General features: G+C 42.4%; 2 protein-coding genes across 4 annotated transcripts; one reads left to right on the forward strand and one right to left on the reverse strand.

Annotated features, from left to right (window-relative positions):
- The first annotated feature begins 18,541 nt into the window (after positions 1-18,541).
- On the forward strand, positions 18,542-44,661 carry kcnip1a (Kv channel interacting protein 1 a). Of its 3 annotated transcripts, none has more exons than XM_084549630.1 (8): positions 18,542-18,591; positions 40,327-40,451; positions 41,604-41,673; positions 41,770-41,840; positions 41,950-42,057; positions 42,149-42,253; positions 42,572-42,634; positions 43,026-44,661. In XM_084549630.1, exons 1-8 carry the CDS (start codon positions 18,546-18,548, stop codon positions 43,071-43,073), a joined length of 636 nt encoding a protein of 211 aa, XP_084405756.1. In that variant the 5' UTR covers positions 18,542-18,545; the 3' UTR covers positions 43,074-44,661. The 3 variants fall into 3 exon arrangements, with proteins under 3 accessions (XP_084405756.1, XP_084405757.1, XP_084405758.1); XM_084549632.1 differs by lacking the exon at positions 18,542-18,591 and adding an exon at positions 29,795-29,872; XM_084549631.1 differs by lacking the exon at positions 18,542-18,591 and adding an exon at positions 29,728-29,872 and having other exon boundaries at positions 41,604-41,840.
- A 1,004-nt stretch (positions 44,662-45,665) lies between these two features.
- Positions 45,666-48,453, reverse strand: tlx3a (T cell leukemia homeobox 3a). Its single transcript, XM_084549183.1, has 3 exons — positions 47,981-48,453; positions 46,773-47,010; positions 45,666-45,944 (listed from the first exon to the last, which is right to left on the reverse strand). The coding sequence occupies exons 1-3, from the start codon at positions 48,405-48,407 to the stop codon at positions 45,761-45,763; spliced, it is 849 nt and encodes a 282-aa protein (XP_084405309.1). The 5' UTR covers positions 48,408-48,453; the 3' UTR covers positions 45,666-45,760.
- Between the last annotated feature and the right edge of the window lie 11,277 nt (positions 48,454-59,730).

Consider the following 59,730-nt stretch of genomic DNA (forward strand, 5'->3'; position numbering starts at 1 on the left):
TGACCTCTCCCTCCTTTAGTGCGTACCAGGCACACCACCAAAAACTGAAGTGGAAGAAGAAGAAGAAGAAGAAGCATCAGCAACAAAAAAAGGGAGCTTAATAATCATCTGCTGTGCTCGGCAGCTTTGGGAGCACCTCTGAGGACTTCATTGCTCCTGCTCAGCAGAAAGTAGAAAGGTAGAGGAGGGAGAGTGTGTTGGTGTGTGTGTGTGTGTGTGTACAGGTAACTTTATTTGGGTTTGGGTTTATTGGGTTTTTTTCTCATTGCGTTGCCACAAGCCATTGAACAGTCAAAGTGGTGATATAAAGTTGGTATAAAGTCGATATACCATTACAAGACCTGCATTCAAAACTTTACTCAAGGTAAATGCAGAAATATTACTAGCAAAATGACCTAACACAAGGAATAACCCTTTTAGTTTTTCGTCATTGATTCATTAATATGTAAGTGTCATTTTAATGTTGAGATGGATATAATCTACTTTTTGTAATGTTGGGTAAATGTAAATGTAAATCACTCCAGTCTTAAAGAGGCTGCTTATGATTGGAAACAAATGAAAACGAAGTTGATTTGGACAGAATAGTGCTGTGGAAGTCTTGTTTTCACTTAAAAATAAGACTTTAAGGGAACAGTGCATCATATATTAGATTTTGCAGATGTGATTTGTGCGAACGATCACTTAAAAATAAACTGTAAATAGCTGAGTAAAAGGTGCATTAGCCGTCCCTGAAATGTTGTGGGGCACAAATATCATGTATGTAGTCCCCTTTTTTTAATCAATCACCTGTATGATAATACACATCTCACCAGTAGAGTACACCTCATACCACTTTAATTAATGTATGAAGCTTGCACCTGCACAGAAGTTGCAGAATAAACAGGTTTAGCATCCGTGTATGAAATTTAAATCATATAATTTATGAAAAAGAATAGTTGGGCACTTTTATTTAGCTGCATTGCATGCTGGGTATACTATACTGTACCTGCCTCACAGGCGTTTGGTTATAGACTTATCTTCTACCCAAGTGGTGGTCTCCTTAAGTCCAGCACTGCAGGATTTGCATTGCAGGTCCTGCAGTGCTGGACTTAAGGATGCTTTTAGATGCTTTGCCCCTAAATGGGCCCGTAGAAGCTCAGCCGGACCCACAGGACTCCCCTTACCCTCTCCAGGGAGCTGCGCCTTCATTATTAACACACGTTCCATCATACATGATGCACATGCTCCGTACAGTAGTGTGTGTTTAGCGTCTTGTTTACACCAGTTAATAACCTCTGAGTTAATTAATTTTCCATGCTGGATGCTAATGATGCCAAGCTCCGCTCTGACTCCTCCAACATGGGAGTTAAAAAGATGGAGAGCGATGGAAGAGAAGGATGAGATGGAGGGGAAAACAGGGGGCTGCAGATAAAAGTGTGCGCCTGCATGGCTCGTCACGGAGGCGTCAGTAACGGCAACAGCTGGGATCAAGCTTCCTAGAAGGATATTCTGCTGTGACGCTTAAAGACACTTCTGGAGCCTTTTCTCTGGGCATGTGCGTGTGAGAGTGTATTATCTCTGCAGGGGATATCTCCATCTTGCAAAAGTGTGTGTGCATGTATAAACCCTGTGCATGTGTATGTGCAGCGATGCAGACAGACAGTTGTCATCAGCAGGGCGTCTGGAGGGGGGGGGGTTTGCTGGAAAAAGAGCGGCAGATGAGAAAGAGGAGAAGAGGGGTGGCGTGTTGAGGTTCTAATTTCACCTAGAGGGGACGTTGTCACTCCATCACTGCCACTGACACCTTGAGAGTCCGGAGCCTGAGTGGTGTAGTGGTTTGGAGTCGACTTCCAGACCCCCAGGGCAACGCTCGCTGCTCACACCCAAAGATGAGGCTCTATAAGTGGGTTTGTCCTGCTGCTGCGTCTGGGCAGATGGGACTTGCTGCTGGGAGGTTGTTTGTGTTTCACTGTGTTTTGCCACAGTACCGTGGCTGGGAAATCATCCCAACTGGGTGTGTGTGTGTGTGTGTGTGTGTGTGTCACTGTGTCTTATTGGTGCTTGAACTTGCACGGATGTGGTGATATTATGCCAACACGCTAACATACACTAAATCTGTCAACACAGGAAAATTACCAGCTGGTGAGCGGTGATTCTTTTTGTGGGAGCATATATGTGGCATTTTGCATCACATCTCCCTTTGCGAAGCCGCATTCACTCTCGCCCTCTTTGTGTCTGTTGTTGCGGCCCATATCAGCCCATCTCAGAGCCCGTTATATTTAGAGGCAAAGCACTATCAGGGCTTACAGCTGGCCGCCTCTGATTCAATTGTGACAGATCTACAGCGTTCAAAGCAATCTCCTCTTTTTGACTCGCTCATTTCTCTGCCTGTCGCCACCTCCCCCCCCCCCCCGCCGCGTCTTTCTCTCACTCACCGTCCTTCCCTTCTCCTTTTTACTTTACTCCTCATCTCATCTCCTTCACCCAGGTTTTATTTGCATTCGTTTGGCCTCATAGTTTCTTTATACACCTTAATCTCTCTATTTCAGTCTCTTTCGCGTGATTTCCATTTTCTCAAACAAACACTATATTACTACCCCCTTTCCCTCGCCTTTTAGCATATTTTAGCCAGTTTGCTCCCTCTCCTGTTCATTTCGAAGTGCTTTATTGGTGTTGTGCATGGTGAAACCCAATCCCTTCCAGCCAGTTTTGTTTATCCTCTCCTCCACTCTGGATCCCTTTCAATTTTCCCCACATCTTTATCATCCACAGTGCACATCCCGTCCGCTCCGTCCCCTACCAGCGAGGGAAAGCCGAGCTTTATCACTTTCAGCAAATTCACGCTGAAACAAACATCAAACAACGCAACTTCTAATTTGGGAAGAGACAAGCAATTAGCTGCTATTACATCCTTGGATCTATGCGCAAAGGCAACTATAATCTCATTAATCATGAACAATGGGGGTGGTAATAGAGAAGCATGTTTATGCAAATTCCCCCACACAGTAATCTCCTTCATGCTTAATAGCCAAAACACTGGTGGTGCCTGAGAAAACAATCCTCCCCCTTCTCTTTCCCTCTGCTCAGCCATTCCACTTGCTTTTATTTCCTCCTCTTCCTTTCTTGTTTTTCTTTCTTTTCACTTTCATGTTAGTTGCTGTTTCGGCAAGGGGGAACCAAACCATTCAGATCCTGCGGAGAAAAAAAAGAATAAAGTATTGATCCCACTCCGAGGAGAGCCTTTCACTTTGATAGCAAACAGCCCTGAGATTTTATGGGACATTGAGTTTTACATCCCACCTCCAGCGTACACCTCCCTCCTCTATATCTCGGCAAACTCCCCACCTCCTTCCTCCCCGCCGTCATCAGTTCTCTCTATTTCTTCTGTTTTTTATGCCTTTCATTTGCATTTTTATTGTTTCATTGCTTACCCCTGCCTCTTTCTCTCTACATATTCCCCCATAGCGTCTATTTTAATCCATTTCTCCTTTTTCTGAACTTTCCCATTACTGCTGCTTTTCTCAGTAGTTTGCGTCCTAGCCGTCGGCCCAGTAGCCATACATGATTCAGGACTAAATATAGCCCAGAAAGACATTATAAGATTATCTCCCAGCATCCTCTTTCTCTTTCCTTCTCTCTCATGTGCTCTTCTTTTTTTTTTTCTCCATCTTTTCTTCTCTGTTATAGCCCCGTCATCTCTCTTGAGTTGTGTGCCAGTTTCAGATGATGAGGAGGATGATGGCGCGATGTAAAGCCTGGTGACGACGAATCAGGGCGTCTGAAAAAAGGTCAGAAACACGTGACCCCTTACAGGACTGGTCAACCACAACTGGAGTGACTGATTGACAGCTTCTCGATGTGACTGATGCTGGTATTGATGATTTGAGATTGGGGTCAAATGAGTCAATAGAACAAAAGGGTCTTGCATTTTAGTTTTCTGCTGCAGTTTAGAGGTGCTGTGATATTTCAGAATGAATGGGTGTGCATTTTAGTTGACTAGATTCACCTCAGAGCTGGAGCTAATTGTTTACTTTGACTGCACAGTTTAAACTTTCTTGCTTGCATGTGCGTCAGTAATACTAATCCAGTTATGTATAGCTGCAAAGTTGACAGTCGGAACATTTTTTACTTTTATTTCTTTAAACATGAACTGTATAGCATACCGATCAGCCACAACATTATGACAGGAGAAGTACATAACGCTGATCATCTTGTGACAATTCAATGTTCTGCTGGGAAACGTTTGAACCTGGCATTCATGTGGATGTTACTTAGACATGTATCACCCACCTAGACCAGACCAGACACCCCCACCCCATAGCAATGACACTCCTTGATGGCAGCAGCCATCCCCAGCAGGATGCAGCCTGACGCAGACACACACACAAAAACGATTTAGGAACAACTGAAAAAAAAACAAAAAAAAACATGAAAAACAGCACAAGGTGTTGACCTGGCCTCCCAATTCACTAGATTCCAAACTGATCAAGTATCTATGAGATGCACTGGAACAAGCCTGATCCACAGAGGCCCCTCCCGCTAACAACATCCTGTCACCAGACACCACAGGACACCCTCAGAAGGCCCATGCCCATTCCCTGATGAGTCACAACTGTTTTGAAGGCACAAGGGAGACCTACATAATATTAGGAAGGTGGTCATAATGTCATGCCTGATCTGTGTATATCTCATAATACGTATAAATATCTCTCACATTCGTTATTTGTATGCCTCTGGTTACTAAAATTAAAACATATTTTATTTTATTTTTTTTTTTTTGCAATTTTTACATTTTCATTACTTTTTACTTTTTTGATTATGCAGGAATCAAGTCATATTTAAATGTTTTATGCCATATTGGTCTACATTTAATTCTTTGACCTTAAAAAAAGTGGATTGATCTTCATTTTAGTTGTTTAGTTACTAAATAATAATTGCATGTAAGATCAAACAGAAAACATATATAAAATAAACAGCTGTTGACTTGCCAAAATAAAGAGTAAAAAATAATAATAATAATACAATTTAGGACAAAGACAAAAAAGACAATAGCTCCCGGTGTTACCATTATCATCATATCCATCGCTTTTGTGTTTGACAGTACCGTCTATAGTGTGACTACCAGTAGTACAGGGAGTATTATGATATATTTCTGTTGATGGCAGGGGATGGTTTAAAGAAATTGTCATCACAGCTCATTTTAGTGCTTGATTAATTTAACTGCCTTCACGTGTTTAAAGGGTTGTGGGAGGGGTTGAAAGAGGCGTGTGCGTGTTTGCCTGTAGAGTGGAGCAGGACAAGCTCAGTGTGTTTGCGCTGCATTGTGGGGAGCTGTCCATTGTCACTGGTGCTGAAAGTGGATTACTGCTTCCCCACTTAGAAGAGAGAGGGGGGTGAATTTGATAAGCAGCAGGGAACGAAAAGAAAAAAAAAAGGAAAACAAGAAGAAGAGAAAGAGAACCGGGAAGAGTTTGCGTGAATGCTTCATTACTGCAATCCTACAGGCTGACTGCTGACTGAAAGGAAGTTTTATTATGGTTTTATTATGGAAACTTGGATTGTAAGAGTGCCTCCAACAATCTGTAACTGTCTTTTGGACTAACTTTACTTCTTTAACATATACTCGCTCTCTCTCTCTCTCTACCTCTCCCCCTCTTTCTCTCTCCCTCTCTCTCTCTCATGCACATCTCACTCTCAAGCAGTCACTAATTTGGACACATTCAGAGGTGGGATGGAACAGGCGGAGGAAGAGTGGGGGAGGGAGAGCAGGGAAAGCAGTGGGAGATCACCGTTTCTTTTTCTCCCCTCCAGCTTGGCAGGGCAAAAGCCGACGCAGTGAGAAGAGCGCACTCTCCTCTGCTCCTCTCGCCGGTGCTGGATGAATACGCTGCTCCAGAAGAAGTTGCATTGATTGCCACATTGGTCTGAGGGTGCTGCTACAGCTGCTGGTGGTGCTGACCTGGACCTGGAACCCCCTGTCCTGCCCTGGCCCTGCTCAGCCTGCTGTGTCCCCGGGTCACTGTCAGGATGGCGGGCTGTGCCAAGCGCTGCAGACAGGGACTTGTCAAGTTTGCCTTGTCCCTGCACAAACTGATCACCGGGACTCTCAGTAAAGGTATGAAAGTCTTTGAATATGAGCTTAATGTATTGTACATTGCTTTTTGTGGCAAAACGAATGTGTGTTTAAGTTTCTCAAGCTGCACGAGAAGTAGTCCTGAGTGTGGTGTGGACCCAGAAATGAACATTCAAGTGTCACAAAGGCAGAAGTGAAAGTTCACTCCTCCTTATCTTCAGCTGATACATCTCTTTACTCTCCTCCGTGTGCGCTCTTGTCTGCGTTCGACCTTGTTCTGCTCTGTTCTCCAGAGGCAGGAGTGAAGGAGGCAGAGATGAAGGGAGTAAGCAGCTAATAGAGAGGAAAAATAAAGTTGATATAGAGCACAGGGTGTGTGTGTGGGTGGGTGTGTGTGTGTGAGTGAGTGTGCTCTTGTGATGAATGTGAGTAATAAAACATGTCTGTGTGGCAGCGGGGAAGAGGAGCCGTACACACGATGCTGAGAGGAGGAGGAGGAGGGTTTTACTATTATAATTCATTTGTTGTTATTTTGTGTGTGTGTGCGTGTGTGTGTGTGTTTCCACATTTTAAATCTAATTCTGGTGAATTTACAGTTGAAGAAGAAAGCGGTGCACAGAAACACACACAGAGCCATGCCTCGGAAACCATAAGCAGCACAGCACTCGCCTGAAGGCACGGGCACACACACACACACGCACCCATACACACACACTTACAGTATAGTACTCTTTGAGCCAATTGACTTTTTGTCTGGAGGGATGGGGAACATCAAAGAGGTCAGTCACACATATACAGTAGGAGCACAAAGACATACTCGAGCGCGCGCACACTCTCCCACACATATTTGTGGATGGCTCAAGCATTCAGCCACGGTGCCCTCAAGGCTTCACGCACTCACAACGTCATGAAGGGGCTGCTGCCGAGGTTCTGGTTGCGTAACAAACGACTGTTCAGAAGATCGGCTGAGACAAAGTCCAAAAAAGGAAGCAGCAGTAAAGAACATGAAGCCTCTGAATTATACGCACACACACACACACACACACACACACACACAAAAACACATTAGCAAAAAGCATTCAAGAACATACACGCATGGAATGACACGCATGTAAAAACCATTAAAACACCCACACAGACACAATAAGGAAATGAGCAGCAGGACCAAGAGATCTGGTTCTGCAGAATATCAGGCGCACACAAACACGAGGGCACACACACATACACACACACACACACACACAGGTCTACATCTGCTCTTTTTCAGAGCTCCGGTGGGAGCCAGGAGATACATCTGATTAGACAACAGTCATAAAGCCAAAGACACACACACACACACACGTACATGAGTGCACACAGACAAGCAAATGCCAGCTCCTTAAAGAGCCATTACAGTTTTGTAGCTTTATGGATTATGTTCACTACCCATTCCCCATAATTAGCTGTGAAGGGAAGCTGCCCTGTGTCCTCGTTTCTTTCAGTCAATGAACATCAAGGGTGGAAATACTAACTAGGTCTAGTCCTGCTGTTTAACAACAACAAATAGGGAACTCATAATATTGAGTCCTGAAGAGAATTTCTACTGAGAGCCGTGGTTAATTTTAGATCTCTTTCACATACTGTCTGTACTGAGAGCCGTATAACTGTAAACTGAACAGCTTTGAAGCCATTATGAGTAGATGGAAAGAGAGTCTAATCTAATATGGTCCCATTTTGCGTTATGTTTTGCTGATGGTGGTTAATGGTGTCTAATATTCTGATATTTTCTCTTTGTAAAGATTAGTTTTCCAGATAATTGATGAAATGTCAGACAAAACTGCTGCACAACTTAAGTGTCTGTGAAAGTGACTATATGACGTGCAGGAACTTGTAAAATCCAGATTAATAATGTTCCAGTAACACTGAAGAATGGCAATGTGGACTTGTAGAGTTTCTTGAAGATGTTTCGCCACTCATCTGAGTAGCTTTTGCAGTTCAAGAGTTGAGTTTTAAATAGGAACATATGTGGGTGTAGCCCATCAGAAACTTCCTTGATTAGTTAATGACCAGATACTTACCTTTCGATAAGAGAGGACTGTTTGTCCCTGTCCTTTTCCTCCAATTTTAAAAGAGTAGTCCTGCAATTCAGCATTGCACTTACAATTTTGAATCAGAGAGGAAGTTTAATCCTGTTGTCAGGCCTGAATCTTACAGTTCCTGTAGTGCAACGTGTGTTTTAATAAAACATTTCCTGTCATCCACATCTTACAAATGGAGAACTCCTTCCTCTGACAAGTGAAATTTCCTCTTGGCTGTTGATTTTCCCTCTCCATCTTCTTCTAGATTAAATTAATAGAACAATAAATCTATATGCTCTGCTGCCATTTACCGTTTCCATAACGTCAATTTACAAGCTCAGAACACAATACAGAGTTTTCTCCCAATATTAAACTAAAACTTTGCCTCAGAATTCATGATCGATCAATAATAAATACATACAATATATCAATGATAGCCTATTTTAAGATCCAGTCATCCATGTGTGCACTCCTCTGTTCACTCATTACAACTCATTAGCCAAGAGGCTTGGCTGCAGTTTAAACACTACAGCGTATTTTCAGATGACCTTTAACAGTCAGCTTTTTAAGACAGTTGAGGAGCCGAGGTAATAAATTGCTCCTCTTCTCTCAGTGGAAGCAGAATCTTTATACCAGCAGCTGCACGGCTGGCGAAGGGGAAAATAGGGAGCTTCTGTGTTCAGTGTCCTGAAAGGAAATATAAATACACTCTCAAAGGATTTAGCTCAGTGAAACTGTCAGAGAAGCAGTGACCTCTGCTGGTAGCTTTAAGAAAATACAAGTTAAATTAATTAAAAAAATAAATAAAAATCACAAGACACACTTAATGATGACTGACATCAACCATCAACGAATCAAAAGAAATCTCTCATCTGATCCTGTTTGTGGTGTTTATGAAAGGATAGAATGAGATCAAATCAAATACATACTTGAAAATGTATCCTTTACTTCTCAGCTGGATTTCTTTGACAGGCAGCTGAGCAGAACCCAATTTACAAATTCTCTCCCTTTTTTTTTCTAGACAAACTTTTGTCTAAATCCGACTGGAGCTAGTCAGAAAAGTGAGTCAGTTTTCTCACTAACTGAATTATTAGTTGTAATGCTGTAAAGCTATTGAAACCCTAAGCAAAACCACATCTCAAGGACTATCAATCAATCAGTCCATTGATTTAAACTCTCAAACAGCACAGATCATGTAATCAATTTAATATAAATTAGATTACTATCAAAAACCATTCAAAACGTTTTTAAAATTAGGTAATAAATAGCAAAATCACTGCATTTATGTGGTGTCTTTATAGCTTTTTAGCTTGAGGAACTGAAAATGTATGGCACATAACTCCATGTTATGTTGTATATACAGTCAATGGTAGAGACATAAATCTGTTTAAACTGTCACACTCGCCCTCATTACTTAAGCCATTCAATTTTAAGGTCAAGAGCCAGTTTAAGGTAAGGGTGAGTCCAAAAGAAATGAAATTAAGTAAACAATATCCTCTGAAGTGAAGGAAGCATGACTGTGAGTGTGTTCTTTCTATGTATCCCAAAAACATTTCTTTCAATACTTACAAAAATAAATAAACATGTTTCCATTTCCTGAATCCTACTGAAAGGACTTTAATAGTGTGGCTGCGGTTAGCAGTCTGAGGCACCAAAGTAAATCAGCTATGCTCCTTTTCTCATCTGCCCTGTCTCATTTTAACATTTTATCCTCCATGTTCCCTGTTAGTTACTACCAGCTATATATTATTGATGCCAAAAACTCCAGTAAAATAACTTTGTTCTTCACAGAAATCTCAAGCCTCTCTCGAGTTCTGCTTTCTTTAGTTGCAGGCTGATAAGACCAAATCCCTTTCATCACTTTGGTTTTCTTCTTAGTTCATCTCTGACTGTCAATTTTTGCTCTGCCTTAGCCCTAAACTTCTCCTCTGCTCCCTGTCATCTCTGAAAACCTTGTAAACATCCTGTCATGCAGTGCCGCCTGATTTCACTTATCCTTTCCGTGCAGCCTGCCCTCTGGTGCTTCCCACTGGCACGTAACCCAACCTGCCTGGATGAAGAAACATGCTCTCAGCAGGGGTCTGGGCACATGTGATGGTACCTGGTAGCAGTTTAAAGCAAAGGAAACCCTGTTTGGCTGAAAATACACAACGACAAGTAAAAAAAAAAACCCTGAAGCATCCCTTCTTTTCTTCAGCTAGCGTAAACCAAGGAAGCCTGCAGCTACTTGCATCTTAAACAAGTTTGAGTCTGAATGCATGTGGACCTGTATTCCATCCTACTATATCAGCTTTCTTTGTCATGCTATTTAATAATGCAGATATGTTGCAAATAATTAACTCTGGTCTATTTTCTGCTTTCTACATTTACCCCTGGATGCTTCTGACTCCTTTCAGCCTACAGAGCTCTGTTCTGTTTGGAATAGGAGGAACGTGCAATGTTAATTATCCTTCTCCTCCTTCCTATCTGTTTACTGCCTTGAATGGAAGAGCTCATTTCCTATCGGGAGGAAAAAGCACGCTGTCATGCACCGATGACAACTTACAGAATTGTAAGATGACTCCACTGTCCTAAATGTCATCATCTTAAGTGAAGATGGCTGGCAAGAAACAACAGAAATGACATTTTAAAGCAGCTTATGTATTCATTCAATTATTGTGAGAAATGTTGTGACGTTGGACCAAATCTCAGCATTTTGTGCTTTTTCTTCAGCTCTATGTTTCTCACTTTGCACAGCAGAGGGCGCCAGGTCGCTCCTCCTTTTCTCTCAACATTACTGTAAACACACATTCCTACATTACCAGGGCAGATTACAGCCAAAGTGAAGTTGAGTTTTAACCAAATGAAGCTTTCAATATTCAGTGTCACTAAGCGATCGCTGATGAAGCCGCTCTACGTCTGATGGTTGATGAACGACGGACAGGGAGGGTGATTGTCAAACCTAGGGGTTCACTGTCATCAGCAGTGACAACTCGGATATGTGGTGTTCCTCATAAGCGCTCAATGAAATATTCAGTACCTCTTTTTTTCCCCCCATCATTTATTCGCTTCAGGTCTCCGCCTGCTTTGAGTCAGGGGGACTTGGCTGCATGTTTGTATTCAGTGAAGGAGGGAAATCACTAAATGAGAACAGTGCGAAGGGAAGAAAGGAAAATTAGAAGATGGACGTGGGTGTGTGTGTACATGATTGCACTCTCTGCACATATGAGTAAGCACATGTGTGTGCACACAGGCTTTGATGTGGATTTTGATGTGTGTGCTTTTCCCAGAGTGTGCGCTCTGAATATGCGTGCCTGTGCTGGCTCCAAAATGCTGTCAGTTCACTTTGAATATGCCATGGGCGACACAGTGAATGTTTAATAAGAAATATAATGCTTATGGAAAAGGCTCTCTGAGGTGGAGATGCCATTTTCCCCCCACACTGTAATCAATTCCTGCATACAATTAAGACTTCCATCACTATCATCTGCTGAGGTGGGAGGAAAATGGAGTCACAGAGGGGGAGAGTCAATAGAGTTGTTTGTATTCACTTCACACAAGCCGCTGGGGTCCCAAAAGGGTAAAAAAGTAATTCTGTTCGGCAGCTATCAAGAATGCAAATTGCAGTTTGATCTGCACTTTTGAGGAAACAAAATCCCTGTTGTGTCATGTGCTAACTATCTGCTAACTATATGTGTCCAGGGATAGCCTCTGGAGGGTGAAAGTGCTCGAGTGCAGCAGCACCCACAGGCAAGGTGATGGCATCTGTAAAACATTTATGGCAAATGAAGCTGTAAACATTTCAGCCGAGCTGAAGAATGAACGGAAAAACAGCTCTGTGTTAGCGTTGCTGGTTTATGTCGTGTGCGAGTTCACCTCAAACCGACTGGAGTTTAAAGAGCTCTGCCAGATGTGTCATCTGTGTATCGACCAGAGGGGGTAGGTTCAGCCGTGGCTGCAAAGTGCTGTTTTTCACATCTTGACAGGTGGCATAAAGTTTGTGGGCAGCAGACAGCGGCGAATTTTTCTGAGAGATTCACTGCGGGGCAGAAAAACAGCAGCTGTGGCCTTGAGGAGAGGTGGCTGTTGTCATGGTGAAACTGAATAGACGCACCAGCACAGGGCCCTGCTCTTTTAAATAGAACAACAACTCTCAGTCCGTTGGTCAGAAAAGTTAGCAGCCATCTTGTTTTGAGTCTTGTTTTGGGTCAGCTCACACAAAGTCTTGTTTGAAATAGAAGAGCTTCTCACTACATTCTAACTTTTTGTTCGACTGAGATTTCTACCTTTATTCCGGTGCATTTAAACACTGATGTTAACAGACTTACATAGACCAGCTAGTTTGTATTTTTAAAAAAACTCTTCCCACTCTGTCCACAGGAAGGGGCGGGGCTTCGTCCCTCTACTTCGCAACCTGCTAGTTTGTTGTTGTTTATTCTCTTTCATATACAGTATTTTTAAGTCCATTGTGTGGAATTGGTTCGCTGTTGTCCCTTGTGGCCACAGGACAAATACTAGCTACTAGTCAAAACGGTGATTCTCATCAGCCGTCAACCGCCTGCGGTCCTCTGGCCTCAGGGGGCAGTAATGAGCCCGTCACGGTTTGGGTGCACCATAATAACGGGACGAAAGGTGAGTTTAATCGGAGGTGTTTCCAAACATCTTTGCAGCTGACGCGACGCTAATTATGAGTACTAGCTCGTACTAACTTTGCCACTAATTTAAACTGGAGCTTTTCCGTGGGACTTACCGGGAGATTCATTCGTTTGGAGCCATATTTCAGTCCACCTGGTCAGTGTAAGTTCAGTATTCGCTCTCTTATAGCTCTGCTTTGGTCTGCACCAACTCCCGAGGGAAATGACCGCCTCTGTAGCTGCTAGTGTATCTACCAGCATTTATCCAAACAGCATATTGCACAAGTCAATTTATTTTACCTCCACGACATTTCATTGGAAAATATTGTTCTGTGTTTACTCATCCACATTTGAATTGCTTATAAAATATATTTTCCTCAACAGTAGGCCTACAAGTAGAGATAAACAATAAGCTGGTACATTCATTTCTTGGTTGAAAGTAAAATCGGCAACTATTTTAATCTCCAAATATGAGATATTGATTACTGTTAATTTGGTCTTTTGGAATAAGAAAGTAAGCATGGTGAGTCACAGGGGATTTGCCTGGTCCTGCTTGAATAATATTTACAAATTTCATTGCAGGACTTTTACTTGTAGCTGAGTAATTTTTTTTTACATCGGGTTATTGGTATTTCTATTTAAATGAAAGATGTGTATACTTTCTCCAATGCCATCTAGTTGCTTAGTTTCTTTTTCAGTCTTTTTATTCATGAACACAAGTATTTTTTTTGTTGTTGTTTTTTTAGAGCTTTTAGAGCTGAAGGACACTAAAAGATTGACGAGAGCCCACCAGAACAGTAAAGCAGAATTTTCAGAAACAAGTGTATTCATTTTAAGTATAAAAAGGATTGATTATAGCGTCTCAGACATATTCAGGTACCCTGCTTTGTCTGACCAACAGACCAATTCAACTGTAGAACGTTAAGAAACCAACAAATTAGGGTCAGGAAGCCTATGACTGTCACATAATGATTTCAGCCAAGTAATCAAAGAAATAGTCACACTGTCTCTATTTAATTTACAGTTATCAGCACTCATCGTCATTCTCCTCACTTCCAGTGTCTTGGTCCAAGACTTTCATCATGGCTTCTCAGTAATAGAGGCATTTGTTTTTTGTAATTTGGGGGAAATGACTCTACACTCTTAAGCAGTGATTCTATGATACACTTGTAACAACCGATTGACTTTAGAGGCAAAAAGATTTGGCAGAGTTTGCTCACTTTCTGTACATTGATTGCACACCTTGGTTTATAGTTCTTGTTGGAGCAACTGACACATATTTGGCTTTGTTAGTGGAGAACCGACGTGATCGACTGGCTGATCTCAGTGGTATTACACCTCATTCCCATGTCTGGCAGCATCGTTGAGCTCGTCTCCTTTGCTCCTCTCCTCGATAAATCAATCTGTTTGTTGTGATGACTCAGGTGTTGTTGAGCCTGTTAGAGTACAGGTGTGGTTCTCACTCTTCGCTCCTTGCGCTCTGTTTTGTCTCTCTCCTTCACTCCCTCTTCACCTGTTCTGCTCTCTCTCTCGTCTTCTCTCCAGTCCATATCTACCTTTCCCTCAGAATTCTCCACTGGTTTGCTACAGTCTTCTCATTTCTTACAGTTACTGCCTCCCTGTCTTATTTCTTTTACTCTTTCATTCCTTCCCTCTATCCTCTCATTTCCCTCCTCTCCTCTGTGTGGTCACGACCGACTCCATCCAGCCTTCATCTAATAAGAGCGGACAGAAAGTAACCGGCAACTTTATTATTCACTGCGTGTTCACCAATTTCTGCGCTTGTCAACACTCTCTGCTGTCAAATGCTGTCTACCATTCAGCCTGTCTAAAACCATGTTTTCATTTCTGTTCGCACCGTTCATTCATCCTGACCGCCGTCTCAATTCTCTAAAAAGGTCTGTTGTGTAATGATTAATAAATGATGAGAGAGTGGCAATCAGAATGATCCACAGTACCCCTGACAGGACTGAGCAGCAGAACACACGATGTCAGACTTAATGTCTCGGAAAAGTTTGGCGCTTGGCCTAATGTGATGAACCTGTTGCCGTTAGTGTACTGTGCTGCGAGTCTCCTGAGATATGCTGGTTCCCTTGTTTAAACCACTGTTTACTTTGTGTGTTACGAATAAAAGGTCTTAAAATTATTATGTAAAGAGTCCCTAGTACCAAATTAGTTCTTTCCGTTCCCAAGACAGTAGGCCGCAATAATTATTACATCGAATGCCCAAAAACAACAACAAAACAAGCTTAAGAGGGAAAGCTGTGTTGCATTTGAGGAACCATGACTCTGGTCCATCTGGAGCATAGTTCCACAGACCGAGGAGGTTGGGGTGGTTGGATGGGTCAAGAAATGTTGGATTTGACACAAGTGAACAATTTGTTTTTGTTTGCTTCCAACATTCAATGTTCTTTTTGTCAACATGAATCTCTTCCCTATCTATAACTTATCATTTCAGACATGACTAAGCTTATAAAAAGACATTTTATACCAAATCTCAACTTCTGTAACACTTAATCACGAAATTGCTCCATTTTGGGATTTTGAACAGTTTTGGGAGGCATTGTTGAATGATGTCTTTCTGTCGAGAGGGTCAGAAGATTTTTATAATGTATTCAGGACAGCACGGATACACATCCCACTGCCATCTTCCGTCAGTGGAACACGTCCTCAGTTATGATTGTCTGTCAGGGGACAGCAGGTGGTTGCAATAACGGGTGAGACAATAAACACTCATGGATTTTGAGTGTGATTTGTCTCCATTCACCCAGTGACGTTGAATGCTTCCCAATGAATGTCATGACCTGTTTTGATCTGATGGATGTCCACCACAGACAGCATCACCTGCGTACGTCAAATATATGGATTCAGATGAGTCCAACAAGCCAGACCAAACAACTCAATGTGCCGTAGGTCTATGCTTTCCCATTCATATATGCATTTTCTGCTCTGATGCAACTTTCAAAGGTGAAATTGTTTGTTGGGGCATTCCAAAATCATCAGGTACCTTCGAGGTTTGGTTGTTTGGTTTGTACAGTTTCTTGGAAAAGAAAACATTGTGGTTCAATTTAAAACTACTGTAGTTAAAAAGGAGCGAACAGCAAATACGGGAAAAAAAACCAACATTTTGGTGACTCATTAATCGTCTCATTGCAGTCTGTGTCACCCTGAAACAACATCCCATTATTTCTTTTTAGCTCCAAGCAGATAGGAGTCATCATTCTTTGTTGAGTGTCCAGTAAACATGTTGTGTTTGCTTCCTGAAAAGACTGATGCTGTTGTTTTTCCTTGAAGGACTTTTTTGCTATATCCCTCTCAACATTGTGGGATTTATGGATTTTGGGCAACTTTAATAGCGCCCGGGAGTCACAGTCACTTTCTGTGTGGTGTTTGCATCTTCTCCCTGTGTCTACGTAGCTTTTGTGAGGCATGCGCACACATTTATTTATTTTTTTTCCCAGTATATTATTTCAGGGTTTCTCCTTCAATAATGGGCTTACAGTTGAGGCAGTCTTCTGGTAACTCCTGGTCATATTGCTGTTGGTTTGCCAATTGTTTCAAGGTCAAAATTAAACTTTCAATCACAGCTCTTCTCTTCTGTTGTGTTCTCTTCTGTTATGAAACTGCATTGTGTTTTTTCCAGATAAAGTAATTCTGTGTTGTTCCAAAAAAACTTGGTATTTAGAAAATGTCAACTTTGCAGGGATTGATCAAAGCAGCCTGTTTTCTAGCTTTTCCCTCTGTGGGCTTCTTCCATTTATCCAGTGGGTTTTAGAAAGTGTTTGATCAACCACAGGCCTTCTCTCCACTGATAGATATGTATGTAACCCTTCCACTGAAGTTAAACATCATCGCAACAGCAAATCGCGCTCCCTTATCTCGTCTATTCAGCCGGGCTTTCAGAATTTAATCAGCATGTCTGTGTGTCACCGCTGCGGTCTGTATTTAAGACCTGCTTCTCTCTGTTGATGTATTGCCAGACTTTCCGGCTCTTACGAGTGGGTGTTTTGTGCATGTACGTAAATAATAATAATAATAATAATAATAAATTTTATTTATAAAGCACTTTACATCAAATATCTCAAAGCGTGTGAAATTCATTTGTTAGTGTGAGAGTTTGATACTGCTCTTTCTGCAGAGCTGGAGAAAGGAGAAAGGGGAGGTTTGTGTGTTGGTGTGATCTCTTGCATACCGAGAATATGTCTCTCACCATTGTACACACACTCCCGCCCTGCGGCACAAATTTTTCTTACATTCTTTGTCTACCTTTCTCGCCCCCCTTTTCTTTCCCCTCTTATCTCTACACATACATCTCTCTCTTGTTTTTAGTCTGAATTGATCCTCAGCATGCGAGCTGCTATACCTGGTAGCATTTAATGAATGCCTCGGCCTAATGACTTTATCATTGGCCTTGATGGCCTCGGCTCAACCGCAGCACCTCGACTGTAAATTGTTTTCTTAACTAAAGCCATGTGAGGAATGTTAATGGGGGTTGCCATCAATAGCAACGGCGCAGCCCGCCAATCTCAACAGCAGGGTGTTACACGGAGGGCAGTAACGGGTTAGGCTTGACTGACAGCGGAGTACATGGGTGAGGTGGACTGTGTCGTGGCCTGGCATCCTTCCCTGCCCGGTTGTATTGTTGTAGAGGGTGTGAGGCCTGTGGTTGTGTGTGTGTGTGTGTGTGTGTGTGTGTGTAGCTGATGGATTCATCAACGGACCCATGAAAAAAACATGTTGATGCAGGCGCTAACATATGCGAGGCAGCGTTTCTGCAAATGTAGCGGTGTCAGATGTACAGGGTTTTGTCTGTGACCCACCAGCTATAGCTGAATAATTATACGCACATACACACAACACCTGTCAGACTTGCGCGTGTGGAGATAAAGGAGCAAACACGCTCTCCACAGTCAGGTTGTTCGCCTGCTGAATAGCAGTGGAGGACGGATCAGTGTAGCCCTCCCTTATCTCGCCTCACCTCTTGCACCCTTCATCTTGCTCTATCTCTTTCTTTCAACCCCCTCCCCTCTCTCCCTCTCTCCCCCTCTCTTTGCCTCCCCTGCTGTTTGTGAGTCTTCCCAATTTGTCTCTGTCTCCTCTCCCTCTTCTCCACATCCACCCTTCTTCCTTCTCATCGTTTTCTCGTCGCTTCTTCCTCCTCTCTCTTGCCCTCTCTTGAGTTTTGTCCTTCTCTCTCATGCACTCTCCTCTCTCCCCCTCTCCCCGCTCTCTTTTCCCGTGCAACAGTGTGCAATGCAATCCCCCGTTCCCCACCAGACAGACAAAGAGACAGAGCGTCTGAGACGAATAGGAGACGAAGAGGGAGCAGAAGGAAGCAGAGACAAAGAGGGGTAGATACATAAAGAGGCTCAGAGGAATTGATGGAATGACAGTCTGGTGGCAGGGGACACACTAAGAGAGAGAGAAAGAGAGGAAGAGGGAGGGTGCACGAGGCAGAGAGAGAGACACTAGATGCAAAGTAGGCAGCTTCAGTGACGGTGTAGACAAAGGTAGCTTCAGAGTGCCGGTTATTTTATTCTCACACGCACTCACACACTCTCTCTCTCTCTCGCTCACATCCTCTCTCTCTTTCACTCACTCACTCACGCACGCACACAAACCCTCGAGCAGAAGCAGCGGAGCCGTGTGGGTGTGAGGCAGCATGAGAAGTGATATCTGTACTTCCACACATACAGCTGATGGACTAACCTAATCACAAATTGCACACGCCGACTGCACACACACACTTATTAGCGCACCTTGATTAGAGACACACAAGCACGCACAACCTTTCTGCAGCCAGGAGTCAACATGGGTCTCGTGATGGGAACCTTTTCCTTGCAATCCAAACAAGTGTCCTACCGTAAAGGTAAGATGTTTTTTTTTTTTTTTTTTTTAATTTATATTGGTTAAATTTCTCGTTCCAACGCACACAGGATGCATGAGTCTTTTTCTTGAATGTTGCTGTCATGTGAGAGCAGCGCCTGTCATGTTGCGTGTTTTTGGAGATGGAGTCACTGGAGTCAGAGATGTTTTGCTCTCAGAGTCATGAATATCGCACAAGAAGTGCATTATGTGAATGAGCTGAATGTATACGGAGCAGGAGCGTAGAGTTGGGCAAAGAAATATTATTCATTGTCATTGTACGACGCAATCTTCAGGCCAACTGTCCTCTGTTTGAACTGTGGGTTTAAGAACATACATGTACGTGTGCAGCCGTGCCACTGGGCATGTCTATAATAGGTGATGGTATTTACCCCGTCTGCTCCCTTAACCAGCCCGCTTCCTGTCTGCCCTGCTACAGTTTGACAGTCGCTGACACTTGACATACTTTAGTGTAAGCAGCTTTGTCCATTAAAAAAAATTTATGCACAGTATTCACTGCTGAAAATGTGTACCACACAGCACGCACATAATGCATGGTGTGTGGTGGCTGTGTGTATTTGTGGTGTAAAGCGGGGTGGTGTAATCCGTCAGCATTTGGCCGTGGTCAGCCCCTCGTCTGTTGACCTTAAACCTGATGGTTATCACAAACAGACGCAGGGCTGCATCGCACACACTGCACACACAGACCAAAAACAAATCATTTTTCATGTCATGTAGGAAAAGAGGGGATGGGACTTATATTTACATATGCTGTGGTAAAAACTGTAAACGTAAATTATGTGCTGCAAACGCTTTGCAAATCCCTCCCCTGTCAAATCACGCAGTCAGCACTTGAAGTAGCTTTGAAAATCGTTTAGAGATCCTATAAATGCTTTTCGGAAATATAAACATATATAGCATCCTGCGTGAGTTGTTTCTTTTAATTCCTGACCTGTGCCTCTTTTCCTTGCGTGGCAACAGCTCTCAGCAGATTTGTGCCGAACTGATACTCGAGACATATTTTCACGGTGGACGCTTTCTGTACTCTAAATTATGAAACCTGTAGGTTTCAGTTTACTGAAACAGCACATGCGTCAGAAACTCGGCCGCATTGTCTTCTTCCATTTCAAGCACAACCCATATACTAGTTAGGGAAGGCAACAGTGCTTACCAAGCAACAGGGATGTATTTTTAGCTAATTTCGTGCGGGAGAGACTCTACCCTACTTGGGGTAACCTCTAAATAGCAGCCACTTTGAAGTTTGTTAGGGTGTGAGGAAGAGGCGATAGATGAGTAAAAGTGGGGGAGAAATATTGAGAAAAGTTGAGAGAGGAGGCGAGGTTGCTCCTCAGGGGGCCGCTGTGTGTGTGTGTGTGTGTGTGTGTGTGTGAACCGATGTGTGTGTTCCACCATCTGCTGCAGTGTTATAAAAAGTGGTCTAATGAAAGCAGGGCAGGATTCATTTTGCATGGAAGGTTGACCCATCCTTGATCACAACCCAACACGAGGCAACGACCAGCTGAGAAGGATCCAACGTAGGATAGATAAAGGATATTTCAGCTTATTCAGAACTTTATGATTTATTTAGGGCCGGGACTCGCTTAAAAAAATTAATCTAATTAATTAGAGGCTTTGTAATTAATTAATCGAAATTAATCACATTTTAATCGCATATAAATATTTGACCTGAGAACAGTGAGAAGTAATTTTTTTCATATGGATTTTTAGTATACCATTGAATAATGACTGAATACATAAGCTTAAGCAACAAAATATTGTTTATTTTTGTTCAACCAAGTCCAACAGACCAGTGCAATTTTGCCATTAAGTGTAGCAATAGCATATTTCCCATCCACGGGGCCAACCAAAGCGGTCTCATCAGCTTCTTCGTTCATGTTCACTGTGGTTTGTTGTTGTCTGAAGTAATGAACGCTAGTTGGTGCTCCAGTATAATCGGTCCGCCGAAACTCATCCAGTGAGAAACGTTCCGCGGTGCAAAAATAAGTGTGATTAAAATGCGTAAAAAATGTTTAACGCGTTATTTTTGTGTAATTAATTAATCTTAATTAACGCGTTAAAGTCCCGGCCCTAGATTTATTATTTATTTATTTTTTATGACCTGTCCAGGGTGTACCCTGCCTCTCGCTCGATGACAACTGGGATAGGCTCCAGCAGACCCCGCGACCCTTAACAGGGTCAAGCGGTTACAGAAGATGAATGAATGAATGAATGAATGAATTTATTTTTTATATCATATAATTTGACTCTGGTCAAAGTTGAGGTGTGGACTCAGGGTCCCTTACCATTGCTGACTCACTCCAGGAAATTATGCCATAAAATACGTAAAAATATGCAGCAGATGTTGCCCAGCAGACCGCAACAGTTGTTACCTCCTCTTGCACATTTAGATGTTAAGGCAGCAATGACAAAATGAAGTTGAAAACATATTCATTATTTCTGCAAATTGAGTATACTAACTATTATTGCATTTTAAAATTTTTGAAATGACATTTAGTAAGCGGCACTCTTCAGTTTAGTCTTGGCACACTATATCTGTCACTTGTAACCTGTCCCTGCGTGGATTTCTTCCCATGTTGCAAGGACATGCATGTTAGTTTAATTGGTGATTCTAAATTGGCCATGGGTGTGCATGTGAGTGTTAATGGTTGTTTGTCTCTCTGTGCTGACCGTGTGGTAGACTGGCAAACTGTCCAGGGTGTACTCCGCCTCTTGCCCATTACCGGCTGGGATAGGCTCCAGCTACTCTCCTCAGCATAATAGTAGTAGGATAATAATAATAGATAATGGATGGATGGGTTTTCCGTAGTGGGCAGTCTGTACAGTCCGATCAAAAGTCATGGAACATTTACGTTACTCTTAATCAACATTTGTCACAAATCTATGCTGGCAGGAGTCATGATCCCTCCACTCCTTACTATGACTCAGTATGCACACACACTTAAGCTGCTCCATAAAGTGCCATAATTAAAAACTTGGCTCTCTGTCTCCATGATCTGCTCATGAATACCTCCTCTGCATAGTAACTTATAAATGAAAGTGTAAACACCGAGCTTCCATGGCAACCGTGTTTACTTGCGTACGACAAGGCGCTCCATTTGTGCTTTTGTGCCAGCGGGTCAACTCAGGATCGCAGCCGGCTTTCGCTGGAATCTGACATTTAAAAAAAAATGATGTAAACAGACACACGCACACACGCACAAGTGGATCTGAGCCACAAATCTGAATTGAAGACTAGTGTTTACAGTCATTTTAACAGTTTTATAAGATTATGTGTCAGGTTTTTCAAATAATATGTGTTAATGCATTTTGTCTGTATCACAAGTGTTTAGCTCATAACCCTTTTTTTTGGCGTAGTCTGAGCTCAGGCACATCACCTTGTTAAATGTTATACCTGAAAGAGCTCTTCAGAAGGATCCTTACCAACATAGAAGGTTGAAACCGTGCAAAGGTCTTCACTGAACCCTCATATTATTCAAAACAAGATACATGATTTGTGTTTGACTTTCTGTTCCTCTTGTCGGATTCTACTATCAAAAGAAATCGAATAAAAAAGCTACACAATATACAATTTATTATTCCATAAATATAGTAAATTGTATGCAAAATTGGGCCTTTGTGACACATTGTATTTCTATTTTTCTGTTTGAGAATCGTTATTGATAGAAGTATCTGACTGCAAGACAGAAAACGAGTGGGAGGCAGTAACTCCGGTGACATTGGAATTATATGGTGTTCATCAGCGTGACCCGTGGTGCTTTTCTTGTAGCGCCGTTTGTTTTCTCTCTTCAATCCAATGTCAAAGGGCCACAAGTAGATATTGCTTTATATTCACAGGTCATTTACTTCAGGTATGCAGTTCAAACCAAATTTCATAATGTAACCCGTATTCATCCTTTGCTATCCAACACCTGTGGCTCTGGAGCAGGGTTGGTAGTTTGATCCCAAGCTCCTCCTCTTTGAATTGAAGTAGTCTTGAAAAGACATTAAACTCAAGACATTAAACGCGGTTGCTTCCCATTGCCAGTTCTGCGCCATGTGTGGAGAATAAAAGTCACCTTTTAAAAGCAGTTTGATTTTTAAAGAGTGTGATAAATGCAGTCACTTTACAGCCCAGTTCAGAGCACTTTATTGTAATAAATTGTCTGAACTAAATTCAAGAAGGCTGCTGAACTGCACAACTAAAGTAGGCGTTTTTGTTTCTGGGTGTGGAAGAGTAAATGATGCCAAACTGACGCTGTGGCCTATATAAAGTCATTGCTTTTGCACAAGGGAAGCTAGCAGGTGGAGATATTAGGCAGTGCCCCCGACAGCTCGTAGGGTTATAGGTTGGTGTTAAGGCATTTATCTGTATATGTCTCTCTCTTCACCCGGGGTAAAAAAAGAAATGTGTCCACTGTCTGTGCACAAGCTACTCTGAAATATTTCCCTGCGGTTATAAAGTACAAAACCTGCACCTTGGTGACACATTCATCTTTCTGTCCGTTCGCTCCATTTGTTTCTGCCTCTACTTTCATTCTCTGTACACTCTCGCTCTGTCAAGTGAATTCTCACTCTCTCTCTCTCTTTGTCTGGCTCGCTTTCACCTCATTTCACCCCCTCATTTTGTCTTTATGTGTTGGTCTTTTTCAGTTTTTCTTTTCTGTTCGCCCAGCTGCTCTTGATCTATGGCTTTTTGTCAGCCTTTGCTGTTTATCTCTGGGGTTCTGTCTCTTTCGCTCTCTCGAACCCTCACATCTCTTTGTGCTCTGAGTTTCAGAGTCTAGCCTTTTTCCTACTCTCTAAAATCACTCCAACTGTTTGAAGTTTCGCTAATCATGTGGAGTTTCGGTTTTGGGGGCAGCACAATATGTAAATATATACGTGTTTGTGTGTATGAGTGTGCATGTGTGAGTCTTCTGGAGAAGCATTTGGCTCTGTTTCCATCTGCTGCAGGGCTAAAGAGCTGAGAAGACAGGATCCCTGTATCTTTAATAGCCTTTGCAGTTTCCGCCCCTCTCTCTCATCCCTGCACATCAAAAGAGGTGCACCAAAAGAGCCAATTAGCAGAGCAAAAGAGCTTTATTAGGCACATGGAAACATGAAAACGGGATTGTGGTTAATTCCATGCCCGAAGCGTGCGTGTGTTTGTGGGCAAATGTGTAATGATGGGATTGTGATACTGCATCTCATGTTTCTTTATGCTCGTCTATACTGTGTAGATCTCCCTAGCAAGAAACGATTCCTTTTAAAAATATCTTCCTGTGATTTGAGATCCGCTGTCAGTGTGTTTGATCTTTCAGCGTTGCAAATTAAACCCACGTTCAAGCAATTTATTAAATAAAAAAATAATATCTGTGCGCTGTATACATAAAAATACTTTATTTGCATAACATTTGCAGGCGAATGCGTTGCTCAGTTATTCAAAGATAAATAACATTTTCTGTGCAATTTATCTCTGTAGTCAGCCCTGCACTTGCCTCCAGGCCTTTGTTACACTGGAGCCAATGAGAGAAATACAGATGATGAATATAGATAGCTACTTATCTCTGACTATAGGGTTCAGCCTGTATACTCAGTGATGACATAAGCGATGCACATCACTTGAACTAAATTAATGTGACAGTTGAAATGACACTCGTAGAGAGAGAGATGCGGATGTTGCCTGTGCAGCATTTCATAGAAAATGTGCTAGAACAAATATTCATTAAAATTCTGATGAATTGCAGTCATTAATGGTTCTGCAAAGGGAATCAAGCTGTCCTTTTTGCAATATATAAATAATATATTTATGACCATGGTAGAGTAAAGCAAAAGCCTGAAAACATAAAAGATATAATTTTTTTTTATGAGTATTTCCATAGAAGTAATCATGAATTTAAATTAGGCTGGATTTTGTTAAACTGTTTGGCACACACTACAAATTGAGACTGTGTGCATATGCTCATTACGCATGAAAGTAGTGTTGTTTGGCCCCAGTAACAGAAATGCCTAACATGATTGGTAAGCCAGTGTTTTCACCTATTCAGTGTCATGCTGTCACAATGTGAAATATTGCCGTGCTAAACTTGCTCGGCGTAACCTTACACTACCAGAAATACGTTCTTCTAGAGCGGTAGTGTTACAGCAAGAACTGTGCTGCCAAGTACTGTAGAGTAGACAAATTATGTGAAAGAACACAACGACATCACTAATGCAAGGGGGAAAAAAACAAGGGGCGAACCAGAGCAGCAAGGTTCCACGAACATGGCTCAAAAGCAACGAAGATAGCCGACAAAGTTGTCAAATTCATTGTTCTGCACGACCAACCCTGTCCGTCATGGAAAATTTGGTTGCTTAATGGATCATTTCAGGCCAATTTGCCAGGTCACAAATACTCCCGTGAAACATTGTCATCCAGTTTTGGAACCGCAACTGTCATAGCTTAAAGGGGAATTACAGTTTTTTACAACCTGGACCTTATTTCTGGCATAAAATGCAATCGTGTATTAGCACTAGCGTATCATAACAAAATATTGGTGAAATTAACAAGTTTCGTGGCAGATAATGCGTTATTTAGAGGCTGCGTTTCGGTGCCCCAGTCACTCCCACTATATGGATATACGCGGATCTAAATAACGTCCGAACGACTCCAAATGACAAGTTATATGGGTGACTAAATGATCTTATTTTATACCAGAAATAAGGTCCAGGTTGTAAAAAACGGTAATTCCCTTTAACACTCATATCACACCCATATAGGGGGAGTAGTATACAAATTATTATTTTTTTTGATAAGTCAATTGATCTTTTTGTTTTACTTACTACTAACACTTTCTAATAATGAAATGCTTTAAGTTTAAAACTAAGAAGAAATGATTTCAAACTATAACTTTTAAGATTTATGCAGTAAAAAAGTAATTAGTAAAGTTGTTATTCTGCTATTAATTAAGAACCATAATTTTACTACTGTACATCTTTTAGTTTTAAAGGTCTACATGTGCATATGCAAAAAACATAGACTGTAAAAAAAAAAATGGACGACGCATCTCCACTGCCTCTTCCTTTCCACACTTCAGCCATGCACAAAACCTAAACTCCTAAGCTCCTTCTGGCAAAATGTCCCCAAGAGAACCCAACAAAGGCTTGGCTTTGTTTCAGCCTTGTTCTTTAGATGAACCATAAAGCTGGATGACTGAACCTTTCCAAACCTATATAACGGGAATGTTTTCCTGCTGCTGCTCCATTTGCCTTGTGTGTATTTACATGCTATGACATTCCAATTTGCTGTAAGAAGACTAACGAAGCAGAAACCATGTTGATGAGGAAAATGACCGATTCCTCTTCCCAGTCTTTTTCTCTTCGATTCCCCTTCTAATCAGTCTGTCTCCCATTTGAACTTCATTTTTCCAATTTCTCTTTTCCAATTTTTCATCCTTACTCTCCTTCATTAATTTATGTCCCTACTTATCCTCCTCTGTCCCTGTTTTTCTCTTTAGCCTCCTCCCTAGATAATGACAGATCAATAGCCTTCGCCTCCTTTAATTATTCCCTCTTTTCATAATGTGATGGGAGCCGGTCAGCATGCGTCCTCTAATAAAGATACAAAGGCGTGTCTGTGGGATAAGTCATTTGGACACATAGGTATTAGTATTGATTTTCCTAATAGACATGTTCCCTGTCCAAAGCCACACTGCCTCTGATGAGTAATTGCCAAAGCTGTGTGTGCCGACAGGGCGGTGTCGTACAGCAGTGTGATAGATTCATAATCTATAACTGCTGGGATTAATTTTTTTCTTATTTTAGGAAGAAAGGAGTGGGTTTTAATGTTTTTGGCCTGCAGGTCTGCACTGAGGTTGGTCTGAATGAGCAGCTTTGAAGAGTTGAGCTGATTTTCTAAAGCTCCACCTGGCATTTTAATCTTAATCAAGATCTTTGGAGTTTCATTTTCTCTCATGCTTGCCCCCCCCCCCCCCCCTCCATTCTTTGTTCTTCCATCTTCTTCTCTGGAAATGTGGTGTTTGCATGTCCCGCTTGCTCTCCTCTGCCTTTTCTTTCTTACAATACCACTCGCCCACTCTCCTGGCTCTTGTTACCCAGTTCCATCTTTTTCATTCCCGCCCTGCATCACACTCTAATCTCTTGCGGGAAGCTTTTCTGTTGCGTTTCCTTCTGCTCCTTCTTAAGCCTTCATTGCCAAATATGTTTCCATCTGCACTTTCACCGCTCTCTCTTTCCTTGTTATAAAGAGCAGAGGCACACCTTATTCCAACGCTTACTACTCTCTCCTCTCCTCTGTCTCGTATTATCTCTTTTCTTGAAAGCGCGGCTGGGGTCTTGTAAAACTGTCTGCAGCCGTTCGCTCACATGCCTGCAGGGAAACACCAGGCAATTCACTGGCACTGTTGTACACGCAAGAACAAAAACAGGCGCGCACACTCACTCCAACCTCTCGCTCTTTTCTCTCTGCTCCACAGACAGACTTTGAAATGATTACTAGAATGAGAAACATTTCTGTCACTTCGTGGAAACAGGCCTGTCAGAGACCGCAGGGAGATGGAGATTTGAGATGGGTACAAGCCGGGAACAGTGTTTGAAACAGACAGGAACGCTAGGCTGAAACAAGCGGAAAGATTTATAGAGAGAGATGGCCAGATAAAGGTGTATTGGCGTGGGCCGTGTGCCTGAAGACAAATCTACAGATAGAAGTAGGCGAAGAGAGATGGATAGATGTGGTTTCAGGCTAAGGATGAAGTACGGTCAAGCTCAGATAGGGAGAATAACTTTGATAGCCTGTAAATTCCTATAGGCACAGTACAGACGGTGAGTTATATAGCGTAGCAAGCAAAGAGGAAGTGTGTGTGTACGTGGTTGTGTATGTGTGTAGCAGGAAATGGTCCTGCTCCATGGTGCCGAATGCTGTTTGGACGGCCCAACGGTCCGCAGAGACCGCGTCCTATGATCAGCCGTTCTTTCTGCCCGCGATTGGTGCATGTGCAAGATGCATACATATGTGAGCCTCTCTCCGTGCGTAAGCATGTGTGTGTGTAGGCAGGGTGAAAGCTTTACTCCCCACTGCTGTCCGTTCTGTCTCTCTTGCTGTTGTGAGGGGAGAAAAAAAAAAAGAAAAAAACCCAACACATCCGAGCGTTCATGAGCACATTTTCACAGAAGCAGATTGCAGATTTTTGACTCACCAAACGAAAATCTTTTCCGCTAAATCTGCCCATATGGCTTGCTAACATTCACGCTGCGCTCATTATTCATCATAATAACAAAAAGTGCCCCATAGTCGTGGGAAGTTGCCACATATGCAGAAGCATTATTACGGATGGCTGGCTTGATATAAAAGGACGGCGCGTCTATTCGTATAATCAACTACATGACATGTACATCACTTGCAGAAGCAGCTACATCTCTACTAAACATAGCAGTGGCAAACATATTATGTTTTCATCCATGAAACAATCTGTAGCTTTGATCATAGCTGAAACTGACAGTTGTATATGTGGTAGCCTGGGTTTTGCCCTCCAACTAGTAGCCTTTATATATGTGAGCTCTGGCCAACAGCCCGGCCCAGCGACGAGAGTCGGGCAAGTTCCTGCTGAATGTTGTTATCTGTATGCAGCGTTTAGAACCGCATCTCTCTGCAATATTTATTTGTGTTATAATGACTAGTTATTTTGCATATTCAGATAGCATATATAAAAATTTTCGAGCTCAACTTTAAAATGGTCCTTTCTAAGTAATGCATTAATTATAAGATTCCTGTAATTCCTGCAATATTAATGCAGCCAGACAGACAGATAGATAGATAGATAGATAGATAGATAGATAGATACTTTATTTATCCGGTGGGAAATTCGGTGTCCATTTATGCAACACAGTTGTAGAAAATTTAATTCTATGTTTGTTATGGAGTTTGGGGTTAAAGGCGAAATTATACTGGACATTATCATAAGACAGGTTGTATGTTTACTTACAGTATTCAGTGATTTATTCCACCCTTTCATTTTGTATTTTTCATACGTGCGGTGTTAGCATGTTGCACATTCCTGTCGTCTTCCAGCTCTTTGTGCGTTTCTAATGTAAATTTCATTCACTTTGTATTGATTGGTCTGTAATTAAAATGTGATTTAATCAGGGTGTGAGCGCAGCTCTTACTGGCAAAAGCACATACCCCCGCAGTGTTATCAGACAGTTGTCTTCATCCCACTCTTTCAGCCCTGTTTAATATCTCTTTCGTCTCATCCTTTGCCTTTTGGTGCTTTTAATCTCTCGCTCTTCTCACATTCTTGACTTTAAGCTTTTTTTTTTCTCTCCTGCCCGCCCTCTTCTCTTTCTTCCTTTTTTTTTTTTCTCGCCTTGGGAGCCATTCGGCCGCCATACACACTCTCCATCCCTTTATCAATCCTGTTAGTGTCTGCGTGAAGGTTTGAGCACCATGGATGGATGAGCAGGAATGATGGATGGAGTCGGTGGAGGTGCCGATAGATTGGAGTGGCCTTTTCATGAACAAATCGCGTCGTAGAGGGAAAACGGAACTGGTGCTTTCTAATGTCTGTCACGTGCACGTGTGTTTTTGTCTTCACGCTCATATTTCGTTTCCCTCCAGTCAATATCTGCGCCTGTGTGTATTCACATATTTCTTCTCCATCAGAGCAAAACAGATGGTTTTATGTGTGCAAATGTAACACGGTATGTTTTAGTCCAGAGTGATTCATGCACCGTTATCATCTACAAATCAATGGGTACGCTCGCGTTAATTTATAATTCAGTGAATCAACATCCTGCCGATTTCATACTGAATCACTGATGCTCCGCTTGGGCTCTTGGCTTGCGGTGAAGGTGGGAGGGTGATAGATATATAGAGAGAGAGATGAAGAGGGAAAAGGGAGGGAGGCTACAACCTGTGATGAAAAACAGGGAATTGGCAGGGAGAGAGAAAGAGAGTAGGAGAGTGTGGGGAGAAAAGGGGGGGAGAGAGAGAGAGAAAGAGAGAGAGAGAGGAGGAGCGCCGTGAGATGGAATGAGAAAGCATGAAAGAAGGGATGATAGAAAAAAGAGGGTTTCTGCCGAGAGCAGCCGCTGAGTGAGGAGGTGGGGGGAGAGAGAGAGAGAGGAGAAGAGGATGAGAGGTGGGAAGAGGGCGAGGGAGCGTGTGTGTGCGTTGTAGCCGTCCAAACACGTGACGAAGAGATACAGACTTCAGCACACAGACGCACTTGTTTCCACGACGACAGCGGCAAACATGGGGGCTGTGGTGGGCACGTTGACCATGCAGACCAAGCAGAGGAGGCCGTCCAGCGGTGAGGGAATACAAACACGCAAACATATGCACACGCGTGCACATACCAACGCGCATGCGAACATAAACACATGTTTGTTCTCTCATTTCAGTCAACACGCACGTGCATGGGTGGAGACGTGTGTGTGCAGGGAAACTTTTGACTGTGTGTTTTCACTGTAGCTTCCACGCGCAGACACTCCCTCCCTCCAGTGAAAATATACAGCTCACGTACGCGAGCTGCAGAGCAAAGATTAATAACTGCTGGTATTTCAGTTAAGATGCAGTGAAAGAAAAAGGGAGATGTGTAGAGATGGAGAAAAGGAAGGGAGGAATCAACAGGTGCTCCCGGGGGAAAAGTGTGTCTGTTTATTCTACAACAAAGTTTTAGAGCATCAGCGTGCCAGAGCTTATATTGTTTTTCGACACAGGAAACTGACGGAGTAAAGTAAGAGACGGTTTCTTTGTGTCTGTGTCTGTGCGCGTGCGTGTGTGTGTCGCTCTGTCTGTCTGGCTGCGTGTGCAGACGCGAGCACGGGCGCTGGTAAACACACACATGTCGAAGGTATTTGTCACTCAGCTCACACGCTCCTTTTCCGTCTTGCTGTTACCTTGGAAGCACGGTAGCCATGGCAACAAAAGATGTCGTTTTGGGGCGGGAGGGGTCGCGGGGGGTTTTTATGATGAGATTGGGGTATTCCTGAGTAAGCCGAGGCCACGCAAAAAGAGACGGTGAGGGATGCAAAAAAAAAAATGTGCAGGTGGGTCGAGGAGGGTAGGTGGTTTTAAGAGAACCTGTTGCCTGTGAGAAATGTTTTACTACCGCCGTTACTCATTCTAATAAAATCCCGTAAACCTCATTTGTCTAAATCTAACTAATCCACACTGGCTGCTCCAGTGAATGGGCGCGCTGAGCAGGAGTTCAGTGCCAGAGTGAAAAGATCCCCTATTAATAGTGTGCTGTTATTTTAACCTATCTTTTGAGGCAGGCTGTTGTCGGTTTTTCAGTCCAAATTAGCCCATACAGGACAATTTCCAAATGAGAGCATATGGCTGGTTTTATCCTTTGAATAAGCTTTTTTCCCCCCCCTTCCTTTTCCACAAGCTCAAACAAGCACCTTTTCCCTGTGGGTGTCAAATAAGCAAGGCGTAAATTAGTTGCTATTTTGAAAAATGAGGCGCTTGTAGACGCACTCACGTTGTGGAACAGTGTGAAATCGGAGCCTCTCCTGCGAACGAAAACAAGCCTCTACAAATGCCCGGCGCAGACATGAAAGAAGGGATGTGGAAGAAGGGTGCCGGAGCTATTTTGGAGATTGTTTGCAACTCTGGTGTTGTTGTGTTGTTGCTCCAGCATCTTTCTTTTTCTCCCGCTCTGACACGTATTCTCGATTAGTACAGCGGGGCTTCATTTGTATGCGGCCGTTTATTTCTGTGGTGTTGCAGATAACTCATCCCGGATCAAAACACTGACAGAGAGACAGTGCACGGTTGTAATGTTGAGAGATTAGATTCCTACATGATTGATCCTCGGAGCATGAGCTCGTCACTGCGCTCTGAGCCTCGCTGTGTTTGCATCCCCGCACCTGCTTCAATATTTACGTGCCTGTCTGGGCTGTCTGTTTTCATCTGGGCTGCTTGTTGTTTTGTTGCTTTGTTTTCTGTCATCTTGTCGGTTTTTTTTTTAATCTGAAGTGGGAGTTTTCTCTACCTGTTGTCTTGTCTGGCAGGCTGACTGCTGTTTTCATCCTCATCTGTTCCGGTGGCCTCTGACAGTTCATTTTATCATCTGGTATTTTTCTTTTACCCCGGTGAATTCTCCATCTTTTTCCAGTGCCTAAATCTCTGCCTTCCTCCCTTACTCCCTGCAACAATGTTGTCTCAATCTTCTTTGTCTCCTTTTTTTTTTTCTTTCACTCTTCTGCTCTTCCTCTTATCCTGTTTAATTTTTGCTTTCCGCCCCTTCCTCCGCATTCCTCAACTTCATCTTCTCTTTGCTTTTTCACACTGCCTCATCTTTTTTTTTCTTCCTATCTCCCCCAGCTGCTTTCTCTCCTCCCTGTTTTTCCCCCCAGTTTTATCTCTCCCACTCCTTTTTTTCACTCTCGTTTCTCTTCATCTTACTTTGTTCTAATTTTCCTCTCCTCACCCTCACATGCCACCACCACAATCTGCTCCTGCAGCCCTCATCTCCATACCTCCCTTTTTCTCCTCTCCTCTCCTGCCTTTCTCTCATTTACTCCCTTTCTCCATCACCCACGCTCCCATTAGCTGGTGTGAGTGCTTATTAAGTCATCTCGTCATCCTCATCCTTTGGCATCTAGCAGTGTTTGTGTGTGTGTGTGTGTGTGTGTGTTTTCTGACTCTGTGTGTATGTGTTTGTGTATTCCTGCAGATTCTGAGTCTAGACATGTATTTACTCAAAAATCAATATTGGCATGCTGCAATGTTTGCCTAAATGAGCAGCGTTTGACTCACTCTTACCAAATATAATCAGCAGTTGCACACTCAAATGTGACAGCTTTCTCTCTCTCTCTGTGCGTGTGTGTGTGCTTCTCCGCCTTAAACACACACAAACACTGCTGTCCTCTGTAGCAGTCCGAGCATTATTAGGCAAACAGATATGTGTGCACACACAGGCACTGGAGTGTATGTTGTCTTATGCGTATGGGTGCTTTAACATCCTACTCTTGAAATAATGTGCTCATGTTAGTCTTGTTAGAGAGTCGGTCACTTAATGCATCTGTGTGTTTGTGTGTGTTTTCAACCGGAGCGAGCCATTGGACTCTGGGTGAACCACCCAAAGGCCAGTCGGGGTCTGGCCCCATGTCCACTGACTCGGATATTGACTGTTGAAAACAATGCGCCTCAGAATGAAATCTTGAATTCCCTCTTCATAACATGATTATGTGCTCAGCTTTTTCATGGTTTACATCAAAAGGGACAGCCAAAATCTATTTTTAAAATACTTCCTCGTAACCCCCACCCCAACCGGGATCTCATGGCCAGTGGAGCTGCTATTTTTTTTTTTTTGTAGAGCGCCCTCCGCCATTAAAGATGAACACAACCCTTCTCCATCGGTGCCAGGACAGCAGATTAAGCTAATTCAGATTATGCAAATGACACACTTTTCCGGCTAGGATTACAGGACACGGTACAAGAAGAAAAGATAGAGCACGAGAGAAGCAGAGAGAGGACAGTTTGCTAGAGTGAGAGAGATAAGACATGGGGGGAGGGGGGGTCTGTGGGAAAGAGACGGAAGTAAGAGATGGAGAAACGAGAACTAACATTAAATCCCAGAGGCAGCAGTAGTTTGGAGGAAGCCAGGAGTTAAAACCCACTCTTAGGATTTAGGAAGTGTGTGTGTTGATAGAAGGCGTATTTTTTGTGACAACACACTGGCTGCGATGAGTGACAGGTGGTGTCTCTTTGCTGACAGTTGAGGCCACCATTAAATACTCCAAACAAGCTCTGAAAGGAAAGAGTTCAGGTTTTGGTCAATGTCAGCCTCCACAGCTTATAATAGTTTATGTAACAGATGGAAGTGAAGCTCTCGAGGTGGATTTCTAGGTTGTTTTTTTAGGTGTGCTACACCTGCTAACTTTGCAGTTTTGTTGTGGAGCATGAATCATGCAGGTTTCTAGATCTCACCTGTCCAATACAAACTACTTCACAGTAGAAAGTATGACCTACAAGAAGTTTATTACCCTGCCACAGCCCTTACACGTATTTGAAAAGAGGTCTACTGATTTAGAAGATGTTGTAAGTAGACTTTTGCTGTGGCCTAATGCCACAATGAGATTCAAATGAATGGAAATTTTCAGAAATGATGAATACATTATGGTGCACTTGGACTGGCAGGAATGCGTCATCCACTCAATAATACTGCAGGCATGTATGCCCAGAGGTGGAAGAAAGAGCTCAGTGAATACTGGAGATGGCCTGATCACATTTTTGCTCATAATACTAATCATTACAAATGAGCACATGATAGACTTAATAGAATTTTTTTCAAATGTGACAATGAACAGTAATAATGAGCCCACAAATTCTATGTCAGGCTGTCACATTTGCCTTGGTGACAATTAAGGTAACAATGTTGAAACACACTGGTGTACAGAATCTCTCCTGACTGTTTTATGAATTTACACTAAACAATAAACTGAAAATCATCGACGTTGACCCCAAGTAACATTTAATGTAGGAACTACTAAACTTTGTATATCTGAGGAGCAGATCTTCTTCTCCATGCAGCCTGCCAGGATTATTCATTATTAATAACTCTTTGCTCTAAGCATATCTTTTTGTAGTTCTCTATTTTACAAGTAAAGAAGCTCCTCAGCGCCATCATATTCGCATTCGAGACATTCCCATTTCTTAAATTTCTTCGTTATTCACACAAGGTTGTGCTGAATTCAAGCACAATGTATCAAGCTTCATTCAGCTGAGGCCCAAAAATGAACCAAAACTGCACGCATGGTAGCACCATCTTGTGGTCAAAAACAAAAATCTAATTTCGGCTTAAATTGAAACAAATTGTCTCAAGGCTAAAAAGTAAAATAAATAAAAGTTTTTTTTGCTGTCCATGTTGCAATAGTGCGTTAACTAGTTGAAATATTTCACATTTTGCAAGGAATAGATCTAGATTCTCACTATTTGCATTTCACTATTGCAATGCCTTGAAAGCTCTGACTGAAAATTTCCTTTGCTACATTAGTGCCTAGCAGGCAGTATAAATGGGTTTGTGCACGGTCCTCCTCCTACTCTAGTCTTCAGTCTTAAATGTATCAAACTGTACTCTTTGAGAGAAATTTGTTCTTTTTGTCATATTCACAGGTTTATATGTCAGGTATGCAGTTTTCTGTTGTTACCTGTTCAGCGACGTGGTTGTGTTGCAGTGTTTCCACGTAGCTTCATTTTGTTCTGGGTTATGTTTACAGAAGCCAAAGTGAGCCCACACGGCCGACGCTGCTACATTTTTTTATGCATCAGCCCTTCCTTGTCTGCACCTCTGCTCCTTCCGTTTCTCTGACATTGGGCAATGACTCTGGTATTCCCACAGTAGCTGTCAGCAGTAAGGTATAAGCTTTGATGCACTGTTATCACGGACGTGCGGTCAGGGAACGCAGGTGAGGCAAAGCTTTCCTCATCATGGAGTAAGTAATAATGATAAAATAAATTATCATATTTGTCCATTGTTTTGGGCTATAAATGTAATGTGATGTATGATTCCAGTCATTTCAATCACTTTTATAGTCAAAATTGGGGAATTTGCGCATTTCCTGTTCAAATACAGGGGAGAGACGTGAGCTGAAGGAGTGGCGAGCTAAGCCTCACCTCAAATTGCGCTCTCTTAAAGTAGGTCTGGCTTGTGTATCTCGATTGGCGCCATCTGTCTGTTTTTCAACAATATAGTGTTTATACACACAGAGACTGGCAGTACTGCTGCCTCAGAGCTTTCAGTCTGTAATAAAAATGGATCAAATCATCAGAATCTAAAGCTTTACAAATCAATATTTTGCATACAGTCAAGATTTATGTTGAATGAGCTATAGATTTAATGTCCTTCCTTGGCCAAATATCTACCTGACCTATGTGTGCGTAAAGAATTGATTGTGAATGGTGAATTTAAGCCATTACATTGGTTTCATATTTGTAACTCAGACTCTGAAAGAGTCATTGTTTCACCACCCACGAACGTCACTGACTGTTATTAAAGGGCCCGTGTCTGTGATTTAATGACATCTAGAGGTGAGGTTGCAGATTGCACCCAACTGAGTAAAGGAAGACACACTTTCTATCTACTACAGGTATAAAGGGCTCAAACTATAGTAACAAAAAAAACAATGATTTTTAAAAAAAAAAAAATTTTGTTACATTATACACTAATGAAAACATAATCATGAAATCTATATTTCATCTCTGCTAGTAGATGACCCCAAATTCAGACACATGGGTCCTTTAAAGCAGCTTCAAAGCATTAGGAGTGCCCTAAGTTGTCTGTGTGAAAGCATTAATTTTTTTGAACATATCATTAGGAGTGAAATTTGGTCGCTTAGAAAGACGATTAATCACTCTTTAATCACTTTTTGTATGACTGTGTGAAGGCTATGTGTCTCATGTTTCCTAAAATGATTGGTGTACAAGTTGTCCTGCAGTATTTGTACAATATCTGTAAGCGTGCATCAGCTCTTGAAGGACGCTTCATCATTGGCTGTATCTGTGCAGACATGTAGTTGAATAATCACAGCGAGAGACAGCAGCCCATGGTTGATGACTTGAGTAAACACAATATACGATACACTTAATCATCCTCATCAAGTGACGTTTATACTAATGAGCATCTTTTAAATGTCTGGCATATTAAGTTAAATGCTAATCTAATGCCACTAAATTAAATTTTCCCCAGCAGTGCTGCTTTAGTTCCAGAGGAGTAAATAAAACAAACGTGCAATTGAAATCTCTGTGGGAAACCTCTTGATGCAGCGGAGCCCCCTGCAGTCTGCATGTCATAGGCTACACTCCAGCTCAGTCGGCAGTCACAGCCCCTAATTTGGCATTTACATTAGGACTATAAATGAATGGCAGCTTGTCATGGTACCTATGTACTTCACATACATGTATATGGTTTTTATTATCTGACTTTATTTGTATTTTAAGAACAAGGGACATTTTATATGACAAAACTGTTTTTTAGAGCAGTACTACAAGGTTAAAATGTCAGCTACAGTACATGTTTACTAGCCTCTATGACACATGCTGCTACTTGCTAGTTTCTGCTTCCCCCTGCTGGTACTGATATGTCATAGCAGCTCATGTAGTTTCCACTGAGACACCCGCTGCATTAGTTAGTCAATATCAAGTCAGATATGGGAGGATCCCTTATGTTAATTCATAATTACTAATTTAGATTGTGTTGGTGATAGTGAGAATTGAGTCATATGAAGAACCAGAGCATGTTTAGTTAGAAAAGTCACTTTGTGCTAATTTAAGCCTTTGTTGTTTGAGGATGAGTGTTTGTCTTAATGGGAGCAATTAATCAAGTGCCGATCTACCCATGAACACAAACAGAGTCACAAAACAAACACATGTGGTTGTGCATAGGAAGGTGAATTTGTCATTGTCGCAGCGTTTTCACATCGAACCCTCGGGTTATAACCCTGTTTCCAAAGAGAAGAGTGAAGGACACCAGAGGGGGGAGTAGCGGGATTGAGGGGGACGGATAAAAGAAGAGAGGGAGAGAGAGAGAGAGAGAGGGAGAGTGGGATGGAGCGAAGGTCAGAATAAGGGAGGAAGATGCCCCAGGGCTATAGAGAAGGGGGGATAAAAAGACGGAGATAGAGAGAGGCAGGTGAGTGCTGATCTCATTGTTGGAGAAAGCAGAATGGAAAGAAAGTTTACAGTCAGCAGAGAGAAAGTGAGCTGTGCTTAGAATGGAGCTGCATAAAATCTGCAGGGTTAAAAGTTGTTAAATGTAATCGTTCTTACATTAGGTATATGTATAATTAAGAACTGAGAGTAGTAAGTAAGGAGCAAAAGAGAAAAGTCTAAGACAGACAGGTACACAACAAAGCCAGAGGAAAGAAGGTGATCAAAATGGAGAGAGAGGAGCAGAGTGAGAACAGCTTACGTACCATAGCCATCATTCTGCTGTGCTGTGGGGCCGTCAAGATGCTGCACCTACTGGGAGTCATCACTGTGGAGGGTGAGTCATTATTCTACTACCATCCAGCACTAACTCCACCAGCAGCTGTCAACCAGCAAGCTGTTGGGGAGGAAAATCTGTATTATTAATGTGTGAATGTTGGATCAGGGGAAACTTTTCTCAGACAAACAAAAACAAACATATGAACACTGAATAAATATAGTGATTTATTCAGTGTTCATATGTTTGTATGTTCAGATTTGCACTCTGAACTTGTGGCCACTGGACACAGACATGGGGGCAGCTGTGGCTCAGGAGGTAGAGCGGTTCGATCCCCGGCACATGCCACGTGCCAGAGTGTCCTTGAGCAAGACGCTGAAGCCCTGCTTGCTCCAAGTGCTCGGCACTGGTGTGTGTAAGTGAATGGTTTGATGTGTCGCTGTGAATGTAAAGCACAAGACCAGACCATTTACATGCAGACGGTTTGTGTATGCGTTTTACCTCTGCTGGTTTTAACTTTGTGAACATAGGACTGAATTGTCCACTGGTTTGTCCTCGGATAAGAGTACTGCTGCCATACACAAACGTTGCTATCACTTTTATGTCTGATGCCTTGTAGTTTACAGAAAACTGAGACTAATACAGCTACAAAAAAGCTAAATCTGTCAGTAGTTATCTGTTTATACCAGCTTATGTCTTTTTTTCATACTCATGTTATAACCATGCCTATATTACATTTACCTTGCCATGCACTCATTTATATCTTAAGAACAGAAATACTTTGGTCAAGGTAAATAAGCTGTATCTGATGTATTTCAATCTGACAGTCAGTTCAGCTTTTACTTTAAATCGACTTGAGTGAATGTGTAGAAAGAAACCTTGAATACTAACTTATGCTGGCTCTCCTCTCTCTTACTTTTGAATCATGTGTTATTAATTTAGGTCAAGTCAGAATCACAAATTTGCCTCAGAGGGCTTTTATATGCTTTACATTCATTTTTACATTCATTTTATGTAGAATTTTCTTTTATAGAACCCCCCCCCCCCCCCCATCTCACTATATAAACGTCTTCATAATGCAGTCTGATTGGATTCTGTACATCACTTGCTGCTGCTGTAATATAAGTTACTTTAAAAAAAGTTCAGCCTATTAGTGTGACTTTTCCTATTTTGAGTGTCCTGGTTGTCCTGACCAGTGGTGGCTATGAGCGTAAGCACAAAGTGTGACAGTGACTGTGCTGTTTTAATGCACTCAACAGAGCCACAATGAGGCCTGTCAGAGGAGTGTTCATTCTGTAATTTCACAGGTGTATAAATCCCAAGTTGTTTGGATGCATAATGCAAAATAGATTAAAGGGATCACTATGGTTGATTTTCTGAATCTATACATATGTTTATTTTGTGTTGCTTCTGTGCTTCTGTCACACTGAACATGAGCCTGAACCTCCACCCGAATGTGATGATGACAAACTCTGAATGAACGAATGAATGAATCATTAACCCTAAATAACCCTAAATCTCAACATTTCAGATCATCCACAGGGACAAATTTGAGGGACAAAGTTCAAAGCGTATACTTTTACCCACTTAAGCCGTGATGGCAGACCTCAGTGCAGGTATTTACAGAAATACCAGTCTGTGATGCGTGGAGTGGGAACACTGTATGCTGAATCCCAAAAAAAACCTTTCCCTGATGGCTGAGGTTTTATTTAGCAGTAATATAAAGTGGTTGTAGCCTTGCGCAGTCAAACGCCGACCTGGTACCCTTAACTCACTGAGAGAATAGAAGTGAAGTGGCACTGGTGCAATGAAGCTTTTCAGAGCACTAATGGTTTTGCCACACAGATAAAAAAAAATGTCTCGCTTTCAAAATCTGTATTGCCAAGGACAGAATGAACCTCTGTGACACCCAATTAAAGCTCAACAGGAGCCCTTAAAAATCTGTGTCTGTTCAAACCACTCTGCTTCAGTTGTGAGTGTGAGTATAATCAGTTCAATAATGGGTTTACTGACCCCGAATGTTAAAGTAAGTGGTCATAAATCTGACAGCTTGTGTGGACGAGTGTGTTAAATATAATTTTCACAGTGATGTTAAAAAGTAAATTGTTCTTGATCACTATGAGGTCAATTGGAGAACACATGATGAAATAATCAGGCTCTCTCACACAGACTGCAAGCTTGACTGATGTATGCGTAGTTGAATAAGCCTGTGAAAATCTGCGATTTAAAAAAAAAAAAACTAATTCTAATGAGACGCCTCTCTTATGCTGCTCGTTATTCTGAAAAGACCTTCTTTATTATTTATTATTTCTTGTCTTTCCTCTTCTGTGGTCCAGCCTTTTACTACTTTGCGTTACGACCACTCTATCTTATTCAGAATTTTTATGACCACTTCTATTAAATTATGCACAGTTATAACAGTATGCATAATTATCACCCTGTAGATTGCTTCAGGGATCATGTGCTTGTTCAGATGTGTAGATGAGTGTCTCTGTGTGTGTGTGAGAGAGAGAGACTTGATTTTATACCGTTCACCTTTATGTGTGTGCGTGTGTGTGTCAGAGTCAATGGTGTGTCCTCTCTCCCCTCCCCTCCAGCGAGGAGAGTAATGAGTTGTTAATGATAGGACCGGTGAGAGGACGAACACAGAGCTGTTAAACTGACCTCTACCTTTCAGCACCTCCATCTTTCATCCTCTCCTCTCTCCTCTCCTCTCCTCATACGACCAATTTCTTCTTCTCTTTATCTGCTCTGTTACTCTCTGTAGACGACATATAAATTAAAGTTGAATATAATTTTGTTTTTTCTTCTTCGTTCATTTTTTCTTGCAGACAAAGCCGACGACGACTTGGAGATGACCATGGTGTGCCATCGACCGGAGGGCCTCGACCAGTTAGAAGCTCAGACCAACTTCAGTAAAAGGGAGCTCCAGGTGCTCTACAGGGGCTTCAAGAATGTAAGTTGCTCTACAGCTGCACTGAAAAGACTAGTTTTTACTAGTTTTGCCAGAAATTTTGGCGGAGATTTTAATCCACCCTCTTGAGTTTTGCACCTTCACAAGGAGGCAGGTCAGTTTGGAAAAATGTTTTGTTAACAGTCAAACATTCATTCGTGAATATATCTTACAGTTAAGTGTTAATGAATGTATTTTTTTGCAGTGGTTCATTCATTTCTTTTTCATTTTCAAATACTTATGAAGCAATGAATTGGCTGTTTTTCATTATGTGGAGCCTTCTTCATAGTTGGCATAGATGACACTAAACACTTTACTGGGCAGTTTGAGTTCCCCATACAATACTCCATCCAGACCTTTGGAGAAACCCAGTTTATAGCCACTCTCATATCACCATTAACAGTTACAGAGATAAGATGGGGACATGAGTGTAAGTTATACATTACTCCTGTTTGCCAACTGCTTTCCAAATCCGAGTTTCTTTTTTTGTAATACCACTTTTCCTTCCAAAGTCTAAGTGTATAACCATGTTATATTTATTTTGGTGAAACCTTTTGGTTGGTCTGTCGGGTTTCATTCCAGCACCAGGGATCTGGTAATGCAGCCATGTAACATGTAACATGACCTGTTTAATTAACAATGTGTTTGTCACTCCAGTGAAACACCTCAGAGAGTAAATACCTTCAGAAAACTTTCTCGAAGGGTTTGAAGGAAGCATATTCAGACTTCATTGGGAGACCAAAGAAATTAGCTGCTAAAAAAGACTGTTCATTTAGTTTTTAGTGTTTCATTGGTGATTTAAAGAATAGCTTTAAGTTGTTAAGTAATGTAATAGCATCAAAGATCTCCTAACCACTAACAGGTGAATTATTTAGGCTAAGGCACTGCAAGAATTACAGTAATTAGTGACATCCTCTATCGTCAGACGTTGTCTACGGTATGATAGCTTAATGTTATATTGACTACAATCTTCTATTTAGTAATTAATAAAAAATTGGGTCATGTACAACATATTTACCCCACACACTATTTATACTCTTTAAATGATGTCAGCACACTGTCTCCGCCTGTCGAACCCATCCGACACTGTTTACCCTGCCGAGTTTTTACGTCCCCCTTACTCCCTCTGTTTTGTGGCTCCTTCTCTCTTTCCAGGAGTGTCCAAGTGGTGTTGTAAATGAGGACACCTTCAAGCAGATATACTCCCAGTTCTTCCCACATGGAGGTGAAGGGCGAGTGTGTGTTGGGATGTTTACATCTGTACCGGTCTTTGTGTCTGTATCATTTCTTTGCCAACCATCGTTTTCTTCTTCTCCTGCAGATGCCAGCACCTACGCGCACTACCTGTTCAATGCATTTGACACAGGGAGTACAGGTTCCATAATGTTTGAGGTTTGTTTTATTCGCATTTATTTCCACATCTCTACATGTTGAAAATCTGGTATTAAAGACATCGATGTGACTCTTTTCATTTGTTGTTCTATCTCTCTCTCTCATTCAGGACTTTGTAACAGCTCTGTCCATCCTGCTGAGGGGCTCCATCACAGAGAAGCTCCAGTGGACATTTAACCTCTACGACATCAACAGAGACGGATACATCAACAAAGACGTTTGTGCTCCTGTGTATAGCATATTATTCCCGCTCGTGGTAATATCGTGGTAGTTTTTGTTAACCAGGTCTTCTCGTGTTTTGTTCACAGGAGATGACCAACATCGTCAGAGCAATTTATGACATGATGGGGAAGTACACGTACCCTGCCTTGAAAACTGATGCACCCAAACAGCATGTGGATGCTTTCTTTCAGGTACCAGCATGTGATTTCTTCATTAGTCTAATAAAACTCAGCAACACTGACCAAACATGGATACACACATAATCTGTGCATAAGCAGCAGCAGCAAGAACAAAAAAATATTACAGATTAAGAGCACAGAAAACTAAACTTGCAGGATTTAAATGCAAAGGTCAGCACTGAGCAGCATTACAACAATGTCCAAATAAGCTGGAAAAACTATTGGTTTTAGGAAGTTGTGTATTTGAGATACTATATCATGTATACATTATACAAACTGAATGTTTGTCTGACAAAAATGCCCTGACATCCTGTTTGTTTCTGCTCCCAGAAAATGGACAAAAACAGAGACGGTGTGGTCACTCTCGATGAATTCATCTTTTCTTGTCAAGAGGTACGCTTTTTAACTTATCTAATCCGTATACTTTTCCTAAATGTCTTCGCTGAGGACATTTTGACTTGGCACAGTTGGAAATAATATCCGTCAAACCTGTAAGTACCACCCACTGTGACAAATCTAAACGTCTGCACTGAAAAATCACCCCAATCAAAACAGTTTTACTTGCTATTTAGAAAAGACCTCCCACCTTTCCAGGCCTCTATATCGGCTATTAATTATGGTCTTTGCTACCTTTCACATCAGCCTGTTTATCTGCAGAGATTATTAACATTTTATGGGCGGTTACTGCCCCCTAGTGGCCAGTAAAGTGAATTAAAAAGGTAATCATTGGACTGCTCTCCTTTCTCACAGCCAGCGTTTTGATTTTCCCTTCTTCTTTGCACAGGATGAAAACATCATGAGGTCTCTGCAGCTCTTTGAAAATGTCATCTAGACAACAAACGTGAGGGAGACAACAGACAACACAAGAGAAGGAGAAAAGGAATCTCTGAGAAGATAAAGGACCATCTTAACTTGTGAGTGAAGGGAAACAAGGAGCCTGTCAGTATGTGTCAGTGACGCACAAAACCACCGTATGGACGGCTTCTCTTTGTAACAAATCTATGGCGACAAACCGTCACCGGTTTTGGAAAATGTCCTTCAGACCTTTTCTTTTTTTTTTTTTTTTACCTTTCTGTGAGCGTTTACCTCGTCTCCATCTCCCTCGTTTGTTGCTGTTGTAACGGTTACTGTCGTCTTGGACAGTGTGTACTTCATGCCACCGTGTAGATGCTGCCCCTCTCATATCTGGTCGAACACCCTTCTGAAATTATGTCAATTGTTATCAAGCAGGATCAGAAATTCCTAAAAGCATTGAGCATCTTTGCTCATTAGAGGCTTAAATAGTATGGGCAATATTATGAAGCACAAAGGCCTACATCATAGTTCTTATATATGCGCCATGAAAACTTGGTGGCGATATACTGTTGGTATGGGGTAATTTGGGGGCCAGGTGTGTGCAGCACCTCATCGAGAGGTTTGCACAACTGAACATGACCTCAGCCGGCTTGCGACAGTCCTACGTCTAGTGCAGACTCGCAAAGACTCTTCGGAAACCTTCTTAACTCCTACCGTGTGCTCCAGTGTTCAGTCAATCAGTGTTTGAATGTTGTAACGACTTGTAGATATTTAAATGTATTCGTAGCTTCTTCTCCCCGTCTGGAATCATTCGTGTCTGTCTTTCTGACTCTCACTCCCTGTCCGTCTTTCCGTCTGACTGGATATGACTTTGTAATTATTCTACCTGATGCTTATTGTTAATTAAAGAGCCCATTTACGGATGGAGAGCAATACGCAGGGATGTGCATGTGTTCGTCTGTGTGCTGTCCTGATTGTAAAGGTCCCGTTTGCCTGAATATTAAAAGTGTTATTTATTCTAGCATGTAGTAGCTTCATCTTGTGGACATTACGGTCAATCCGGCTGAACTGACTGTGTTTTTGCTTGAGAGGAGAGTTTCTTCTTTAGCTCTGCCTGTTAAGGAAAAAAAAAAAGTCGACTCAGACTGACCAACTTTTCACTGTGAGGGAGACCTGCTGGGAGGAGGGAGGGATATAGATGAGAGCGAAGACCTTTTCACTGATCCTGGAGGAAACGGAAGCCATGTTTCAAACAAGAGCCATCACTTCGAAGATTAAGCAGGGCACAAAATGCAGATTTGTGAATGATTTACTGTCACGCCCACTCACTGTGCTACCAATGATGTTATAAATATTCTCGCAGAGATGCGCTGCTGCTGCTGCTCTTCTCAAATGTACCCAGGCACACTTCCAGACAGACTGACAGACGGGAAGACGGACAGATCCACAGGCACACAGACAGACGCTCACAATGGTCAGAATGAAATAATGTATTGTGTATTGAAATATTGTATAAAATCATTATATTTATCAATAAACTTTTCAAGAAACAAAATGAACTCATGTCTGCTTTTTTTTCCCTTTTTTTTTTCTCCAGCCATGTCGCTTCCACATGTTAATCATTTTTAATGTGTCAAAACTTTTTTCCCGGGTGCATCATAAAGAGCATGAGCAAAAGAGTCACAAGAACATTTTATACTGTTATTTACACATATACAGTGAAGGTTTGTGCCTCGATCCCAGAGGACGCGGCCCACAAATAAAGCGTGATAATGTGCATATGAAAAAACTTCACCACCATCACTGAACATGCATCACTCCCTTTATTACCCGACTTACAGCCTGTTTCATATTTTCTCCACTTGTCCCCACTAATCCTGGTGTCTAGTTTTCCCTTTATTGCTCTTCACAATAGCATTTTTTTCTCCCCCGTAATGTAACAATTTGGGCATCATTTTGTTGGTTCACCATACCTTTGTAAGTACAGGTGATTGTGGTGGTGCATTGTAGTCGGAGTGAATACATTTATAAATGGGATCTGAAGGTTTAAGCACCAGAACACTAAAAAAAAAAAAACCCAAACAGCTTTTATCTGCAATTTTGTGAAGTCATTTTTGATAAAACGGAGCAGGAGATTTATTTAAATCTCATAAACATTTTAATGCAAGTACTATGTACCACTCAAGTGTAGGCCTCGCCTTTATTTACCTGTTGTTCCTTCCCTTAAAAAACAATCAGAACAGCGTGTCTCAGAATAAGGAGACGGAAAAAAACATTCACAACACAATGAATCTTGCGTCTCACTGTGTGGCAATAATTACTTCTTTCTTTCATGTCTCTGTGGTGCATTCCTGTCCTCCTCTTATTCTAACAGACAGGATTAGTTAAGCATAAGAGGATGATCACAGGGTGACGAGAAATTTCAATGACAAGTTTGTCCCAGCTCCCTTTTTGAATTTGAAAAGTCCCGCTGGTCCCAGGTTGCAAAATTTAGTCCAACAAAGCTTGTGATGGCACCACTCACCATCACTCCAGGTCCACTTTCATCACCATCCACTCAAAATGGGTGTGATCCATTCTTTAGTTTATGTGCACTTTTTTTTTTTTTCCTCCATAGCAAAGACCAAAGTGAGTCCCACTGTCCTCATGTAGGCTTAATTTAATTTATTTATCCTCCCGGGGATAATAGAGGACGCTCAGCGACCACCGCCTGGTGTCTGCCCTCTACTCCCTCTCCTCGGCCCAGGGTTGGAGGTTCTGCAGCGCGTACAGGGAGGAGTTATGGGCGCACAGTGGATCCGAGACCGCTGATTCGCCGAGGGACTTCTGGAGGGCGGACTGCTGCAGCTGCAGGATGAGGCGATTGGCCTGCTGACGCTCCGCCTCCCTCTCCTCGGCCGTCTGTCTCCTAAGACAGGAGAGGAAAATATAACGTTTATGAATAAATAAATAAGAAAACAAACAATCAGATAAATAAATACGCAGAGAAAATGTCTCCAGAGGTGTAAAAATTCCTGTTAGCAGCATTGAACAGCAGTGCTAGAAAAAACATGCGATGCAAGGGTGTATTAGGATTGTAGTAGTTTCAAGCTTAATTGTTTTGTTATTTTTTTTATATATATATCATATTTTATATATCATCAATAAATGTTAATTTTTTGGAGCTAAAGAAAAATATTTGGGGCTGATATTTTACAAATTAAAGTGTTTATATCTAAATTAGACTTGTCTGAAGAGGAAAATAAACGCCAACACAATTATATGGAAGTTGAATTTAACTGTTATTTTATTTTATTTTATTTATTTATTTATTTTTTGCCTTTCGTGTTCATTTTTTTCTTTCTTTTCAAAATGTTTCTTATGTTTCTAAAAATGATAAAACAAGGGCAACTAGCCCTTTTTACTTACTTATTTATTTATTTATTTTACGAACAACTTAGACAAACAAATTCATCTGACTTCGTTTTAGCTTTATGTATTTTTTATATATATACCATGACCTAAGAATCTTCTCAGACGTCTCCTGTTTTGTTTCCGTGTCGACGGGGTCAATAAACAGGAAATTACGTGTCGGGGTCACCTGCTAAAGAGGAAAGTTTGATTTTGGGAAAGGGCGTCTTTAAACAGGTGTAACTCTTCCTGGAAGAAAACTATATTCCCTGGTTTTCTCGGGTAGAAATGTTTCCAAATACGGGTTCAATGTAAGACTAATTCAAATGTGACATTTCATACCAACCTCCACTTTGTCCTGCGGTTCTGAAACCAGGTTTTGACCTGTGCGTCTGTCATCTTCAGACTTTTAGCCAAAGCCGCCCGCTCGGCGCTGGCCAGGTACTTCTGCCGGTGGAAGCGTTTCTCCAGCTCGCAGATCTGAACCCTGGAGAAGGAGGTGCGGGGCTTTTTCCGTTTGGGGGGTGTCCGGTTCTGGTACGGGTGTCCTATCCGCCGCGTCACAGCGAATGGCACCAGGGCGGCTGGGAAGGAGAGACAAGGAGACGATGGTAAGCGGGACATTTGACACAGCACCAAACAGACTAATTTACTCATGTCTGTGTATGGAAAAATGATGGCCATATATCACGGATAAATCCTCTGACATCAGACCAGTATTTTTAAAGTGTAGGTCAGGTGTGAAATATGTGAACTTGTATTTATGGTGTAAGATGAGTCCGGCCAAAGTGTATAAAACTATACAGACATAAAAACAAATAAATACACGTCTGAAGTTATTTGGACAGATAATCTCCACACAGAGGGCAGCAGGCCTTTTGACCTAGCCTATTTATTGAACACCATATATATATATATATATATATGTGTGTATTGTATTGAAGGCCTTGGACTTCGGGGCTGCCTGTGTGATTAAATGTTTAATTCATCTTTAAACAGGTTCATCTACACCTCTGTTAAATACAGACAAATTGTTTTTCAGTCTTGCTTATTTCATGAAAGATTGTTTCACTGTTCTATAATTTATTAAGTAAAACGTTTTTATAGCCTAATACTCATCTAATACTTAATCATCTCCAATTCAGTCAGTTAATAATATTTAGTTACTTTTCACCATGCCAGTAAATTGCACTAAAAACATGTGGTTTTTGGTTTGACATAATAAAAGTGTCTGTGTGATTATACTTGTTCTGGTCTGGGTGCAGAATTAAATGTTGGGAAAAAAAAAATCTGAATTAAAATCTTAAACGCGTAAACATTGTGTTATCCGTAAACTTAGGAATATATTTAAAACTGAAGAATTGTATGCTGTTGTACATTTTCTTCCGCTTAGAGCCATTTTAAATAATTTACGAGAAAACATTTTCAGATGGCTGTAAACAGCCTTCACAAATATTTGGCGCAGGTGTTAGTTTTCTAATGGTTCCGCTGTAGTTACTTCCGTTTTAAACATGATAAAATATTAATGAGGAGAACCCAGAACAGCTGGCCTACCTGATATTCTGTCCTTAGCGAACCTGTTTCCTATCCAGGGGAAGCACAGTCCTCCAAACCCAGGGACAGCGCTCTGAACTGGGGCCGGGGGTCCCGGGGCTGTCATGGGTCTGTGGGCAGGAACTCGAATCACTCCCCGGCTTCCCAGACTCCTGCTCTCTCCGTAAGAACCTGAAGCCTCCACCGGAGGCATTATACCGGAGAGGGAGATAGACAGCGCGGTGTATGAAGGCGCGCTGGCCCCGGTCGGGCTTCCTAAACTGTAATAGCCGTCCCCGTTGCTTAAATCGGATCCACTTTGTCTTCCAGCCGTGCGTCCGTTCTCTGGCTCCGTACCGGCTCCCAGAATCTGGTCGATGCCGAAGCTGATGGGCTCGTGATGGGCCGGTTTTGGAGGAGGGCTCGGCGCGCTTGGTGCTTGCTCCATCCCTCGCTCTGTCGCAAAACGGACGAGAAAACTGAAACACTATGTTTTCAAGGGGATTAAATGGAGGGTCAAACTGTATCAAAAGTCGTCATCAGAAGTGTCTCCATCGCTGTCCAGCCGTATCCTCAGAATCCAGCGTGTCCTTCTTGTCTCAGGCCTCTTTCAGAGGACTGGGTCCTCTCTACAAGCTGTGCTGAAAGTTTGATGGGCGTTTGGAGAGATGTGACGCTCTGTCCTCCTCTCAGCGCGTCAAAATGCTCCGTCTAGCAGCTCCGTCCTCCTCCATCCGTCTCCACCTTTCATTGGCTGGCACAGAAGTGACTGATTGAATGTCAGTGGGGTTATAGGCCCGCGATTTGGCACAATAATCAAGACTCCCCATAACCACGGGCGTCAGTGTGTTATATGGTAAGATTATGGTATCTTCATGCCGTATGAGTGAGTCAGTATTTCATTTGGAGTTTCTTGTAATTCTAATGGAGAGCACGGAGCACACCATAACTCCACATGAAAATGTATATGACATATCGAAAAAATTGGGAGACGGTGAGATTCACTGCTGTTTGGCGACGGGTTTTATCATTTCAGCCGAATGACGTTTTGTCAGTCATCTGTCAGAGTTACAGCTTATATGCATTGAGAATAAGCAGGCTTATAACTTTTATTTCAAATGATAACAGATGGAAACAACTTTGTACACATCTCAGAGTGCGACGATTTGATTCTCAGTTCTTTCCGGCGAGACACAAACTGCGCATCATTTGTCCTTTTGCTGTCTCTTTCACCTCTTCAGTCTGCATCAGTTTGATACATGTTAGAGGTGCATTAATAGAAGTTCACGCGAAGACTGGTTGGCAGCTATTAGGAGGTGCTTTTGAACATAAAGGCTGGTTACAGTTGGTTTAAATGAGACACCAAAAATGAAGAAATGTCAGTCTCATTATATTCCTTTACATTTTAATCCTTCATTTCGTCTGTGTCCTATAATCAAATGCGTGAGTTATTATTATTTTTATAGACTGTGCATTTGATATTCATTAGCCTGGTGACATTTAGTGTCCAACTGGCTAAAATATAAAAACAAATACATTCATTTCTAATGCACCTCATTTAAAATCTTTACCTCTGGATTTGTATTCAAACCCAGAGCAATCCTTATCACGCGTTGGACGTTTATGGATATTTAAGATTGTGCTGGTTTAATATTTAATTGTGGCAAAAATAAAGTCAAAACAGTAGCGTAATAATTTATTTAATCAATTTTCTTTGAACAGTTCAATAACATGAGGTTATGGAAGCATTAAAACTCTACAAATCCGTCTCAGTAGCAGTCCTGTGCGTAATTACGCACAGCTGATTCATGACACCCATCACCTAGCTCTTTAAAATAAAAAGACAGCAGCCTTATTGAACATTGGCAGAATCACCAGCACCTATTGAGCTTGGCAAAGGATTACGTGGCCTTATTTGTTCCTGGTAGCCAGTGCCACATTAAATGACCTGACAAGGGAAAGCCACGGGCTACTTCAGATAAAGTGTCCGAGCTCTGGAAGCTGCTAACCGCTCAGATTCAATGTAACAGGCGCCCAAAGTGACCGGGTAATCTCATTTTCACTAACTTGTCTCATGGACAGACAAATACGCGTCGGGTTCGGCTGCGGCAGGTGGCTTTATAGGCTATCACATTACAGGACTTTAACAAACTACTGCCCAGCATATTCATTTACTAACAGCGCGGTTTACTTTATATTTTCTGATTTCTTTTCGATCTTTTCATTAGTCAAATTTTTTTGGAGGGCAACATTTTAATGTCTGAATTAACTTACAAAAAATAACATTAATAAAAAAATAATAATTAGTTTGAGTTCATGGAAAAAATGCTTTTAGTGTTAGTGCATTGGTGTTTTTATACTTTAACAATCGGTTATTTAAGAAACATCTTAAATGTATTTGCTACTTTTAACTGCATGGGAACTCTTACGCTGAAACAAGTTTCAGTTGTTCAGTTTTTGAGGTCTTGCGTTACCAAATCAATGGAAATGCAAAGATGCTATTGCAGGTAGCCTAATGTATATTTTAAAAAGGATGCACATCTCGCCCTTCACAATAAAGTCTTATGAAGCAATATGAGATGGGACGAGGCCCGAGGTGTTTGTTTGGCAATATGGACAGACTCTGAGTGTTGGCTGGTCCACCCTGCCATATGTGAGCTCACCGGTGGCTTTTGATGGGGGAGAATTGGTCTGTTATAGCTGTCAGCATCTCAGACATTTTTATGTTTCTCTTGGTGACATTTGCAGAAGATAATTCTCCTATGGTGAAGTTGTGCATTTAACACAACGTGTATTCAGTTTAATTTAATTCCCACTTTTTTTATGGGACCAGTCAGATAGACCACACTAACGTCTGAATGACTGCTTCCTAAAATAATAATAATAATACCAGTAATTGTTGGATTTATCCTGACTCCACTTCACCGCAGAGTGAAGGAAGTCCCCCCTTAGCCCGTACGGAGCAGAAGGGGTCCCGCTCGTTGCAGATGTTAGGTGTTAGTAATCTGGTGTAATCCGATGATTATGAGCGATTATGACACATTAGCCCTGACCTAGCGGGACACCGTCGTGACACCGGTTGTCCAAAAAACACACCGAGAGACGCCTCTGCCCTCCTCCTGTCAGCTTTTCTGAATTTATTCTTGGTGTGAACGTTTAGGACAGAGTCGGACCTTTTCATTGCTTCCTGCTTGGAGCAGAAAAAAAACCCCCTCGCAATTGATGCCAAGAGTCCATTTAAAAAGCAGCCTTGAGGTTATCTCGTTTAGACAAAAATATTTAGGTACTGCTTCCTAAAAACCTACAGCCGGCGTGCGTAATTAAGGCGCACATCAATCCTTGTTTTTTTTCCTGCTCCCCACAGGCAATATAAAAGCTGACACCCTGATTCCAAAAGTCCAAAAAGAAACGACAACAAAAGACTGAAAGAGTGCGATTTGTTTGAGAAATTACCACTTGATCTGCATAATCGGGGGTCTGGGCTGCAGCTCGGTACCCGGGGGCTGCGTTTTTATTGCGCGTCTCTTCGCCGTTATCAATTTCAGCAGCGCGCCTGACTTTTTAAAAGGGGGACGAGGCCGGCTGCTTCTGAATAATGAATGACACGCTTTTATATTGTCGCTAAAGTGCCCGTGATGTTACAATATGAAAAGGCAGCGGTAAGTAATAGTGCATTTAAAGGGGATGTAGTGTATTATTATGATGTAAAAGAGAAGGAGAGAGGCGGCGGAGAGAGGGAGATGAGTGGAGAGCGGCACCCAGAGAAAGAGAGAGATTGTTTTATTACAATAAGAGGAGATGAGTTTGCCTCGCAGCGAAATGGGGACCAGTTAATGAAACTTTACCGCAGCTAACGATTTCCCCTCCCTCGCTCTAAAAACCGCCCTTATGAAATATTTAAACTATTTAATATAGGTGGTATTAAGCTGAAAGACACTGGCATCGGCCATCTGACAACATTTACAAGGCTGTGGATTCTTTAAAGTTGGGTAAACAAAGCTTTACGGCCCTCTCTCTCTCAACCCACATACAACAAAACTCGTGTACTAAATCACGCTTACACTGAGCGCAATATAGTGAAAATGTGTTTTACTGGTGGGAGACTTGATTTAGTCTAATTTACACTTTTCTCCATACCCAGGCCGTGCGTCTTTTCCTCGCACAGATGCAGCAGATAGGCTGTCAATATGAGTCTGTCTTGTCTATAAAGGGAGGGATTGACTAGCATGGCCCCAGTGTGTGGGGGGGATAGTGTTTCATATTGACATGCTCAGTGGGATTGTTGGATGAGAAGAGAGCAATGGGATCCCCCATCAGGGACCCGGACAGGCCCATCATCATGCCTGGGCTGTCACTGGAGCACTGCTCTGTAGTCTGTGTGGACACAATTAATCTGAAGACATTTAAAAAGCAGATAAACCATGTTAAATGTCACTGTAAATGTCAGTTATATGGCTCGGTAGATAATGAAGGATTTTAATTACCACATATGAAGGGTTTTATACCAAAACGTCCTCTCTTTTTAAAGGAAAGATATTTTATTTTTCCCCTAAAAGACTGGTGACAGCAAACATTTTGCCTTTTAAATGTTATGTAAAATAATGTGGTTGGTTACTTGATATATTCTTTCAACCAAAAGAATGACTTTCGGTTGGTCGTCCTGCATAAGTCACAAGCTTTTTTGGAAGCACAAGGATTCACATTCAACCACAAAAAGATTCCCCGATGGTAGACATTTGCTGCGTCCTTGCTCCACTTGAGGAACTATATGCTTTGGCTCCGTGTGTGCGTCTGCGAGGGTAGACCATGTTAGCCTGTCTGATGGTTGAACGCATGGCTGCCTCTTCACGCTGGTTAAAAGTCGGGGAGGGAGAGTTGGAGGGGGAGGAAGGGAGTGAGAAAGGGAAGTAAGCAACCGCACAGACGTGAATTATAGGGATGGACGAGAGTAAAAACAGGATGGCTGAGGCTGAGATGTTAGAGAAAGAGTTAAGGCATTAGTGGGGATCGTTTGGGGCTGATGATAATTGAACACATGCCTTGAGTTTGGATATAAGGCTTCCTGTAGCACTGTCTTGTCTTTGTGTTAGTGAGTTAACGTCTTTTGTTCTGAGTGCTAAGTAAAAGTTCCTCTGCTTTTGAGTGTCTGATCATACTCGACGGCTTTCAGAGGGATCTGCCTTTGACAAAATGACTGATGTAATTAATAAGTTTCTTATGGCTTTAATTACTTATGACTGATTTATGTGTGTGTGTCTGAGAGAGCGTGCCGCCGTGGGTTTGTGTTTAAGAGCAGCTGAGTGCTCTTGAACGCCTCTGGTCGTGCCGCTAATGTGTTAATTCATTACTGCTTGTAGTCAGCTGCATCGTGTCAGAGCTGTGTTTCCCCGTCTCCCTCTGTCTGTGTCCTCTCCACTTCATAAAAGCCGATTATGCTGCGTGTCGCTGCCGTTCCGCCCATTCTCCACTGCCTCTTGACCTCCTCACCCCTCCTGTTGCCTGCCCGCGGGGCGCTCATGCAGGGGAGCAGGGGAGGGAGGGACCAACGACCAGCTGCCACCAGCCATAGTGCTCCGGTGCCTGGCAGAGGGAGCTACTCCAGCCCCCTGCTTCGCTAGGCCTTCTGGCCCCTCAGGGTGGAGGGGGGGGCACCAGCCTCATGCCACCAGCCCCACCTGTCTTGCCCCAGGCGCAGTGTGACCGATTAGACACACACACACTCGGATATACTCGCATGCCTTTTACAGCCGGATGATTTGTAAAAACCAACAGCAACTTTGATATGATCCAGTGTCTCTCTCTCTCTCAAAAAAAGTCATGGATTAAAAATATGAATATAAAAACTTGGATATGTTTTGTACACATATGTGCATCAGCCATTCGTCCCATATTTAAATGCTTAAACTGATTTCCTCCACGCACATGCACGCACACGAACTACAACTACGCTTCTCCTCACGCATACACACACACACGGATACACAGAGGCACTTTGCTGTGAGGCGTGAAAGAGCGAGAGCTAAGTGAGGCCACTCCAGAGCGCTATCCTCTATATTGATTTCCCATTATCAGACCCCAGTCCCCGTGGAGTCATTAGTGCCGGGATCAAACAGACAGACAGAGAAGGAGACTAATACCAGTCACTTACACCAGCACAGGGAGATCACCTTACCTCCCTGAGGGTACGAAGGCCAGAGAGGAGCAGAAGAGGAGAGGAAACGAATAAGAAAGGGTGGGGTGGGGGGGTGGGGGGGTAGTGGACGGACGAGTGCAATGGGCTAACAGATGGAGACGGCAATGTGTAGAGTGAGAGGAAGAGGAGAGAGGTGGGGTTTCGCAGTGGAACGTTCATGGGCAAACGGTGCACACTCTTTGATCACTTTATTTGGCCGTTCTGTTGTGTGGCGGTCACGTCTTTCTTTCTTGCCGTCTCTCTCTCTCTCTCTCTCTCCATCGTCCGCGCTCCTATTTTGCCAAGCACCCGCAGCATCCCAAAAAAAACCGTTTGGCTTTTGTTTTTCGCTTAATTCAACTTGTCGTGTTTTCACAGATGGGTGACTTCTCTCTTCGTCCAACCTCGTAAAGTGTGGCAAATATAGCTCCTCACTCTCCTCTCTGTCAATAATTTTATGGTAAAGATGCAATGATGAATGGTTTTCATGTAGCTAGCAGCTGTCCCCTCACCAGAGAGAGACAAAGAGAGGGAGAGGGAATGAGAGAGAGAGACACACACACACACACACACAAAGAGAAAAGGGTGAAAGAAGAATATGAAATGTGAGATACTCATTTTGGTCCCTTGCTTCATAATTTCCGTGGATGTATTTATTCTCTGTGGATTCAGCCGCAACAATGAATTTGAAGTATGAATCAACATCATCAATCTTATTCACTTCTGCCTGACAGTGGGCTCTGGAAGAGGTGGTCAGGCTCTGCTCCGCACACACACACACACACACGGATCGACACACACTGACATGCACACACACGGCTCAGACGGGGGTGACCCTGGCCTGACCCCCCTGCTGACCCCCAATCTGTTCCCCAACCTCACGCCATGAGAGACCGGGGCACACTGGGATAAGGACACACACGCTCAAAGACACACACATTGGCATATTGTGCAGCGTGCGATCTGATGGATATCTCCTCAGACAGTACCATGTGTGTGGGCAGTGTGTGTGCGCAGACAGTGCGTGTGTACGGGTGTACGTGTAAGTGTGTGTGCGGCCGTAGCCTCTGCCCCCTCCCACTGGTGTTAATTGATTCTTGGTGCGCTTTGCTGATTGGTGTGAGGACCCCTAGAGGCGGGCTCAGTCTCCACTAATGCCCCCTCCCCATTTGCGTAGCACCTCAGAAACACACATAAACACGCACAACACACACCACAAATATACTGTATGGTATATCTTTATATATATATATGTATACTGTATGTCCACAAACTGTCCAGGATGCATGTGTTGATTGTGCTTCAGAAGAAACACGTATGCATAGTGTACACACACATACGCACACACACACTCGTGTCTTTCAGGGGGTTTTCACACCCTGGTAAAGAGGAAGCTGGCTAGCTGACATGAGCAGATTGCAGATCATATGAGACGATCCACGTAGAAAAAAAAAAATCTGTGTCTTAGAGGTGATTCATGAACAATATAGGTGGGTGTAGGTGTGTGTGTGTGTGTGTGCGGGTGTGTGTGTGTGTGTGAGAGAGAGAGAGCCAGAAAGACAGTAAGAGAGATGAATCTCCGGTTATTAATTTCCAGCCGCGGCCCCTGGGTGAGATGTTAATATAGGGCTGATTGTGACTAATTTCTTATTAATTGCCATCAGCGATTACACAGTGGCCAGTAATGTGGCTAATTTGTTGAAATGAATTTGGTTTTCGGAGGCATTTTAATTGCTGCAGGTGGGCAGCGTCCTCTGTGCACTGTCACTTTTGTTTTTCAGCAGGAAACTTTTGAAGTTGTGCTGCTGCTGCTGCTGCTGTGTCTGGATAGTATTAGGAGTAATGCGTGAAATATTGCATATTACCATATATGTAATGTACATATGTCTGTGCATGTGTAATCCTCCCATGTGTTTCTTCCCCTCGTTCTGAACGCATGCACACAAACAAATCCTTGCAGCACTGTTGTAAATGCCCTTGATATCTTATTCATCAGTTTTATGCATCCCCCTACTTCCATATATCTCTGCACGTTCATGATCATTACAGCGGGGATGGAGGGACATTTAAGTTGTTGCCTTTGTTTGTTGAATGTTTATAGCTTCCTTTAGCACAGTCTCAACGACCACTGAGGAACCAGTAGATACAAAATCCAAATCCTCCTATAAAAGAGGAGATGCCCTCTGGGCAGCCATAGCTCATAGTTGGCCTGATTTAGTGGCAGCCAGGAATCTGGGCTTGAATAAAGACAGAGAGAGCGAGGGCAGAGAGGGAGAGAGAGAGGAAAAGATAGCTCCCTGTGTGATAAATAGCCCCAGCTCTCTCTATTGCATTAGCCGTCCGGGCCGATAGATTGCGAGCCCAATAGACCCAGACGTATGCGATTGGTTTCTCATATAAAAGTTGCATATTAAATTCCTTCACAGGACTGTGCCCCCCAAGCATGAAAGGAGGGAAGGAAGAAATGTGAGTTAAAAAGCAGAAAGTGGAGAAAGGAATGGAAGAGCAAGAAAAAGGCTTTTTATGAGAGATGAAACGAAGGCAGAGTTGGGGAAGCCTGAGAAGAAGGGGGGAAGATAATGGCAGGAGAAAAGTAGCTTGATGGTGGAAAAGACAAATGGTGATGTCATGTATTTAATAAGTCCGTGGATATTGGGCGATGAGTGCGACCGTACGTCCATTTAATCAGTATTGCTTCCCAATGAAGATTTCTCTCTTGTTTTGTGCACGCCCTCCCTTCTCCTGTTCTCAGCCGTTCTCCACATGCTAACGACCTCTCTAATTGTTTCCAAGCTCATTAAGATGCTGATGTTTTAATAGTAATTAATCCGTCATTTGCCTACATGCAAACACGGGCCACTGAGGTTTGTTCATCGCTGTTTCAATACACTGATAATGCAGTAGCCTAGTCAAAGGAGACAATATCCTGCTAATTTAGCTCATCACTGTTAATTGGTTGTTAAGTGCCTTTAATTACCAAGCAGGCTTTGGGATTTAGGTTGGCAGAACGAGAGGGATCGCAGCGATTGTCCCTGCCTCGGTCTGTCTAATGAATCTTAAGTGAACTTTCAAAAGTGGAATAAATGACCGAATAGCGAAAAGAGACACACGCTGACCCTGCTCTCTTTCCTGTCTGCGCCGTTTTCTCTCTACCTATTTCCTTTCTTTGCTTCCTTCCTTTCCTCCGTCCTCCTGTCCCTTCCTCCATCTCTGTCTCACTCCCTATCTCTTTCTCCAGATATTATTAACTCATTAAGTTTTTTTCATTATTTTTAATAAAAGATGAGTTATGGCTTTAGCCTCACTGTGGCAGCATCCCCCATCCCCTCCTCCCTCCCTTCCTCCCTCCCTCCCTCCTCTTTCCCTTTAACCATTTACTCCCTCCCCTCCTTCTCCTCACCCCCCACCCCCCCCCCCCATTTTCTTCTTCCTCCTCGGCCATATTGTGCCTGCTCTGATACGTTTGACCCCTGAACTGCAGTTTCTGACCTCGGTGTTGCTGGTTACCACCTTCTGTCCATCTTCCTTGCTTTCGCCACAGTCACTCACGTCTATCAATCACCTCTCCTTCTCATAGCGCTGAGCAGTCTTTAGATGGCATTCATAAGATTTATGATTCATGAGTTTCTCTACCTGGGTGTGTGCGCCTGTGCGCGCGCGCTGCACGCACAAGAGAAAGAAGAAGGGAGAACCAGAAAGACAGACTGGAGAGCGAAAGAAGTAAAGGGGTTTGTCGATGACACGGTTGAATAATGACAATATGTATGATTGATAGCTTATACAGACCTAGTCGGGTGTGTGTACTGCATTTGTGTCTGTGTGCGCATGTGTGTCAGAGTGGCAGAAAGAGGGTTTCTGTGTCCCGTTTTCCCCACATTAATCTGATGTAAAAGAAGCTATGATGAATGGTTTTCATGTGGTTTGAGCTGTCAGTGGTCACTCTCACCAGAATCACCAAGGGACACATGATCTTTATGTTGCAATAGAGGTACTCACTCAAGAGGGAGGTAGGAAAAAAAAAAAAGAACCTTAATCAATTTGAGGTGGACAGATAACACCCGCTTTCTGAGATGGTAACCAACTTCAGCCATGGAAACCTTAAATTAATTATTTAACGCATCTCCTTGTCTTTTTATTCACGCTGAGAGCCAGATTACATTAATGGCCCTTTTAAAGGCACTTCAATTATACATTTGGATTTGTCATTTTTGTTATTATGTTAATAAAATACTCACATGCCATATATACATGGAAAGAGTTGTAATTATTCCTCCTGATCCCTTCCAGCACTACTTCAGTGTAAGTGATACGGGAAAGAAATCCACAATTCTTGTTCAGTGCAAATATTATGTTCAGCCGACGATACTAGGAGGCCCCGGCATTCTCCAACACTGAAGTCAAGTCAAAGTTTTTTAGTATGCAGCGTCTTCCGTGTGGTTCTCTGCCGAACCGTGCTGGAGGTATACTTCTGGTAGTTACATATTTTTAAGATCAAACGCCAGCAATAAAGCTGCAAACTGCCCATAGGCCTGGGTGGTATATTCAATTAATTTGATTAATTAGAATTTTTGTAACGGCGGCTAGCTCTCTCTCGTGACTTTGCCTCTCGCAGTTTCCTTTGAGTTGCCAGTATGTGTGAGTTTTTCCAGCCAACAACCAGCTAGTAATGTCTGCCGCAGTAGAAGATGACGAAAAGAAAAAAAAAAAAAAAAAAAGGTAGTCTTGCCACTTTAGTCATGTGGAAACGTCTTGGTTCGGTGACGTTAAACAGACTGCTGCGTTGTGTGAGGTTTGTAAGAAGTTTATTGAAACTAAAAGTTCAACCTCAAGTCTTCATCAGATTCTAATGCAAACCCCCCGTCCCTCACTCAAAACCACAACCACAAAGTGGCAGAATTTAACTGTCTAATCTTCCAGTGTTACCTCGCATGACGGGGCACCGGTAGAGAGATCACAGAACCGTTAGCATTTTATACATAGACACGGTACTCATTCACACAGCTGAAAACTCTGGGTTTGTAGTGTGCTGTAGGGAAAGAGAGCATGCTAATGACTTTTTGGTGAACAAAAATTCAAACTACAACGTGGGTTACCACGTAACACTGAAAAACATCAAGATTAAATTTTTTGGCAATATGGCCCAGCCTTGGCTAAATGTATGGTCACATTCTGTTCAGTGAACTTCCCTCGGCAGCAGCAGGAAAAGAAAGATGTGATTAATAATTAATAAATGTTATTCAGGGAGATCATGAATAGACCTGAAATTGTATTTACAGTATAAAGGCAGTGTACAGTATAAATGTGCATCGGGGCTCCTTTGTGACCTACAGTAAGGTTACACATAACACCCTTCTCTGGAAATATTTATCTATATCTTTGCAGATGCATGATTTCAATCTCAGACTACCAAAGCCTCATAGCATTACACCGAAATAAAGTTTTGCTTTAGGCGTTATACTAAATTGCACTCAGGTCAGCTATTTGCCTTCAGCTCATGCTCAGTATCACTAGCTTATTGAGACCTCATCTGTTCGGCCGCCAGCTAACCAGTGACATCCTTTCATATAAGTGAACTAAGTAGATATCATAAATTAACTCC

Source organism: Chelon labrosus (genome assembly GCF_963514085.1).
Source record: "Chelon labrosus genome assembly, chromosome: 8".
Classification (NCBI taxonomy): Eukaryota; Metazoa; Chordata; class Actinopteri; order Mugiliformes; family Mugilidae; genus Chelon; species Chelon labrosus.

Coding starts and splice junctions, on each gene's coding strand:
- tlx3a (XM_084549183.1), bottom strand. CDS start 48,407: ATGGAGCAAGCACCAAGCGCGCCGAGCCCTCCTCCAAAACCGGCCCAT. Junction 47,011..47,980: donor CGCTAAGGACAGAATATCAG/GTAGGCCAGCTG, acceptor TCTCCTTCCCAG/CCGCCCTGGTGCCATTCGCT. Junction 45,945..46,772: donor AACCGCAGGACAAAGTGGAG/GTTGGTATGAAA, acceptor CTCCTGTCTTAG/GAGACAGACGGCCGAGGAGA.
- kcnip1a (XM_084549631.1), top strand. CDS start 29,815: ATGGGGGCTGTGGTGGGCACGTTGACCATGCAGACCAAGCAGAGGAGG. Junction 29,873..40,326: donor GCAGAGGAGGCCGTCCAGCG/GTGAGGGAATAC, acceptor TTTTTCTTGCAG/ACAAAGCCGACGACGACTTG. Junction 40,452..41,603: donor TCTACAGGGGCTTCAAGAAT/GTAAGTTGCTCT, acceptor CTCTCTTTCCAG/GAGTGTCCAAGTGGTGTTGT.